Source organism: Diadema antillarum, unplaced genomic scaffold (genome assembly GCF_040938485.1).
Source record: "Diadema antillarum isolate AM-2024a unplaced genomic scaffold, OU_Dant_1.0 seq00001051_RagTag, whole genome shotgun sequence".
In the NCBI taxonomy this organism is placed as follows: domain Eukaryota; kingdom Metazoa; phylum Echinodermata; class Echinoidea; order Diadematoida; family Diadematidae; genus Diadema; species Diadema antillarum.
Window position 1 is genome coordinate 1,317,511 of NW_027271881.1, and position 72,089 is coordinate 1,389,599.

General features: G+C 38.2%; 4 protein-coding genes across 4 annotated transcripts in view; 1 reads left to right on the forward strand and 3 right to left on the reverse strand.

Annotated features, from left to right (window-relative positions):
- Nucleotides 1–1,528: 1,528 nt before the first annotated feature.
- Nucleotides 1,529–8,062, reverse strand: LOC139743153 (kelch-like protein 28). The gene is made up of 5 exons (XM_071653663.1): nucleotides 7,057–8,062; nucleotides 6,234–6,379; nucleotides 4,805–5,248; nucleotides 4,073–4,281; nucleotides 1,529–2,376 (listed from the first exon to the last, which is right to left on the reverse strand). Exons 1-5 carry the CDS (start codon nucleotides 7,894–7,896, stop codon nucleotides 2,213–2,215), a joined length of 1,803 nt encoding a protein of 600 aa, XP_071509764.1. The 5' UTR covers nucleotides 7,897–8,062; the 3' UTR covers nucleotides 1,529–2,212.
- A 7,432-nt stretch (nucleotides 8,063–15,494) lies between these two features.
- Nucleotides 15,495–24,192, forward strand: LOC139743139 (vitamin D 25-hydroxylase-like). Its single transcript, XM_071653649.1, has 5 exons — nucleotides 15,495–15,598; nucleotides 18,916–19,169; nucleotides 19,891–20,750; nucleotides 22,637–22,883; nucleotides 24,005–24,192. The coding sequence occupies exons 1-5, from the start codon at nucleotides 15,495–15,497 to the stop codon at nucleotides 24,190–24,192; spliced, it is 1,653 nt and encodes a 550-aa protein (XP_071509750.1).
- Nucleotides 24,193–26,079: 1,887 nt separating this feature from the next.
- On the reverse strand, nucleotides 26,080–47,614 carry LOC139743154 (WD repeat-containing protein 27-like). The gene is made up of 23 exons (XM_071653664.1): nucleotides 47,474–47,614; nucleotides 46,373–46,514; nucleotides 45,459–45,583; nucleotides 44,465–44,578; nucleotides 43,544–43,595; nucleotides 42,541–42,611; nucleotides 41,734–41,851; nucleotides 40,690–40,930; nucleotides 39,830–39,933; nucleotides 39,314–39,408; nucleotides 38,358–38,554; nucleotides 37,160–37,360; nucleotides 36,583–36,675; nucleotides 35,864–35,970; nucleotides 35,093–35,182; nucleotides 34,159–34,337; nucleotides 33,277–33,410; nucleotides 32,454–32,551; nucleotides 30,468–30,589; nucleotides 29,855–29,952; nucleotides 29,286–29,388; nucleotides 26,749–26,847; nucleotides 26,080–26,130 (listed from the first exon to the last, which is right to left on the reverse strand). Exons 1-23 carry the CDS (start codon nucleotides 47,612–47,614, stop codon nucleotides 26,080–26,082), a joined length of 2,775 nt encoding a protein of 924 aa, XP_071509765.1.
- Nucleotides 47,615–66,473: 18,859 nt separating this feature from the next.
- Nucleotides 66,474–72,089, reverse strand: part of LOC139743120 (alpha-(1,6)-fucosyltransferase-like) — a 62,921-nt gene continuing 57,305 nt past the window's right edge. The window contains exons 7-10 of the mRNA XM_071653629.1: nucleotides 70,247–70,493; nucleotides 69,362–69,538; nucleotides 67,690–67,840; nucleotides 66,474–66,839 (exon numbers count right to left, since the gene is read on the reverse strand). Of these exons, the coding sequence (XP_071509730.1) occupies nucleotides 66,507–66,839; nucleotides 67,690–67,840; nucleotides 69,362–69,538; nucleotides 70,247–70,493 (908 nt within the window). The 3' untranslated portion in view covers nucleotides 66,474–66,506. The remainder of the gene's footprint in view (nucleotides 66,840–67,689; nucleotides 67,841–69,361; nucleotides 69,539–70,246; nucleotides 70,494–72,089) is intronic.

Consider the following 72,089-nt stretch of genomic DNA (forward strand, 5'->3'; position numbering starts at 1 on the left):
ACTAAAACATTGTACCACCAGATGCCAGGAATTCATGTTCCCAATTTATCAAACAAATAATGCACTTTGCACAATTACCATCAGGTGTGCACAGAAACAATCCCCTCCTCGTAACATCATTAGTTTGTACACTCCATCTGACTTCATGTATACGAGATAGTTCATAAGATGTCTCATGCTGCTGACTCCCTGTAAAAGTCCTAACGCAATGGACTATTTATGCACTATAAATGCCGTAATACTTCAAGCACACCAGGTGAGATTTCCATTATAAGATGTGTGATGAAAAAGTAATTTAATAGTTAAAGTTGACACTGATAAATAGTCATATGAAACTTGAATAAGATAAACTGACAAAAAATATAAATGACCTGCAAAGGTTCTGGCAAGAAGATTTTAACTAGTTCTTTACACCTTGAATTATGAATGAGGAACAAGAGATAACAGCATTTTGTAGTAAATGTTGAAGAGTACCAGTACCTTTACCCTGAAAATTCAAGTTGATGAGAAAAGAACACACAATCTACTCTCCTAAAATACTAAGAAACTAAAACATTTTGTGCAAACATTGTTCACCTTATCATAGTTTGTAGTGTGCTTGTAGATACAGTGTGTAATATACATATGTATGAGGAGCTGTTATTACTGCATGACATAACACACAGAATGATAGAAGGTGCAATGCTCCACACATAAATGTGGACAAAATTGAAATAAATCTTTCAGTGCTTCTCAAAGAACCTGAATGAATATGTGCAGAAGACAATACTGTGCATGAAAATAGCAAATAAAAAGATAAATAAAAATGAATAGATATATAAATAAATAAATGATGACAGATAGGGGCAAGAAATAATTCCAACTCATTATTTTTTCTTTTTCTTTTGGAAAGAAAGAAAAAATCTCCATTTGATCACAATTTAAATATACTTCACATTCACATGGTGAAATTCAGAAAATTGAAGAAAAAAATGCATCGCAGTTACATGAAACAGATTTGTCTCCTATTAGCTAAATATAGTAGGTGTTTTCTGAAGACAAATGAAACAAATGCAGCACACATTATAACATGCAAATTTTCAATCCAGTGAAACATTCCATACAAGATTATAATGAGTTTGTGTAGACAATCTTCTAGTCATGTCATCCTCATCTATATCCAATTTATCATTCCCCCTGATTCTGATCACAGCATAAAAAAAGGAATTATGTGTTCATAAACATTTACTGCAACAAAGAGAGTCAATTGCTTTCTTTCAATTCTAGAGGGACATAGGTTTGTGCATGTAGAAGCCATGAGTGCAATGTCATACACGTGATATTGAAAGGGGAAAAGACACCTACCATGATGGTTATTGCGTGCCATGGCAGATGATGTATATCTACATTGCAATGATTAAATAAAGTCTCAGTAAACTGTTACTTTTAAATAACTCGGTTACTTCTCAAAACATGACAAAACAAGCATGACTTTTGTGATACTGCATTAAAGTTTCCCATGAAAGAAATCCATGCTCATTGTCATCCAACAAATTACTTCATAAATGAGTGAAAAAAAAAACATCGCAAACTAGACACAATCTATGGTATGGCACTGAACACTGTAGGGAATTTCAGTTTCAATGTAAATGCATCTTTCTCAGAAAAATTATTTGCACCTTCCTTTTCTGCAATTATATGCATATTCCCCCTATGCTATAATCAAGTCAGTGATCTGATATAATCACAAATGACTTGAAAATCATATCAACTATTCAGCAAAGAGCTGATCATTATGCAATCACCAATCTCATTCAGTGGCCTGCTACGGCATACATCCTCCTCAAATTATAGACTACATAGTATGTCTTGGATAGCCACTCAAATATTCCATGCTCAATATGAGCATTTGGCAAGTTGGGCATATACCTGGCTGAGACTAGTGTTTCAATACGCCACTTGCCAGTTGTAGTAATGTCAGTCTCTACTGTGGTTATTACTCCTCTATACTTTGCTTCACGTACCATTTCATGACTATTTCCTACATCACTGCCCCGTACATAAACCAGTCATAAAATATTGCTTGTGAATATCTCTTCTGAAGTACCATCATGCACCTAATAAATGTGTTCTCCTGTACAAAGCTGATGATGTGAAGATGTGGTATTGCTGTGCAACGTCAAAGTGGGAGAAATATATGTGCATTCTGCACAGTTCCCCTGTGACTCTTTACTCACAAGGCGGCAAAGGCAAAGTTACATCTGCAATTCAGCATAGCCTTGACCAGGGTCCAGGTGTCGGTGAATGGATCATACCGCTCCACACGGTCCAAGTATGCTGCCCCTGAGTGCCCTCCAGCTGCATAGATGTGGCCCCCCATGACAGTGACACCCAGACCTGGTCAAAAGAGTAGTGGTGTAAATTGGAGTATATATTCATTTAAATGTCATAAGGACTCTTGAACTAAATGGATGGAAAGAAAGACCCTGAAACTGCAAGAATCTTTACACCTTTATTGCCTTTGCACATACCGAGATAATGAACAAACCACAAAACCATGTTTTCCTTTGTAATCAGAGCTGAAAAAATGAATGATTGAAGGGTCAGTTTTACTAATGCATCACAATTATAATAATCAAAAGGAACTTCGAAGTGACACACGATCTCACAGATAATCCCATTTCAACAAACTATCATGGTGGCCTTTGATGACTGAATATCATTTGCCAAGCTTTAAAGACAGCCAGTCCCTTTTGCATGCAAATTTTTGAAAAATTGGTGAGAACACTTAGGTATTGAAGAAAACACTATTTGGAAACCTCCTGTAAATTTTGAACTCAAGAGGGTCTTTGTTTGTTTAGTTAAATTGACCATTAAGATTTGAATAATTTTTTCGTACTACGAAAAAATTACAAATCTAAACTACTACTACTAGTCTAGTTTTACAGACCTGTGTGATGCACTTAGTTATACATGTAGTTCATGTACAGTGTAAGTGGTGTGTTGTTATTTGCCATTGATAACAAAGTAAGAGAAGCTAGTGAATTCTTCTTTTCTGACAGCTTTAACATGCATATCTGTTGTTTGAGGTATAAATATCATATTACAACCACAGGAGGATTAATGTATGCAGCTGTGCCTAGTACACAGAATACGTTACGGTGAGCGTTTGGTGCATTATTTGAATTTTAACGCCTAACAACCTTCAAATATCACAGAAATGTTATAGATTTACAATAGTCTTGTCATTGTGGTGGAATATATCATGTTCTGTGCTATTTGGGAAGGAAAAGCAAAAGGGAAGGGCCATCTTTAAGCTTACACGAGACTATAGACTTACAGAAAAGGAATGAAATTATTTGCTACAGTCTTGTGTATTTGTTGAGAGCTTCGAGTTCTCAACCTCAGCTGCATTGAAACAAATTTTGATTACAATCAATCTTACAGTGATTTGCAAATAAGGATTTTAAAGGCTGAAAATTTCACATGGTAAAGTTCTCCAAGCAACACTAAGTCATAATCATAATGCCTGTATTTCTATAATTTCTCAGACTCATAGCATTTCAAAATTATGTCATCTTTTCAAAAATAAAAAAATCACAAAAGCTTACATTATTGATTTACACAAAGGAAATAACGTATATGCATGAAATTTGTTTCATTTTGTGTACCCTCTGAAGAATAGCATCTTAAAGGCCCAATAGCATGGGAAACATGGGCAGTCTGATTGAGTCAATCTTCATTTGCTGTCCATCATATATCAGGGTACATTAGAAAGCCATCAAAAGCACCTGTCAGCCACATGTTAGCGAATATGTGCATCGAAGCGTACATTCATCGACAATGATAGACTCCAATCGAGATTCTTTGGCTGTGTGTTCACTTACACAGAGATCAGTCATAAAGCTGAGCACTGTACACAATTCATTACGGGGATTCTCGAATATTTCTGAGCTGGGCCAGCCTTCCGACTCCGTGGAATTCCCACGCTATCGGGTCTTTAAAAGATGCACCAAAGCAGAGATGACTTGCAACAGAGGGCCACTACCTTTGAATGAATCCCTCTCTAGCAAAGGTCACCATCTATATTTACCTGTCCTTGGTATTCCCATGGGTGACATGCTCTTCCAGCTGTTCTGATGAGGGTCGTAGCGTTCCACACTGCTGAGGTACTGCTCCCCGTTGTGGCCACCAACAATGTAGATGAATCCGTGCAGCACAGCCACCCCAAAGTTGATACGCCTGTCATTCAGAGGTGCTGCTTTCTCCCATGCATCCTTGTCTGGGTCGTACCGCTCCATGCTATTCAGCAAAATGCAAGATCACAATACAATTGAGGCAAAGGTCAGGAAAGTTTACCAACTTGTTTACAGCTGATACCTGTATGCCTCTACAAGTACAATGCCATATTGCTCAACTAACCCTAGCTGCTCAAAGCATGTGAAGTGCTAAACTTATTTACATACTGCCCATATCTATGCATTTCACTGCTCTGTACTACACTGCCACAAGCACTGTTGCAATCATGTGATATATTTTCTAGTTCATGGCATCAAAAGTGAAATTTCAGTCCTTCAAATCAAACTCTTTTAAATACCGATAACTTTGTTGTGTTCTGCCCAAAATCTACAAAGACAAACAAATTGACAGCAATTACAGATTGTATGGAAAATCCACTCCAATTAACACTAAATTGGGTTGTAGATTTACTATCTCTGACTGATCACCCTTATGAGTGAGTGGGGAATGCTGAATGCAAAACTTCTCACTTTTCAAAACCACTCTCTTTCTACTTTTATTAGCCATGCACATCAAAACGACAAACCTGCTTAGGTAGTTAGGGCCATATCCCCCGATGGCATAGATCTTGCCATCCACGACAGCTGTAGTGAAAATACTCCTGGAGTCAAGCATGGGCGTGGCAGCCCGCCACTGGTTACTCTTTGGGCAGTAATACTCGACGCTCTTCATGTAGGATTCGCCATTGTAACCACCGAGGGCATAGATCCTGCCATCAAGCACAGCGACGCCATGGTTACTGCGGCACATGTGCATGCTGGCGACGGTGCTCCAGGCATTGGTTTCCGGCTGCCACCGCTCCACGCCATTATCATAGCAGCGGTAGGAGTTTCCGTTGCGTAGCTGGCATCGCACACCCCCAATGACGTACAGGTTCTGGTTGACGACTGCTGCTGCGCATTCTTGTCGTCTGCAGCTGAGGGATGCAACCTCTCTCCATGTATCTGTCTCTGCTTGGTAGACTTCCACACTGATGGAATAAATTGTCAAAAAAAGAAAAATACACTCATTGTACACCATACAGAGGTAATCCTTGCAGTATTGTAGTACAACTGTAGTCAAGTATTCTCCAAACAGCAAAGATTTTCGTATTTTACAGTACACATACATGTGTTTGTGAAATGCATCGCAAAAATACACAAAAAGTCGCACCTACATGTTATATGGTTGACTTTCCAGCCCAAGTGAAGATGAGGGTTTTGGGTCTGAGTGATCCATTTCAAGATTTCATTCTTTTCTGAAAAGTAACCCTTCTTTAATCCATATCTGAAGCTTGGAGGCTCCTCCATTTCCTACTCATGTGGTCCATAAAAGCATTCATGAAAACATAACATAAACATGGTAACATTGTGTCATTGATTACTTTGAAATAGTCGTGACAAGAACGACCTGTTAACATGTATGTCATACACATGTGCCATATACTGTATACATATCTTCTTATCCCTTAACAGCAATCCTTAATCCAATGGTTTTAAATCCATGTTTCGTCCTGCACACAATATGGAGTGAATCACTGCACTTTCACAAATGAAATCTTAAGGCTTTTTTCCTCAGGAAAAAACCCCAAATCTTGAGTTAAGTTTTCTATCTCTATTTCAAGTGGGTTGATAAACACCTGATTTTGACAATAATAGAATCATCACTACTGGTACATGAATCTACCTTGTAGTTCCTGCAAATGTTACACCCCTGCTGCACAGCTATTTGGTATGGCTCATCAATTAAGTCAAATTTCTATGCTCAAATAGAATATTTTCATCTCCATTCGAGACTTCTTTTTCTCACCAATTGTATAATAATAAATGCTACCAGCTTTAGCGGAGCATAAACATGGTGATCATATCCAATATCTGCAGATAACATGAATCAGGGCTTTGGTAAACAATCTTTGAAATTCAAATTAAATATTCATCAAGTACAGTTTAGTAAATGGTATGAGCTTGCCACCATACCTGTCAAGTGTTGCAAAGAGACCATTCTTTCCTCCAACAGCACACAACATGGAAATCTCTCCCCTCTTTTTCAGTCGATTCTTGATCTTCCTTGCAACAGACAGCCTGTCCTCAGCATTCAGGTGATACTGCAGAGCCTTGTTGACCTGTAAGAGCATGCATGATCATCATTCAAATTTAATGTCATGTCTTTTTAATTCTTACTTATGGCATGGGACCTGTTTTATAAAGAAGCATGTGTGAGATTTCCTCATGTTCCCTCTCTCCCTTGACTACTCAACAGTCAAACCCCACCACTTGCCAAACAGCCAAATGTGTGTGAGTGTGTGCATCTGTGTGTTAGTTAACAAGGAGTGGTACATGGCAGAATTAGTAGGACAATCAGACATAACAGGGCCGGATCCAGGAATTCTGTAAAGGGGGGGGGGGGGGGGGGGGGGGGGGGGGGGGGGTTGGGGGTGGGGGGCTCAACTAATATTTCTTGTGGCACTTCCGGGTTTCATTTCAGTTTTTTCTCTTCATTTCTTTTGATTTTAATGATGATTAAAGGGGGGGGGGGTGCGCCTCTTGCACCCCCCTCTGGATCCGCATCATTCACACATCAGGTCTACAACGGTAAACATACACTTTAACCAAATAACTTTTTTTTTTTTGGCAGTTTAGTGTGCTAAAAACAAGACACACTAGTGAAGGTGAGTGGATTCACAGCACACAATGAAGAAGAGTATCATCTCTTTCTGTGAACCGAAGAGTGCATGCTTGCACACATCCATGCTACACAGTTCTACAAATTCTCAATTTACAAAGCAACTGGGATACTCACCTGCTCCTGGCAGAGTGAATTCTCTTTGATGAAGGTGTGAGTCTCATACAGTCTTGTCAGTGTCTTCAAGGTGAGTTGTGGCAAGCGGACGCACTGCAGGAGTTTCCCCAGATAGCACTGACGTCTGTTTGGGTCGTAATTAAGCCAGGTATCCAGAGCACTGAAAACAACCTCTTCTGACGACACGTTCAGGTCATCTCGGGAGAGAATCTTGGTCAGTTCCTCAAAGTCGAGATGACAGAATTCCTCGCCCTGGCTGAGGTCCAAGAAATTAGCAGCGACAAACTTGTCAGCAATGGCCTGCAGATCCTGGCAGGCATGGACTTCAGCAAAGTGTGCAATACCAAGAGAGTTTGTGGCATGTAGTTGAGCCTGCAGGAAATCACAGCACAGCTTCTTCACGGACTGCATCTGAAAAAGATTTGCTGCTGGCAAGAGTGACTGGACATTGGCATGTGTGACTGCTATTTTTCCAGTGTAAGCAAAGTCCACCAGGGCATCTATTGCCGTTTTGTCAACTGACTTCAGATCAATCTCCTCCTTCTCGCTTTCACAGAGATTTCCTGTGAACATAGCCTTGAAGTATGGGCTACAACCCGAGAGCACAGCACGATGGACTTGGACTTTGTGACCATCTACTCTGAGGGTAACATCACAAAGATGACCCTGCTGTTGCAGAAAATGCATTTCACGCAGAACCATCCGAGCATGCCCCGGTACCTCACTGCACACAGCGCCGGAGCCGCAGGGCGAGGGGCAGCTGGCCTGCGGTCCACTACGATTGTCTACATCTCTGTTGCTGCTCTCCTGTTCACATCCTTGCTCACGACTCATATCCATGAAAAACCGGCAGCAGTTTCACTCTCTTAACAAAATCACGCTACATTTGTGAACGATCAACTAAATCATTGCATTCATCAAAAAGCAATACGCCATACCGAAGATGTGGTCACAGCCAGCAGTCTGAGCATTTCCATTCAATGTAGAAAAGGTATCCATGTCATTACTAGTATTGGGTCTTCTACATTACGTCGCCGTCGCGTTGGTGTCGGGAGTCTGCATTTGTAGTTTACGTGTGTGTATTGTGTACACAACACAGCTTGGATAATGTGTGCATTGCGCCCATTCGACATTCTGCGTGTGTATGCAATGAAGTAAATTTCTTCACATTGAGCCTGGCCGGATGCATCGTGTGTTTACGTATTGACAGTTGCAGGTATCACATGGATGGTCACCAAAAATTCTGTTACAACAAACAAACAAACAAACAACGTGCTGGCGACACTTTTCATACCCAATCCACGTAAAATGAGCAAGTAGAAAGATTACAGTAACTTCGGTCATGTTTATCATCAGTCTGGCTATTAGTGGCACCAGAGTTGAAGGAATCTACGTCTAATTGAGAAAAGACAACACAAATTAATTACGTACGGTACTCATATAGAAACTCAACTTTTCAGCTCAAAGAACAAAAAGAAAAGAGAGATGAGATTAAAAAAAAAAGGATGATAGGGCCTACTTTGACCTGCAGTAAACCTATATTACCAGTATGTCGACATGTCCAAAAATCAGCATCTCAGCAATGTCAGTCACAGAGAGGTGGATGGAGTCAGTCAGGAAGGGCGCTTGGGGGGGGGGGGGGGAGCTGAGATTTAGATGGATGAGTTGAGCAGTGTAAGATTGAAAATCAAACTTTTTTCCTGCACCTTTCATTTTATTATAAACTGATGTAGCATATTTTGAAATCCCTGAGTCATACCAATATAATAAGGAGAGGAATAGAGAACAATTACAATCGAACAGACAAAATGCGCATAAAATTATATAGGCCCTACATGATGTAGGCATACTCCCTATATAACCTCTCCTCTGAGAGTCCATTCATTCATGCATGCATGCATTCATTCATTCATTCATTCATTCATTCATTCATTCATTCATTCATTCATTCATTCATTCATTCATTCATTCATTCATTCATTCATTCATCATTTTTATTGGTCTATGTCAGATATAGAAATTTGGTTTCCATTGACATTACATTGAACCATAACAGTCACGACAATACAAACACATCTCGCATCACTGAGAATTACATATACTAGTAATATGTCCATGACAGGCACAATGAATACAAACAACACCCTATAAATCTATTACACAATTACAGGTATAGGATACTCGTACATATACAATTATATATCAGTTCTTTATATAACCATATACAGTATAACCCAAGCTATACTTTAACCCTTCCCAGACCTCAAAATTTTAAATTTACACAATGATGATATACTACTACAGACAAAACTTGTGTTAGAAAATTCAAAATAACACACACACACACACACACACACACACACACACACACACACACACACACACACACACACACACATGACTTACATAGGTCTCAGTTTACAACTGTCATAACAACCAGCACTAATATCAAGCATAAAACCCCCTGGGGTTCCCTATAGGATTAAATAAGTAGGCTACAAATCACTTCCAACATACAATGTATATATGAAAAAATACTATTTCAACATTTATACTTACAACAGTTACCCAAAACCCTTGGCTCTATAGCCCACACTTGAGAGAGGGAGAGACCTAGAGGAATGTGAAATTTATCCCTGGCCCATACTCCTGTTCCGTGGAGCACGTATGTGCAGACGAAACAAAAATCCCCCCCCCCCCCCCCACACAGCACACACACAATAAAAAAAAAATTCAAAATGTGAGTTACAGACAGAAACTACCAACAAATACCGGTAAACATTTCAATCAGGACAATAATGCCAGGCACTGCCAAATACTAGTATAATGTGTCCACAGCTGGGCGCAAAGTCAGATCCATTATGACTCTTCATCACCAATTTTCACCTTCATACTATAAGCAGGAGCGTGGTTACCACCTCTGATTTCACCCCCAACAGTCATGAAAACTCTAAAATACTATAGTAGAGTGTCAGTGGGTGTGGCAGCGAGACGACTGCAAAATTTATGAGTCCTATACACCATGCTCTACAAACCCTGAAATGACATGTTGACCGCAGGTACTAAGTACTATATGTATCGGAAACCTCATTTACAATAATCACTTAACTCGTACAACATCCTGCACATTAGGTTACAGACATGTATTATGGTTTATGATGTGAATACAATTCATACATTAGGCCCTACATACATAATTATGCAATTGTCAAGACTCCTGAAGAAAGGGTAGGACGCCGAAAATTTGAGTGGCATAAACTCTGATTGGCCAAAAATGCATTACCAGTTTGTTTCTTCATTATACATGTATATATATATATATATACTATATATATATATATATATATATATATATATATATATATATATATATATATATATACATACATATTTATGTATGTATATATAATTATATATATATATATACACATACATATGCATATATTCATATATATATATATATATATATATATATATATATATATGCATACATTCATATATACACTTCTGATTTTAATGATAGGAGCAGATTAGAAGATAATAGGAATGTATTCGCAGTCATCGGCAGATCTACGGAGATTTGTTAGATTGTTTTTCTTGTTATTATCCCTCTATTGACCTGGTACTTTTCCTACTATGGGCCTATTATATTAAAACAAAATGAACAAGGGAATAAGAAGAGTGCGAAAATTGGTCCGGTGTGTAGTCCTGATCAAGACAAGTAAAAGCCAAATTTAAATCAAAATCAAAGCACAGAAATCAATCCAAATTTCTCTTTCCTCGTTGTCCTTTTGTTAACAGCTTATCAGGAGCTTTTGAAGAATAGAAGAATTTATAGTTTTGATGCGGTTTGTAATAAAATTATGTGATACTGAAGTCATTATGTGAAGTCCTTCGGAGTGATGTGTTTTGAAACAAAGACAAAAATACAATTTACTGATACATACTGCATGATGTCCACGTCATATTCATCTTTTCTTCGTGTAATTTGTATTTATGACAAGCATGTTTGTTATTTCAGTATTTGTTTGATTTTCCTTTCCTTTTCTTATAGTCTCTTCCCACTTGGGCTTGAAACGCTATATTATGATCATTATGATTATGATTATGATTACGATGATTATTATTATTATCATTATCATCATCGTTATTATTATTATCAAAAGCTAATATTACCATAATTCGTGAAGGGGGGCTTAATAGTTGCATACTGTCATGTCAATACTTTACATAATTTGTTCTCACTTTTCGTTGTCATGTTCCTCAGGCAAATTTTCTAATAATTGTCATGCAGGACATACAGTCGTTTTGTGATACGAAGATTATAATGCATGCACGGAATCGAAATATCTTCGTTATAGCGAACTTAGCTTTTCGCCCTCTCTGCGTGCTCGCATGTAATAGTCATGGCATGAATACATTTCTTTAACAGTTACATCAGTTATATCATACATTGCAAAAATCATGCGCATGTGTATAATAGATAGGGTTACAGCTCGTTATTCCGAAGGTTCGTTATTCCGAAGGCTCTTTACTCCGAAGATTCGTTATTCCGAAGGTTCATTGTTCCGAATTTCATTTTCGGAATGACGAATCTTCGGAATTACGAACCTTCGGAATAACGCCACAAATTTTCGGATTAACGAACCCTTTTTCATTTTCGGATTTACGAACCTCTAGGTATAGGAAATTTGCGTGTTTCGGATCAACGAACCTTCGGAAAAACGAACCTTCGGAATAGCGAACCTTCGGAATAACGAACAGCACCCGTAGATAGTGACATCGATATCAATATCATTCCACAACTTACTCACATAGCCTCATGCAAAATGCATATGGTAACCTTACAATCTATGAGAGCCCGCTACTGCAATGGTGGCAATTTCTCTGCAAAAGTTGTTTTTGCTCTTGCATCATAACATTCTTTTGTCATACACGCAAGCCTCGACATGCAGAATTATAGAGACACGCCTTTGTAACCCTTACGTAAAACTGTTATATAAAAATCAACTTTTAGGTGAAATTGATGACTTGGTTAGAGTTGAATAATCTTCATGAAGCACATGACTTCAATTTTCTTTTTAATTTCCCCCTTTGTATCCCAATGGTCGCAGAAAATATAGCGACAACGACTTGAATACGATTTTGGGTAATGGCGCTATATCAGAGGCAGTATATACTGTCTGAATTCTTGGAAGATATAACTATGAGAATCCTGAAAGGAATTCTGATGTAGGGACCTATCATTCGGCGAGGTATAGTGCTCTACTATAAGGCATGCAAGGAATGAACTTGGCTTGGTCCCTGATGTTTGTTTATGAGCAACGTCAATGACATAAATAATATGAGAGGGAATAAACTTGGCTTGGCAGCTTGACAAACACAGGGAATGCAGAATATTGTCCTGATCATAATCCCGCATCGCGTCTCGGTTTGCCGAGCTGCCATCAAGCCCTTGGAAAACTGAGAATAAACCTAACATTGCATAACTAGCGTGTTTTTGACACTTCAATGGCTGAACAACCATGGCTCAAAATGTTTTCTTGTTCGACATTACTCCAAATATTACTTTGTATCTCAAAATAATGTTGCCTATATTCTTTATATTAATGTCTGTACTGTCAATAAAACATTAGACCAGTGGGATTATCATTTTATTCTATTCTCATGACAAATTTTATTTTTTCCAACCACATCCATTTGATACCTCAGTGTGTTTACCTTGTGTCAACTGATACTTCCGCTCTCTGTACTTGGTCATCATCTCTCATTTTTTATCCTTTACAGCTTTGCTAGTTCGCTATCTTGTATTACTATAAAATAGGCTCCATCATGTTTCTCGTGTTTTCGCATGCTTTGTTTTTCCACATTATCGCGCGATCATAATGCGTGATGCGTCATACCTAATGCGTTCAATAGCCTTGGATGCATGCATAAATAGAAACAGGATCTTTTTGGATTAGGCTTATCTGATGGAGTAGGACAGCATCACCAGCATAACCTTTTCTATCCTGCTGTTTACTGATGTACAAAAACCCGGTGGGTTACAAAATAATAATAAATTGATCCTCGAGTTGCCTTGTGTATAGCGCCTGCTTTGCGCGTAGTGGTAGCAAAATAACACATTAATAGTGTTAAATTTTCATAATCGTGCACTGCAAAAAGTCCGGTGTTAAATAGTGAACACCGAGCTGGTGTTAAATTTTCGGTGCTCATTTATGGTGTTAAATTAACACCTACGGGTGTCATTTCCAAATTTTAAACTGTTTTTTGAAGAGTTTCTTAGTAACTGCACTTCTTGCTGATTTTTAATTTAAACAAGACGATCAAGAATTTTACATTAAAATACTAGATTTTTGAAAAAAAAATGTGAAAATAAATTTACACCAAAGTAACACCAGCTGGTGTGGTCCCTTATTGAAGCTGGACGGGTGTTAAACCATTGATATTAACACCAGCAAATATCAAATCAACACCATGTGGTGTCATTTTTGAATTAACACCAGTATAGTGTCAAAAGAACACCAGGTACAGTGTCAAATTAACACCACGAAGTGTCAGGTGAACACTTTTCAACACCATCACAGTGCATTTTTAACACCTGTGGGTGTGGTCCATTATTTAAGTTTGATCGGTGTTAGATTTAACACCCGTGGTGTTAAATCTAACACTGATGTTTTTACAGTGTGGCTTTCGTGTTCCGTTATGTTGTCAATTGAATGCACTGTCTTGAATAGTGAAACAGTTTCCCAGCCATTTATATCGTAACACCAAGTTTGGTCGCAGTTTATCATAACCAAATCTATGTGTACTTAAGTCCATCATAATCAACACTGCAAAAAGTCCGGTGTTAAATAGTGAACACCGAGATGGTGTTTAATTTTCGGTGCTCATTTATGGTGTTAAATTAACACCCCCGGGTGTCATTTCCAAATTTTAAACTGTTTTTTGAAGAGTTTCTTAGTAACTGCACTTCTTGTTGATTTTTTATTTAAACAAGACAATCAAGAATTTTACATTAGAATACTAGATTTTTGAAAAAATGTGAAAATAAATTTACACCAAAGTAACACCAGCTGGTGTGGTCTCTTATTGAAGCTGGACGGGTGTTAAACCATTGATATTAACACCAAGAAATATCAAATCAACACCAGATGTGGTGTCATTTTTGAAATTGAATTAACACCAGTACAGTGTCAAAATAACACCAGGTACAGTGTCAAATTAACACTACGAAGTGTCGGGTGAACACTTTTCAGCACCATCACAGTGCATTTTTAACACCTGTGGGTGTGGTCCTTTATTGAAGTTTGATCGGTGTTAGATTTAACACCCGTGGTGTTAAATCTAACACCGATGTTTTTACAGTGAACCAAAGGTGTGGTTCTCATTGTGATAACCAATTAAGAAAAGTAAAGAGAAGAAGGAGAAAAAAATCAGATCACGTTTGCAGCGGTCACAATCATACAATGTAGGTCTCTATAAATCTTTGATATTGAACCACAGCAAGGTCTGCAAGTGGTCATTCTTTCTCTGCAAGCATTTTAGAGTACAGGGGTCAAAGCCATGACTCTTACACTGCTTCCGCGGTAATATATCACTCTAGCCTTGTATGGGCGATGAAAAGTATGGTCACGTTGGCCTCAGATGAATTTGATTATAAACAAAACCTTAAATCGGCCCGTAGAAAATGACCTCAATAATTAAAGGGCAAGATATTTTGTACGTTACGACAAATCATCGTTGCTATATACACATAACAAATTGTATACTTTGCCCAAGATGTGATAAATTTTGCTAAAACATTGTTACCAATCATTATTCATTAGCTGTATACTATACAGGCCTACCTGTGTTCCGGTTTGAATATTTAGAAAGACGAAACAAAAATCAGGTGTACTGTGAGGCCTACAGAAACGTGTCCATTTCTGCATCTAATGTAACTACAAAGAGAATAGTGTGTGTGTGTGTGTCGTGTGTGTGTGCGTGTGTGTGTGTGTGTGTGTGTGTGTGTGTGTGTGTGTGTGTGTGTGTGTGTGTGTGGCGGCAAGCACAATATCACTTTCTGCTTGAGACTTGTGTCATGCAATTTATTCCACCAGCGGAGAATGCCACATTTTCTCCTCGCCTCAGTTGAAGAGGCTCTGATGGTCACGCATGCTCTAAATTTTATGAACGTTAAAGAAATGAGGTCAGCTGTGCAGGCAGTAACTCTCAGCCGAAAGGGAATTAGAACTTCTTGGCATTACGACTGTCTTGTTTCGTCGGAACACACGAGAAGCGACTACTACAGAATATTTTTCTTCCGTAGCCCCATCTCGTTTAACCTTCTCTACATCCAATCTCAGAGATCTAGCGCGAAATCAGCAGTTTATTTGCCTTTTCATCATATTAGTAATCGCGATCAGTCTGATGACTATCGATTATTACTAGACATCATGTCACCGATCTTTTCACTTTGCTTCAAGACGATCAACTTCTCGCCTGTGATGCTAGTTCTTCTCCTGAGCCTGCTCGTTGTATTAGGCCTCCATGTTTACAGGTATGGTTTAATCATTTCGCATCACTCCACGTTCATGAACTTTGCATTGCGGCTGTACGAGATAAAGATTGACGTCTAGTCGACTAATTAAACTATTAAAGGACATGCATAAACTATATCTATATGAGAATAATCGGCCCCTGCAAAAACAAGAAATTACACTACAGATACATTTGTTTTATCGTTGTTTATGCTTATGAAAACTATTGGTAATGCCGACATGTTCCCTAAAGAATCAATGCCATGCATAACTATAGGTAGTCTTAAATACTGAGTACTAAAAGTAAGGCTTCCAATTTTACTGTACCCTTTGATTTTGTTTGTGATAGATAAATTTGATATCACGCCCAAAAGGCACGATGTGATAAGTATCATCGACAAATTTTTTCCATCATACCTTTTTATCAAATTATCTTTTATCAAGACGTCTGCCAAAGCATATTGACATGACGGTTCTGTTTAATAAGATGTTGCACAGGTAGCATTAGTTAAAGAGTTTGGTATTTCTATCGCAGTTCGTTGATTCTCGTTGTAGCGCGATATAGAATCGTTATGCCCTTTAAAAAGGTCATGGCATCCAGACAAGAAACTGAATGTTTTAAATGAGGTGAATTATTCCTGTATTTATCAACCAGTTTATACTAATGAATGTATCGAACTAATCACTGTTGATTATTTCTTGTCTAATGTGTGTGTGTTGGATGGGACAAATAGTTTATTTAATGACTCAGCTAGTGCTCATCCTATGGTCGCTGTACTTCGGTTCGACTTATCTAAAAATTACCACTGGGGTATAGTCTACCCGCATACCAAATTCCATGCTTGTTTCACCAAACCCACAATTCTTCACCTATCTGCCGTACTAGTAGTCAATCTGCAAAACTCCCCGTGAACTCGCGAGTGGTTCAAAAATTTTTGAACATGTTCAAAATTTTCCCTAACTCGAAGTAACTCGTGCTGAACTCTTTTAAACTCGTACTACTCGTAACAAACTCTCAATACTCGGACGAAGCTCGCGATGAACTCTTCGTAACTCGCCACCTTCAAGTATATACGCGAGTTCTGCTCGAGTTTTGAAGAGTGCAATACGAGCACTACGAACCTACTACCAGTATGTGTAAGGGGAGTTGCCCTAGAGCTAAGCGCGAGTTTAGATCTAGCTCTGCGACTTACATCGAGTTTTGTGTTCGCTTATTCAAAGTGCATTGAACTGACCTATTGAAATGGAATTATTCACATTTCACAGGGATTGCGCGAACTCATAACGGACTCGTAACGGGCTCGTAACGGGCTCGTAACAAGCTCTTTATAACTCGATGAGAGCGCGATTTAAGTCTTACACAGGTCATCACAACTCGCCCCAAGATCGGTGTGACTCGTGTCACGCTCGGATCACTCGTACCGCTATCGTAGTAAAGTCGATTTTGCCTCGTAGATCACTCATGCGCAGCTCATTAAAACTGACAAATTTCACGCGAGTTCACGCGAGTTCACGCGAGTTCAAGCTCGCGCAGCTCGGCACAACTCGGGACTCCAACTCGGCTAAGTGGGAACCTTGCTTAAGCATAAACATGATCGTGTATTCTTGTGTATGAACTTCAATTATGTGTTTGCATAATAGTAAATATTTTATGATATCTAATGATATATTGAAGAGATGGTTTTGTTTGAGTTTAGAAGCGGCGATTTTGTGTAACGAGTTGGGGGGGGGGGATAAAGGATACACGACAAGACTTTGACATCCACGAATCATACATCCCACGAGTCTCACGGCCCATGAGTTTGACACTAAGCAAAGAAGGCACATGAATCCAACCCTAGGCAAACAAGGCCCACGAGGTCGACACTAAGCAATCAAGGCCCACGAGTTCGTCACTAGGCAAACAATTGGCCAACGAGACCGACACCTGTGATATAATGTCGAACTCGTGGATCGTTTTTACATATTGTAGAACTTGTGGATCTTTTGTTGTTGTTGTTGTTGTTGCTTTGTGTCGAATTCGTGGGCCTTGTTTACTATAGAGTCGAACTCGTTGACCTTATTTGCCTAGTGTCGAAATCGTGGGCCGGATACTCATGGTTGTCGGTCTCGTGGAATGACCCCGACGGAAATAATGAAGGCAATATTACTAGTGTATACTAATCATGTGCTGGAAAAATGACTCCACGCAAGCGAGGGAGTGCAGCGACCAAGCAAGGGTTGGGTGTTGGACTGGGCATCCAGCCGAGGGTATCCACCTGCCATATTATGAGGGAGCTTTTGCCTTTTTAGAATCGAAATGCAACGATCCGGTGCACATTTTGGTGAAAAATTTGCTAATTTTTTAATGAACAGTAAGAAAACTGAATTTTCAGGGGAAATAAATGGCTATACGTATAGATCGTGGTACAGTGTATTAGATAATGACTTGTGACATCTTGATCCTTGTGTGGGTCTTCACTGATGTGTGCATATAGGGCCCCAAAGTTTTATGGAGGTGTTAAGGGCGGGGGAGAGTGTGTGTCCTCCTCCCACATGCGGGAGCTTTTCCATTTTTAGAATTGAAATTCAACGATCTGGTGCACACTTTAGTGGAATATTAGCACATTTTCAATCCAAAGAGTATAAGAGAAATTAGTATAGGGACAATACACGTGTTGTATGAATGGCTATAGTATCTGTCACCTCTCGATCCCCTCTTGCATCTTCACTGTATATACTAGGCCTACATGTATTAAGTTTATGGATGTAGACTGACTGAGTGGAGGGTGTGTGTTACTAATTGAGATGCGAATTGAACCTGACCAGAATGAGAAATATAATGTAATTATGCGTTTATAGGCCTATTTAATGTTATTTTCTCTGACAAATATTTTGAGTTATGGTAGAATGTTGATCATGTTAATGATAATGATTTACTGTTATAATTAGTCGTTTTCCTAACTCTCTAAAGGTCGTATAGTAGTATCCCATTTTGCAAACGTCATGAATTAAAGTTTGCATGGTTGAAGAATGATGTCTCCCAACATCGTAAATCTAATGGTGACATGCCTCAAAGTTTTAAAAAAGAAATGAAAAACTAACCCCATGGCACTCGAGAATACCATCCCCTTTTGTACTGAGAATAACGGAAATTTTGCGGGTTGGAATAAATTCACTGGAAATATCATTGTCTTCTCCTCCATAATGATTTTATAGAGGTTTCCAATTTTACTACATGTATTCTGAGGAAAGGTCTGACTTAGGACAGCCCACCTATCTCTACAATGTAGCAGCGTATGAAAGGAATCATGTTGGTTGAACGATAGTAAATCTTCCATATCAAATACTCTAAAAGGAGACGCCATTTTCCCTGGGGTCCAGTCGGCGTGCCAGTTCTGGGATATCTTCCATTCCTCGATTGTCGGCGACTCCATCAAAGTCTGTTGAACCTCGGGACCCGCTTTGGGGACGTGTTCTCCTTGAAGATTGGTGGACAGACCCTGGTCGTTCTCAACGGCGCCGACGTGATCCGAGAGGCCTTCGTCAACAAGGCTGCGAGCTTCGACGGTCGACCCATATGGATGCTGAACAAGGTCAACGATGGTCGAGGTTGGTCGAATGTCGTGTGTGCTCCACGCTCGTTTTTTTCTATTAGTTTATTACTTCCCATCGGGAAAACCAGCTTACTCTATAGAAGATTAGAGAATGAAGCAAAACGATACTCTATTTGATCTATATTTGGTTTTTTTTCCCCATGAGGAAGGGGCGGTTTATAACCAGGGCTCGACATTAGCGGTGTCCCGATGGTCCGGGACCACTGAAACTTGATGTCGGGCTACCAAATCTCCAAAACGGCTTTCTTTTAGTGGTCCGATGGGGCTTGCCAGGTAAAATTCAAAATAGGTTTTCATACTTAAATCCTTCTCTTTAGGGCCACCAAAATTTCATAATATGCAAAGATTTTACGGCCCAAACGAGAAAAATAAAGTTAATGTCGAGCCCTGTCATAACTGCAAAATTATGCCAAAACCAAGTAACAATCCCGTGCACAATGTTGAATGAAGTGTAAAGTTGTGCGTAGATGTGTTTAGAATGCCTTCCGGATCCTTATTGCTTGAAATGAATGGTTCCAATGATAACAATACGATACACGTAATGTATAGGCCTACTTAGAGCAATAATAACAATAAAAATAACAATAATGATAATGGTGAAAATGATTATGATTCAACTATGCCTTAATCATAATGTCGAGAAGGTAAATCATTACTCGCAAGATGATTAATGCTCAAACATCCTCTCTAATATTGTTCATCCCCCTTTGCAAAAGGTATCGCCAACGAACAGCCAAGTCAACAATGGCGGCTTCATCGCAAAGTGTGGCAGAAAATGATGCGGCATCTCATGCAATCTGATTCGGGCATTGAGTCCATGATCACACAAGACATTGCAAACGTCATATCGCTTCTGGGAGCAAGCTGCGGTCGTCCCGTCAACATTTCCAGAGTCGTTCAGATGGCTCTCTGCAATGTTATCTGTTCTATATGCTTCGGGAAGAGTTACTCTTACGATGATCAAGACTTCCGACATCTACTCCGAATGGCCGACAAATTCTTTCACTACCTCTCAAGCGCTAGTGCCGTGAACTTCTTTCCAATACTCTGGCACTTGCCCCTTAAGTCACAAAAAGCAGTCCTCGAGGGCTTCGCTGGCATTTTTGAATTCGTCAGGGCACTCGTGCGGAAGAGGCAGAAGGGAATTGGTAGAAAGACCCAGGGATTTGTTGATTTTTGTCTCATCGCTGAAAGCAGAAAATCATCAGATGCGTCGCAGGCAGATGATATCAAACCTGAATGCATCGGAGAATACGACGACAAGAACGAGATGAACCACTCTGTGGACAATCACGGGGAAAGGGAAAATAGGGTGTTGTCTGAACTCGATGAGCAGTGTGCTACCGAAGACGACAATGGTGATAATGATGATGATATCTGTGAGAGTGTGACGTATGTAGCCACAGACCTGTTCATCGGCGGGGCGGAGACGACACACGCCGGTGTCATGTGGGGCGTCGTGTTCATGGTTCGTCATCCAGAGATACAGGCACTGGTGCAGGAGGAGCTGGACGCGCAAGTAGGGATCGATCGCCTGCCGTCTTGGGGAGACCGACATCGTCTGCCGTACACACAGGTATATACGTCATGAACTATGATTCATATCAAAATGTAATTGTACTGCAGCATGAATGTACATGCAACACAGAGAAAGAAAAACTTGCAGAAATGAAAACGAAAAAAAAAAAAACCCCAACAACATTAGATTACGCTATAACCTGCGAAGACCTGCAAAATACCGGGTAGAAAGAACACCTCCATGGAAATACATACATGGGAATAATGAAACTGATTTTTGCAAAACTTTAGGGGAAACCGTTGCTACAGGAACCAAGGGAGGTGGGATGACCAAGAGGAACTCTTTGAAAAAGACTTTCCTACACTCTCCCACCTCACCGAGGAGATAATGATAATGACAGTGCGTTGTATATCATAATAATTCGAAAATGTTAATAGTAATCGTAATGACAGATCACGAAACATGAGCGTAATATATTGCTATAAAAATTCAAACAGTGGCATGGTGACAACGAAAACATTCGGTGCGTGCTTTACTTACAGGCCTTGGAACGTTAAAACTAGAAAGGCACTCGGGGAGCGCAGATCTCTGCCAAAGCAGCTCATTTTCACCAGTATTTCTGACTTCCATCCCATGCATTCGTAACATCTGCGTCATTACATTCCAGATTCCTTGACCCTCTAAACATACACTTAGCATTTGGAACAAAATTGACATCGTTACCCGGATTATTAAAGCTATTCACAAAACCCTTCAAAAAATTGCACCCCCCCCCAAAAAAAAAAAAAAAACAACAACAACAGCAACAACGACAACAACAAACAAACACACAAAAACAAAAACACCTCGATCCAGACGGTGACCCCATTCATACCAAAAGTTGATGTGCTCCTTGTGTCATTATCAACTTTTCCTTATAATTTCTTCCAAATCCGGTAGATAGGACAGAATTTATAAAGCCTGTCGTATCTGTTACGAAACCAGCGTGACTGACCATCAATGGGTGCGTTTATCAACTCCTTTTCTCGGTAGAAACAGGTTTTCCAAACAGCTTTCAATGAATTTTTACGAGTTGATAAACGCAAAGCTGTTTTGAAAGCCCTTTCGGAAAGCCTTTTCGAAAGGGTGCGTTTATCAACTCTCCTTTTCTCGGCAGAAACAGGTTTTCCAAACAGCTTTCAAGGAATTTTTACGAGTTGATAAACGCAAAGCTGTTTTGAAAGCCCTTTCGGAAAGCCTTTTCGAAAGTCGCAAATTTGTGGCTTTCCAAACAGGTTTCCTAAACAGGTTTCCAGAAACCTGTTTGTAAAAGCCTTTTGAAGTTGATAAACGCAAAGCTGTTTTGAAACGGCTTTGTAGTATTGTACTGCAGTTACGAACAATGCACGCCTTATTATGACCTCTTCTCCTCGGGTCGAATTGCGCAATGCAGCTGTGCAGTGACAGGCCAGTTATCGTGTTCGCGAAGAGTTGATAAACGCAACTATTTTGGAAGCCGTTTCTAAAGGGCTTTGGAAACGGCTTTGGAAAGGGCTTTGGAAACGGCTTTTGAAAGCCGTTTAAACAGGGGAAAGTTGATAAACGCAGCCAAAGTCTCATGCCGCCACTCAGAAATATTTGAAGTATGTGCTAAATTGGAGCTGCCTCACAGAATAAGGAAGACAATTGATTCATGTGGCATTGCATCATGACTCGTCACTCTCAAAGGAAGATATGTCTTTATGATGGTAATTGCTTTTCGCCGTCCCTTCTTAGAAAACAAGCGCACATTAATAGTACAGGGCTTTGGAAAGGGCTTTGGAAAGGGCTTTGGAAAGTCGTTTAAACAGGGGAAAGTTGATAAACGCAGCCAAAATGTCATGAAGGTGAAATTGACAGTTAGCAGCAAAAGTAATGAATCCGTCTTGCGTCGTAATACACGTTTGGTTTGCTGTCGCTCGTAGGTAGTTCTTCAGGAGATTCTCCGTCTGGGAAACGTCATTCCCGTGGCCATTCCTCATGCAACCACCTGTGACGTCACTTTGTCCAACGGAAGCCGTCTACCGCGGGGGACCACGGTCATGGCTAATCTATATGCATCGCACATGGATCCAGAGGCATGGAGCGATCCAGAGACATTTCAGCCCGAACGGTTCCTAGACAATGATGGGAAACTAAAGCGATTTGACGCCTTCATGCCATTTTCAATTGGTAAGCATCATTAGGATTAAATGAATCTGTTGTAGGATTTGATGTACCTACACAATTGCCCATGAACCAGCTAACGTTTATTCAGACGAGAAACATCAAAAGAATGAATGCGGCGTCTTTGAAGGCTTCTGTTGGGGTAGAACATTGGATTCGACAGAAAAAAAAAATCACCTAAAAAAAAAATACTTCTGAAAGTCGCAAAATGGCCTTTAGTTCTTAAACTTTCAACTACAACGCCAATGAAGTCGGGGATATTTTCGGTTGCTTATATAACGTGTGTGTGTGCGTGTGTGTGTGTGTGTGTGTGTGTGTGTTCAGATTCTGTATAAAAGGAGATTAAAAACACAATCGATCATGATTATTTGCTGTGGCTTCTTCTCTAAAAAATAGGTTTACACTCGCAGAGGTAGTTAAAAAAAATCACGACACTCGTTCCTCCGTTTCTCTTAACAACTAAACAAACAGACAAATAAATAAAGGAAAGCAATAACAAGACAGTGTTTTCCTTAAGATTTTACCATGCGTTTATTCATCGCCACTCTCACAGGAGCGATGTTGATACCAAGTTAGTTGTCCTCTCTTGGAATAAGTCTCACAGTAGTATTCCTCTTCGAGCATTGACTATCATTACTCTGTACACTAACTCGGTTCTTCGACGTGGCCGCATCAAGACGCAAACTTTGGTCACATAAGGTTGAAACTAAAAAGCAACCATAATACAGTAATACTTTTGATTGGCAAGTATGGAACTACGACTGGAAGAAAAAAAAAAGATCGCAGAAACGGCAGCCACTGTTACAGTCATTTCGAGGAAGAATTTGTTGATTTTACATGGAATTTTCATATCGCTTTCATATCATTAATCCTGGAAATGTTTCCATTGAAACAAAATGCAATAAGACACTGCAGGGAAATACTGGTGTAAGTCAATTTGAAGACTCACAGATTAAAGGGGGTCTTGGAATCAATGGTGCTCTAACTCTATCTAATAATACCTCTAGCTTGTTTTAACCCTCTCACCCCTGTTTGTAACATGTTTAATGCAAAATGGCAAAAACATTTTACGATATTTGTTCTGAGAAGGTCAACATATTCTGTGAAACTCTTCTGTTGTTTATCAGGTCACCGGGTTTGCCTCGGGGAGCAGCTTGCACGCATGGAGCTGTATTTGGCTTTCACTCACATTTTCCATCGCTTTAGGATCTCCTTGGCGCCAGGCGAGCGGCCTCTTGGCAGGCAGGGTCGGCCTGGCATCACACATAGTCCCTATCCTTTCAAAATCTGCGCAGAGGCGAGGCACTCCGAATGAAGAAGCGGATAGTAATCAACTTGTAGCCATAGCTTACAAACAGTTACCATCATTCACAGATAGCCAGTTGCAATGCCGTGTTTAGTAAGCTCTGCCTTTCATTTTTTGAAACACTGTCATTACTCTCTGTATTACAGACTTGCAAATGTGTAAAGTAAAATCATGCTACATTGTATAAGGGAGTAAAAGAAAAGCATTTCAGCATAATCATAAACATTCTGACCATTAGTAAGTACCAATAGAAGGAGCTCTTAAGGCCTACCCATACGTGTAGATAAAAATCTACCGGTACTCATCTCAGTCTTGAAATTTTGGTTCAAATTAAATGACATGTCAAATAGGCAAGATAGGCAAGGCATATTACTTGCTTACTTGCCTAACTCTTTGGAAGGGACTTGTCCTAAGTGCTTGATTGTTCCCTGTACATATGTTCCTATATTTTGTATATGGCAGCCAATTTAATTTCATCACGAATATGTAACAGATGTATCACATGCATGTCTTCTGCACACAGCAGTGTACAATTCAAATGACCTCAAAATGAAGCAGTGCATCCTCAAATCAGCTGGTATCAAGAATTTCTTCACTTTCTTGTACAACTGTACCATTTGCCCTTCCTGAGAGATAGACATCATTATTGTACTAAATGGGATAACACTTGTGAATATTCATGGTTTTGTAAAAAACAAATACAATCATATAGTAAATCGTCTTTATTCCTGCAATGGCAGAAGATTAACCATTAGGTGAGAGATTGCACCATGATTTGTTTTTGTTTTGATAATACTATATGCTGGGCCATGCAAGGTAATCAAACCAAGGATTTCATCAGTACAATGTATAGAGTCTTGCAGTTTACAGCTGCAACCAGTTAGCACTTACACGAATTCAAATGATCACGCTGTTCTACTCTTTCATCTGCATAAGACACACATTTGGTGGTAATGATATCATACATCAGCCTATCTCTGCGATACAGAAGAGAGTCGATTAAGTTGCAATGACGACAGTTTATCTGTGATGAGTTGATGGTGGAAACCTATGACATTCATTCCCCAGTTTGACTACAGAATGTTTGCATCAGTAACATATGGATATGCTTATAATAAATGGATATGCAGCATAACATGAAACATTTCTCTACATTGTCAGAGCCTACGTCAGAATTAGCATAATAAATAGGGTTGTATGTATGAAAATGAAATTCTAATTATTGTTTCAGTGTAGACATCTGATCTTGCAAATTTGTTTGTATCCAAATGGTAACACATTGGTTCATTAACTTTGTGAGTGGGGTTACTTTGCAGCCCCTATTCAGCTGATCAGTGAGGGTCTAAAACTCCATGATTATTACAGAAACATGGTGTGTGGTTGGAATACTATTAATAATGAAGTCATGATACATGGTGGTGTGTCTGAGAGAGTTATCATATTGACATGTTGCATATTATATCCATGCATCACATGAAAATACAGAACAAACATTCTGTGTGTCAGAAAGTTCCCTCAATATGCCACAATATTGCCACAATTTAAACAATACAAACAATACTGCAAGTGACATCTGGCAGACATTTTGTTTGGCTTCATCTCACACAAGTGCCATGGAATGAAAGATAAGAAATCTGTCAAATATTGAAGAATCTTTTCTTTTCCGCTCCTCGCTCTTCCTTTCCTCCTCCATCTCCACCTGTCACTCTTCACTCTTCCTCTTCCTCCTCTTTTGTCTCCTCCTTGCTCTTCTTTCCTCCTCCTCCTCCTCCTCCTCTTGCTCTTCTCCTCCTCCTCTTTCACCTCCTTTTCCACCTTGCTCTTCCTCCTGATTTAATAATGAGAACTAGTGTAGTTTTCACTTGGTGCGACTTGATTGACAAGATCCTGCTCCTGTCATCTGTCGCTGTAGAGCCGCAGTTTGCCATCCAGGGTGGCTGTTACAATCTGTTGGCAGGTGTAAAGAAAAGTTGCAAGGTAACCAATCTCGGCTTCTGCTCTGATCCTTTTTGTAAGCTTGCTGCTACCACATTCCTAATTCATCATGAACCTGATTCCATTTGATCCAGAATCATTTGTTTCTGTGATGTTCACAAACAAATATCTCAATGAGGAGTTTACAAGAACAATGCAATGAATCCCCCCCCCCCAAAAAAAAAAAAATAATAATAATAATCACAGAAATGAAGGCTCTCAAGTCATCTGATTATTCAAAAGGATACTTTGCAAAATATGAATGACATCTTAAACTCAGCAAGTTCCCTTCTTTTGACTTATCTGAGAGAAATAAATTCACATTAGGCCTAAAAAATATCCTGCTAAGATAGTGAGGAAAGTGCTATCAATATCAAACTCTATGAATTTGTACAAAGCCTTCAAAACTTATTCTTCACAAGATAATTTTGGGTGATGATTGCATGCATTAATTCCTGGAAGCATTTAATAGATTGTGTAGGCAAACACTTTTGTGTGCATTTTACTTTTCTGAAACTTGGCTCCATGTGAAAGATGCAAAATTTTCATACATACAGATTTTTTTTTTTTTTTGAGTATCATTATTCTTACCTCTGGGTAAAGAGGATGAAAAGCCACATCAGATACAACTTCTGTATGACCTGACAGCTTCCTGATGTATGTTCCTCCTCTAATGTCATACACATAGGCCTATAATCAATGAGAAAAGATGGATGCCATGTATCACAGGAAGTCTTCACAGACAGAGATATCAATACCTCATCACACCGTGTTTATCTCACTTGAACTGCCCTTAGTGCAGCTTGAAATCCAACATGACAAGGGCTTACAATTAGGCATATGCAGACTGTATCATGGTACATGCAATCGAAGCAATTTTTGAAATGAAACATTGGCTTGAAATCCTACTGAATAAGTGATGCTTAATTACATTTCTGAATTTATATGAAAGACATGGGAACCTTTGATATCCTAAAGTTAATCTACATACATCTACAGCTTATGCTATACCTTGAAAATGAACTGCACTCGTAGCTGTATGCCATAATCAAATCCCTTGTGAAATCTGCACTGGTCTAATAAGCAATGACAAAATGACAGGTGACAGGTGACAATAATGTTCTTGGAATGTTTGCAAGGCTGCCCATGGCGTGAATTTTTCTCTTGGATAAGTGTTGGCCCTGAAAAGGACCTCTTCAATCTCAGACTCTTCATTCACTTGTACATGCATTGTATATTAGCCTTTTTAATCACCCTGAGCACACAGAAGGAATAAGCTAAGAATGGTAATAATCATCCACTGTTGAATCCATTTAATTTGAACTTGGACCAAAAGCTTCCTTCTGAAATGCCATTCATCTTTATCATTTCCTTTGGTCCCAAACAAGGTTTGTAATTCCAGGGTTTAGATGTTTCCCATTATAAAACAAGGAAAAGTAGAAATTACGCGGTGCGTAATATATGTCCCCGCCGGAAGTAGCATTTAGTAGCAAAATGTACAATATAGGTAAAAAGATGAAGGTCAAAGGTCAAAGAAGTCAAAGGTCAAAATTCTATGTAGAAGTTTTGAAGCCCTCACCTAGTGCCATCACATAAAGCAAACGGAATCGAAATCGGGTTAGAAATGGCGAAGGAGTAGCATTTTGTAGCCAATGTACAATATAGGTAAAAAAATCAAGGTCAAAGGTCAAAGAAGTCAAAGGTCAAAATTCTGTGTAGAAGTTTTGAAGCCCTCACCTAGTGCCATCACATAAAGCAAACGGAATCGAAATCGGGTTAGAAATGGCGAAGGAGTAGCATTTGGTAGCAAAATGTACAATACAGGTCAAAAATCAAGGTCAAAGGTCAAAAAAGTCAAAGGTCAAAATTCTGTGTACAAGTTTTGAAGCCCTCACCTAGTGCCATCACTCAAAGCAAACGGAATTGAAATCGGGTTACAAATGGCGAAGGAGTAGCATTTTGTAGCAAAATGTACAATATAGGTCAAAAATCAAGGTCAAAGGTCAAAGAAGTCAAAGGTCAAAATTCTGTGTAGAAGTTTTGAAGCCCTCACCTAGTGCCATCACATAAAGCAAACGGAATCGAAATCGGGTTAGAAATGGCGAAGGAGTAGCATTTGGTAGCAAAATGTACAATACAGGTCAAAAATCAAGGTCAAAGGTAAAAAAAGTCAAAGGTCAAAATTCTGTGTACAAGTTTTGAAGCCCTCACCTAGTGCCATCACTCAAAGCAAACGGAATTGAAATCGGGTTACAAATGGCGAAGGAGTAGCATTTTGTAGCAAAATGTACAATATAGGTCAAAAATCAAGGTCAAAGGTCAAAGAAGTCAAAGGTCAAAATTCTGTGTAGAAGTTTTGAAGCCCTCACCTAGTGCCATCACATAAAGCAAACGGAATCAAAATTGGGTTACAAATGGCGGAGTAGCATTTTGTAGGCAATGTACAATATAGGTCAAAAATCAAGGTCAAAGGTCAAAGATCAAAATTCTGTGTAGAAGGTTTGAAGCCCTCACCTAGTGCCATCATATAAAGCAAATGGAATCAAAATCGGGTAAGAAATGGCGAAGGAGTAGCATTTTGAAGCAAAATGTACAATATAGGTCAAAGGTCAAGGTCAAAGGTCACAACTGAAATTCTGTATAGAAGTTTCAGAGCTCCCATGTAGTGCTATCATATAAAGCAAACAGAATCAAAATCGGGTTAGAAATGGCGAAGGAGTAGCATTTTGAACATTTTGATCACACACGGACGGACACACGGACGGACGGACGGACGGACACACGGACACACGGACACACACACGTACGGAGCCCGTTTCATAGTCCCCTGCTCGAACTCGTTCGGCGGGGACAAAATTATGGAAATCTGCATTTGTCATGAATTATAACAACTTTCTGTGATCTAAGGTTCTCTGCCTAGGAGATCTGTTCTGATAAATTAATCTATATCATACTTCTAAAATCTCAGATGTAGGAATGTCAGCCTTTGGTGAAGGCAACTTAGGAATGATCATGTGATTACTGTGAGAAGTACCTTTCTCTAGGGTTCAAATAAAAGCTGTTAAGGCTTTGTATTTCAAACAATATTGAACAATGTAGTTCTAAAGACAGCTGAATACATAACTTACTGATCTATCCTCTGCCCCAGTAGAGATGTACTTGCCACAGGGACTAAAGCACAGGCCACAGTGATGGGATCTGTTCATATGTCCCTCAAAGTGCTTCACACATCTGAAAACAAAGACATCAAACATATGCTGCAGTCATTTGGGTTCATTATTGGATGTCTGTTGGTGTACATGTGATGTATCACTCATATTTGCACGGTCAAAATTTGCATAAAAAGATATACAAAATGTGTAATAATGGTATAAAAAACAACATTTGCAGCCAACATTTGACCCATGAAATTACACAAGAGATAACTTGATATGTAGTCGTATAGAAAAATACCATCAACCAGAAATTAGTCTCATTTCCAGCATCAGCATCATCGAGGTAGGCCTCAAGCCTCAGTGATTAAGTTTGCCTTTTCCTCCCCTGGTAACCAGCGGTATGCACCTAGAGTCACCTCATTCTTTATATAATGTGATATGATTTTCTATTTGTATTTTATGTTGACATGCCAAATAGATGATAATAATAATAATGATGATGATGATGATGACAATGATGATGATGATGATGAATATCTTACTTTTGAGTTCTCACGTCCCACACCTTAATGCCACTAGTTACAGCTGCAGTGGCAAAGAGATCATAGTTGCTAGCTGCGTGGCTGGCATAAATAGATCCCTGTGAGTCCAGGAGGAAAGTGCAGAAAAGTAGAGAATGCACCATCAGAGCAAATCTTAACATCCTTGAATGGTTTAGGTTCTGTATTTTGCATTTCCAGATAATCTAATTTGTGAGATAAAGATTATAAAGCACTGCTATGTTTGTTTCAAAATAAAAGGCTACTCTTTATCAACAGAGAAACATTCCAGTGCATTGGTGTAATTCTCTCTTCTTCTTCTTCTTTACCTCTGCCAAGAATGTTATGTTATTGCTGGCATTTTTTTTGTTTGTTTATTTGTTTCCATAATAACTCAAAAAGTCATGTGCACATTTGGATGAAATTTTCAGGAAAAGTTGATAATGACACAAGGAAATGATGATCAAATTTTGGCAGTGATGTGGATCACCATCTGGCTCCAGGAATTTTCGTGATTTTTTTTTTTTAAAATGGAAATCACAATATGGGTGGAAATGAGCTGCTTGGTGGAGATCTGTGCTCTCCAAGAATTTTTCAAGTACTCTCTTCTTCTTACCTGATTCTGAGCTATGGCATGCACCGCCCGGGAGTGCACCTCGGGTATGTGTGCAACCATATTTCCCACATTGAGGTCAACGACTTCCAGAGACTTGTCTGAACCAGCGCACAGTACAATGTCTGATGAAGGTCGAGTGAAAGTCAAGTGAAAGTATCCAGACAGAGAATAACATATAAATCATGCACAGCACACATGACTGCAGGGATTTGCAACACCCTATGCTACAGGGTGATAACATGCAATGCAAAATGTAGGACTGTAGGTTGAAGATAATTCATGTATATTATTATCCATACAGAGGATTTTTAGAGCCCAACTACAAGTGTTATTTTGTCGACGCACCTCATAACCTGCGACCCACTTAGAAAGTTTGTTGAACCCGACCAATATTTTTTGCCGAGGCGACCAATATTTTAAATATTGGACGGCAAGAGGGGGATTCCCCAAAGTCTTTATAAACTGCACTGTGATTGGTTGAAATATATACGAGATGACCTGAAATATGAAGTAAAAACGTCTGTGATTGGTCAATCACGAATTAACTAAAAATATCGTTTCTTCTAAATTTCTGTGTTTATACAAACAAATTTCATATATCAATTAGTTGAAATTGTTTTTCATACAATTTTTCAAAATATCACTTTCATAACAGGAAATTAAATTTAGGTTTGATGAAAACAAGTTGCATTTTTTTTTTGTGCACGCAGGCGACGATTGATCAGCTCTGCTCAGCGCTACTGCTAGATAGCCCGCGCGCGATATACAAAATACTAATACATGTAGCCGGCCGCCGCTTGCATTTGCATGCGCGATATACATATTACAGTTACTGTACATGTACGTTATGTGTTACTACGTACAGTAGGACTACAGTACTAGTGGTAGTAGCCTAATTCGATCTTTCACGATCTACGGTAGATGTGACGTGAATTGTTTCTCAGATCTCAGATACAAATACATCTAATTCTGGTCTAAATTAGCTAGATCTCGGCCTAACAGTAACATGACGGCTACCTTGGATACATAGATCACTGTTTTATCAAAGACTGAAGTGGATTAACTTGCACTGAAGAGTGTACATGTACCATACCCCATGTCAGGATCAAGTACAGTAGGAGACCATACAGCACTCAGAGACAGAAAGGGTAGGCCTAAGTGAAAACATTCTTTGCTAAAATCCTCTGTAGGATAATAATGATAATATTGGATGTCCTATTTTCGGGTAATACAAGGAAATATTGGACTCGCTAAGCATAATATTGGACTCGTCTTCGACTCGTCCAATATTTGTGCATAGCTCGTCCAATATTTCCTTGTATTAATCTCTAGGCCATCCAATATTATATAAATATTGGAGTGTGTACTCTTGCCTAACAAAGCTCCTATCTGAACAGATCAGTAACACTCATTGGATCAAGTATCTCTGTCACACCAGTTGATACACTGCTCTCATGATGTATATGCATTTCATAAATATGTAACACAAATAACATCAAATACAACAAGAATGATTAAGTTTAAATTGAAATATAGATTTTATCAAATACAGAAATTGGTTTCATAAAGAATATGAAAATATGGATTTCATGAAGTATAAAGTATGGATGCTTTTAGATATATTTCATATTAGCTATGGCAACTTTTAAAAATTCTTTCATTAGAAATTGGATACAATTCCAAAATGGATATGATTTTTAAGTTCTAAAATGCTTGGTATGACTACATCTTGTAAAAGAGTAAAAAACAAAACAAAATGTCAGTACCTACTTTAGAAGACAAAGCATAATCTCACCCAAAAGGGAGTACCACATTTTTCAAAAAATAGTAATCATTGCTGTCACATTCAATTAAAAGCAAACAAACAAACAAACAACCAAACAAAAAACTTTTTTCACAAATCATACCAAAAAATACAACTGTAATGAATGCCTTCAGACAAAATCAAATGAAGCAGTCGTGCTTGAGTTTGAAAGAAAAGGATACATGAGTTGAAGGCATTGATGGCTGACACTGATGTAATCTGCTGGGCCTTTTGTAACTGGAATTTCTTGACAAGCTTGTAACGAGAATGACTTTGATATCTACAAACACAGAAATGCGGAATTCACAGTTATTTTCAAACAAAGGAAATAAAAGATATCATACATAGTACTGCCTTTCAATAATCACTTCAGTAATTTGTTTTCTTACTTGAAAATGGATGCGCTTGCCCCTGGCTGTGTTGAGCAAGATGAAATGGATCACAGACTTTGAATATACATGATTAAATTATGCATTTGCTTCTGGTTGTAATTGATGTGACAAAACTAGTTTCTGGTCTTTGATGACATACAGCAGAAATTACTTCTACAAAAATAGATGAGACTACTATCATTGATTTTGCAAAACTATGTGGATTCAAAGCTGATCTAACACATAAAATGACTGTTTGACAGAGAATTTGTTTATTTCATGGGACACATTAGAAATGACAAAAATCATACTTTTCTAAAGAATATACATAGCTGTGTATTTTTTATGCATTTGTGGCATTCATAATTAATATCGATGCCAGATGCATTTATGCCTTAAACGTCATGGTGACTCAGAACCATTATAAAAAGCACATATTGCCATTAAAGAAAGTAATTAAAAAATAGTGGGAATTCACAGTGCGAGAATGAATGAGACTAACACATGTGTTCATGCTATTACAGGTTTAAATTTGTGGCCTGTTGCAGAGAGATTGGACTTATGATATATATGGGCTGTACAATATGCAGCAAGGTGTAATCAAACATGAAACACACGAGACCGAAGTTCTCACCTCTTTATGTCATCGACCTTGGTGTCAAGATGATACTTGTAGAGGAAGAGGGAGTCGCCTGATGTCAAGAGAATGAAACGATCCACGTAGCAGAACTGTGCATGGTGGATCTCTTTCCCATATTGTGCATTGCTCTAGAGTGGTACACAGTGAAAGAAATAGTCTGAACATTTACACTTCTGTAAACTCAATATCATTAACATAAGACAAGTAGATGAGCTATAATAAGTATTACAAATACTTTGCAATGATACTTCTAAAAGACAAGAAGTTGCTTTCTAATACAAATTCAAGGAAATGCAAATGTTTTGTTCTTGGTTGAGAATGAAATATCTGCAGCACTAAATCTGAAGAAAAGGAGTCATTGTCACAGAAATGAACACTAGAATGCATAAGACACAAGTGATACAGTTTTGCAATAATGTAATAATTTTACAAATAATTTTGAAAAATTCTGACGATAATCCTGAAGACAATTATGAGTAAATCCACCGTCTTTGGAAACAAATGTTTTAAAATTATTGATAGTCAACATGAAATCATCAAAGTTACACCTCCTAATTTCATTTCCTGTTACAAAAAAGACATGATGCTGCTGTCATTTAATGTACCAGCCTAACTTGGAGTGTTGACTGAATATATGTCAAATGGTCTAGCAGGTGGCCTACGAAGTAGCTATTATATGTTTTATGCAAGTAGTAGGCATTTTATTATGAAATAAATGTTCACGCCACTAAAGGTTTGGTTGCAATTGGGAAACTAGATATATGAAGAGGACTTACATGACATGCTTGACTTGCTTTACTTCACACAGAAATAACTAAAGCAATAAATATTTTTTGTTGTTATTACAAAAAATGAGATAAGGAACATTAATCTTACCTTATCCATTGTAGCTGGCTTTTCTTTGTCTGCTGTAAAGTTGTGTGTGACCCTGTCCAAGGTCATGACAGGCTCAGACATTCCTCTGGTCCAGACTTTGGCCGTTCTGTCTACTGAGGCTGTAATAACCCACTGACCACTGTGACTCCAGCGGGCACTCTTGACCGCTCCGTTATGACCTTTATACAGACATAAGAGAGTGTCGAAACGAAAAACATATCTGCATCAGCACCTCTGTCAAATCACTGAGATTGATCTCTCATCATAACATACTTACATGTAGATCATCAAGGGATACATTAGAACTCTGGTTTCGTTTAGCAAAGTTTGTTTGTCATTTTTTTTTTTGTGTAGTTGATGTGTTGTGGGAAACGACTCTTTCACATTTCACATTTGAGGCATCAACATCTTTGCATAAATTCCAGGTTTAGCAGAAAATGTATAAACACAAAATTGAAGAAATTTACCTAGCGTTTTCCAGGGTAAAGCAAAAGAATTTTTCCATTGAAGCTCTGGGGCCTGTTTCATAAAGACTGATCGCAAGACTGATCTTACATTTGATGCGATTCAAAAAAGTTACGCTCGATCTGCTATTAAATCAATGCTTTAAATCAAGCATGAGTATCTTTATGAGACAGAATATGATCAGTATTGGTCTTATGCTCAATTCGCTGAGTTACCGTATTCCTGAATTGGCAATTTTTCAAACAATTATTTCTGATTTTCAGCAGATATGAAGCATTTTACAATTTCCACCTAATCTTCCTCGAATCTCCAGTATAAGATATACAGATCAATGCAGAGGTGCTGATATAATGATGACAAGATGATCACTTCTGCAAATTTCCAAAGAAAATTGATGGGTCAACTATCTGCTGAAAATGATGACAACTCACAGCACCATAAAGTTTAATGACTCCCTGTATGTGGTTACCTGAAAATGCTGCTCCTTTGCCCGTCAGTGGCATCTTGAAGAGCTGTGCTGATCTGTCGGCCATGCCACAAACGAGACTTTGGCCATCATCTGGGAGAATATCATGCACATGAGAGTCAAATATTTAGATATCTCATAAATATATGTCAGAGGTAGACAATTCTTTCAAATAAATTTCAGAGAAATCAAATGTGTCTTGGAGTGCACAAATATAGTTTGCTGTAGTTACTTTTTCTTTTGTATTACTACATATCCATTGTTGACATGCCTACTATATGTCTTATCTGTCCATCTATTCATTTAGTTTATATCTGTCTGTCTATCTACTGTTTCTATCTATGTATCTATTCACTGAAATCAATAAGTTGTCTTTTTCTAGCATTAAATACACTTCAGGAACAATTTACAATGAATGGTGAATACTCTCTTGACAGCAATCTGACAGAGAAATAACTCATAAAGTGCAATAGTGAAACACTACTTTAAACAAAAGAAAATTATTTTGCAACATTACATTTTTTCATGGCTACATGACACAAACACAATGTTAGATAAAACATACGTTTACAAAAAGGCATACAACAGCATAAATACTTTACCTACATTTTCAAAATTTAAACCCAATTTTGATATTTTCCCCTATTTTTCATTTTTTTATCTTTATGATCATGAAAAAATAACTATGGGACAAAAAAAAATTACATGATTTTGGCTCCTGCTGAGAAGATAGGGAAGAAAGAGAATAAAATCAGATAAATCATTTCCTCTGACCTGAGAACTGGATAGAGTTGATGGGAGAACCCTGCTCACTAACCACTAGTTTGGTCCGGAGGGTCTCAGGAGGCTCAGCATCACGCGGATACTCTCGTAACATTGAGCTTTGAAGTGGAATAAACACAGAAACAAAAATCTAATATGAGGGGGCACATAACACTGTGTATTAAGTTTAATACTGAACTTGGTAACAGACATGAAACTACTACATAAAGTTATCACTTTGCTGTCCAACTACATGTACATAGCCAACATAGTCAGTGTACAATTGTAGATACTGCCTGCAGTCACTCATACAGTCCAGTCAAGAATTAAAGACTAAACATTTTGTAAGGGTTGATTTGTATGTTATATGCAAACATTGGGAGTGCTGTGGATGAGCATAATGCAGGGATTTTTGGAATGGGCCAGTGGATGTCATATGTTGTAAATCATAAATTTCTGTTAGTTTCCCAGTCCCGCAATAATCTTCAACTATCTACAGCATTTACAATAACAGCTTTCATTTAACATAATTTTGCGTTGGGGAAACTTATGCCTTCAGAGGTAGCATCAAGTTCCCCTAGTATAGCAAATGTGATTATAAGCAAGCAAATTGGAAGTGGGGAATTGGATTGTGTTTTTCTTTCTAATTTCAAAGAACCTTAACAGTTTCTTCTAAAGTGAAAAGAACAAACCGATCTTGTAATTAGTTTGAGATTACTCCATATGAATACCTCATTCCAGGACCTGATCCTGCTGTTTTGGACTTGTTGCTGCCCAGTTTTCCTGCTGCAGGCTGCTTGGTTTGGGGAGAAAACATCTTGGTCCTGAAACGAGTTAAAAATTGTGGACAGAGAGAGGAGCATTTCTTACAAGAATCTTGCAATATGTGATGCATGGTTAGTACTCTTGCAGAGGGAATCTTCAAAAGAGAAAGAAAGAAGAAGAAGTAATTAAGATACCATCAAAAGCATATTTGTGTGTGACAGCTATTTCACACAGTACCACAACTTCATACCGTTTTATTTTGGTTATGTTGTGGTCTCATTGGTCAAAAATTTTGCTTCCTTCATCTTGACATGTAAAAGAATTAAAATATTAATTGAACTGTGGACAAACAATTACATTGTGACATGATCATTTTCTACTTCATTGGCTGGTCTTGCGGTAGTTAGTCTGATAACACACAATTATTTACAAGGCAGTCAAATGACAGACTTTACAAGTGAACTGACACCAAGCGAAAAAGTCCCACAAGTCTCAAGCTCATGAGATAAGCTAATATTTGCGAAAATGACCAAATTTTCTCACCTTGGTGCAGCTGAATAGCCAGAGGAGTGGACTTTAGACTTGAAGGTGAGAGGTTGGTCCTTGATTCCCTTTGACCTCTCATGACCTTTGGCCCCAGCTGACCTTGGTTTCCTGCTCTTGTTGGCTGACAGAGATGCTGGCTGTTGGCTCGACTTTGGCACCATTTCAGCACGCAGCAATGAATGCTCTGTCAGAGGAGTGCTTTATGAATTTGTGAGGCATATAGCAATTAGGAGTGAGGTTTTTACTATAAGATTTGTAACTTTAATGACTATTATAGCGGTTCAGAGCATTTTTGCTTATAGTTTATACACTACCTACAAGAATGGAAATTTGCGCAATTCAAGAGCTTCAGGACTGTGACTGCATTACTAAATTTCTCATGCTATATTATACATTCTACTTTACACCAAATCAAAAATCATGAACAAATCTTTAAAACTTTCAATATCATTGACTGACATACACAGAGACAATGCAATTTACCTGACTTACTCTAAAATGTGAATTTGTGGTTGTATTGGTTCTATATCTGACACTTACGTAGCTAAAGTGATATAACATACATCATTGAAACATTTATTGGTACAGAATAAACAACATCAAGGGGGGGGGGATCGATTAGTATACAAATGACGCACAGGTCTGAGTGCGTCAGTCGGAATTGTGTGCATAAAGTAACTATGGAATGCTTAACCCACGAGGCGAAGCCGAGTGGGTTTAGGCTAAATTCCATAGTTACCGCATGCACACTATATTCCGACTGACGCACGAAAAGACATGTGCGTCATCTGATTTATAGAGTGGGTAATTTTCTTGCCAAAAACCCATTTTTCTATCGTGTTACCCGATGACAACATTACTGGATGCATTTCCTTTTGGCTTGCCGTAAACGAGCATGCATCAGGTTTTACTGGACGCATGGCCAACCGTGCATTAGTTTTTACTGGATGCATGGCCAACCGTGCATCAGTAAAAACTGATGCATGGTTGTTTTAGCCAATAGGCGTCTCGTACTGAGTGCGCGAACGCTTGCTTAGTGCGCGAACCTTTGTTACAAGTATGCGTACTCTTGCTACAAGTGCGTGATAACATGTTTACCACTGTGGCTCAGCATGCGGCCAGTAAAAATCAACACATAGCTCTCGACCAATCAGATCGCAGGATTCTCGCTACCCATTCAATAATATCCTCTTACTCTGGGACAATGGAAATGACTGCTTTGTTTTCCCCATCAGTGACTGCCGAGGCAGCAGATATGGCGAGTGAAGCATCCATGTGTTTGGCCAGGTTACCATCGGTGTCGCCACTGGAATGAACTTTCCTGCTGTCTTTACATGAAACATTCAGAATATTGACAGAGTTGTGAAAGAGGCCACCCACCAGGCATATCATCTGAAATGTGAATGACATTTGACACATGAATATGACATTCCCATCATCATAATGACAGTTTTACTGCGAGAACAATGCAGAGACTCCAACCCCAAGCACCTTCTGATCTGGAGATTCTCCCGCCTGAAACCCCTAGCAAACGGGAGACCCAAGTTTATGTGTGCGAAGTTCCCAGGGTTCTAGATGCTCTCTGGTGCTATCTAAGGCTTATTTTTTCAACATACAATAGCAATAAGTAAGAAATCCTCTCAAACGGGAGACATTGAGCCAGGGCGGGAGAAATTAAATCTCAAACGGGAGGACGGGAGATTTTGCAAAAATGGGTTTTCGGCGGGAGATCTCCCGTCAAAAACGGGAGAGTTGGAGTCTCTGACAATGTGTTATTACAATGAACACAAGCAGTGTCGTAATCTTTACTTTCTCAATACATACGGAGCTCATTGAAGCACATCAAAGTTTGGGTGTTTGAAAAGTGAAAAGAAATTGTCAATTCAAATCAACTTGCTGTAACCATCATTAACTGTAACATGACTTCATGAAAGAGGCTTTATGCTAATATGAAGGGGCCTTACATTTTTTTACTTAGACAAAAATCATATCAAAAGAGACTCATAGTCATCCCCCCCCCCCCCAAAAAAAAAAGAAGATATTATTGAGTGTGATTCTGCGTGTCACTTTGTCACTGGCAGTTGTAATAAGTTTGATATAGAAAACAACAGTGATAATAAACATGAGAAAGCACCGCTGTATGTAAACTACCTGTGATGGTGTAGGGCTTGGTGAAAATGCATAGTTCCCAGCCACTCCAATCTGCTTGCTCTCCTGGTCTATGTGCTCGTCAGACCGTATATCATCTAGGAGATATGATATAGAATTGGACATTGCTTGACTGACCCTGGATATTTTCTCTTTACTACCTATTGAATTAGTTTATAACAGTGGAGGTAGTTCATTCCACGAGGTTTTGCAGCAGACCAAACTTCATGTGGAGAGGTTAGGTCCTTGCATGCAGCTACTAGCGCAACTTCACCAAACATGCAATAGCTGGTTACATTTCCCTTGAGGTCTTCAATTTAAAATTACCACTACCTTACATTTCAATCTCTATCTTTGCATTATTCTGATTTGAATCCATCATTAACATATTAACAATATTGTTATTTTTTTCTAAATGTTACCAACATAAAGATTCAAACATTTCTTTGCTGTTGAAAAGAGCATTATGCCAATCCTTGCCCCAAATATTACGTGATGAAAAATACAAAACCTACTTACCTTGAAAGTCTATATATTGTTCAACGGTGCAGCTGGAAGCATTAAGCTGGAGTAAGGCCCCTGGTGTGCCTACCAACAAGTGGGATGAGCTCTCTTGCAACTCACTGTTAAATGGAAGATGGTAGACACAACTTTGCCTTTACAAATATTATAAAAGAGTTTGTCTCTCAGTTTTTTTCCCACTCTTGCAATCATCAAGCTCTTCAGAATGTCGGATCAGACAGCCCCCTTTAGCTATTTGACATAAAAATAGAATGTCGATAAACTTAAGAACATTTTCCACCGATTGCTCATGCATCCTACTTCTGCCGTGATAGGAAGATCCCTGGTAAGATTGACAATCATTTGAGCTGTAAGGCAAATTCACAGTTGCAACATGAGTGCCGTTCCTTGTGTGTATGGTGTTTGCTATATTGAGATAAACAGAGCAAAGATGTAGATATACTTCTGTTGTAATAGGAAGACGAACCTTGGTGGTATTGACAATAATTTGAGCTGTAAGGCAAATTCAGTTGCAACATCTGTGTTCCTCATAATGTGTATGTTGTTCGCTATATAGTTAAACAAAGCAAATGAAGTATAAACTACCCCGTGAATAATTCCTCTCTTTCCCCAAAAAGATATAGATACAAAGTACGTCTTGCCTGCACTATTTCTGTTCTGGATACCCCCATACTCTTTCCCTACATGCACAGTCTTTGTGTCAGATGCACGTGTGCATAAATAGTTCTACAAATGTACAATCGTTGGTACCACATTATGTTCACTACTTTGTTTATTAACCTTTCTTATCAAATTAGAATCATAATTGCCTGAGACAGCTAGTCTAAAGATGATGTTGGATCTCCTACATAGCTTACTCTACAAGTGAAGTGTCTGGTAAGAGAAAGCTGGGCACACTGCGATGCTCCTCCCTCTTCCCTCTGGCCCCACCAGGTAGCATTGAGGGAATCATCGCAGGTTGGGAGAAAGCCACGCCCAGTATACTCTCCCCCGATTCCGACTGGACGTCTTCGTCCTCGACTTCATCCGGGGGAGAGGAAGAGCTGTTGTTGTTGCTTTGAGTCTGCCATGACGGGCGACTGCTGATGGTGGCTGGGCCTTTATGGGTAGAAAGTAAATAGAAACCAGGCGGAGACTGTTGATACTTAAAATTCTCATCATGCAAAGTCTTCATGTATGAACCGAAAAGATTGTTTTTCAGTAAAAAGATGAGAGGATTATTCATGAATATAAAAAAAAAATCAGCACCTGCTAGGGAAAGTGTTGAAAGCTCTACCCATAATTTTGGTGATATATTTGCTTTTGCTTTTCCTTCATTTTAATCCACTTATTGGGACCTGCCTGACTGGCACTTCTCTATATTTCTCCTTTGACAGTTGAGTTTAGAAAATACTTTACTGACATTCAATTTCTCATCTCAATCAAAAGAGCGATAAGCTTCAACATCTGAAAGGTGAATTTTTTTTCTTTTAAGATCTTCATAGTTTATTTTCATACATACCGTAATTACAGACCGTGACCTCTAAATAGTGACCTCAGCCTAATAATCATATCAAACTTATGTGAATGACTTGCCATTATTACCAAGTGGCTGCATTCTATACGTACCTCACATTTCACTGAGAAACATATATGTCATTTCATAATATGATTCAAGGTAATGATGACCATAAAAGGCAATACACTTGCATAATGCACAACAACGTCAGGTGAGGTAAATTCAGAGGTGTTTAATAGAAGAATCTAAAAAGAAGAGATTTAATACAGCAAAAAATAGTGCTCATTAATATGATGAAAATTGAGATTGTGACCAAGCATGACACACAGACAACAAAGCTTATTTGGCTCAAACAATCTGGGCAGTACGTCATTTAAAGATGGCTCACATTTACACACAGTACCTTGAGAAGTGGCACTCTGTTCAGTCTTCAGCACGGTTTGCTTTCTGACATGTTTTGCGATGTCGATGTGGTGGAGACAACGGAAGCCCTTTCCTTCCTCTAAGTCATATATCCTGAGCTGGAATGAACAAGAAAGTACAAGATCTTTAAAATCTCTGCGTGACATAATCAGCATGAAGCTTTAGTAATCCCACATTACATCCCAAACTGCTGCTTGGCTGTTAGGGGATACTTTCCTTGGGTCCCACCTTTTATTAGGACCACTTTGTTTTGCTTTGTTTCTGGATATCTCAGCCATTTCAAAACTGATTTTCATCAAATAAACTTTTAATTCCTCGTAGAATTGTATGCTCTGTGATATTTCATTTAAGTGGTTTCTAATTATCACACAAAAAGTTAAAACCTGAATTCCTACCTCAACCAAAACTATACCAGCCGTTCAAATGATGGATTAGATTGTCTTTTGCCACATAATTTCACATAAATATTGATTGCAAGTAGAAATAAAAGTTCATGGTTTGACTCATGGCACCTTGCCATAGGCAGTACTATGCCACATTGAGAATCTTTTAACATGTTAAGGATATCGTTCGTCACTGTGTTGCTCTGGCAATATCATGATCTTAGTCAACAACTCAGCTCCATCCAAAATTACTTACATTTGTAGCCCTACATCACACTCTATACTTTTATCGCTTCTGTTTTACACAATTTGATTTCAGTTTGATTCCAATTACATGCACTACCGGTATATTTTGTTGTCCACTCAGCTTAATAATCTGCTGATGGGTTGTGACTATAAATCACCTGTCCATCCGTGGTTCCCAGAGCAACACATTGATGTATTGGATCCACAGCAAGACACAGAAAGGGGGAGGCTGTGAGGTTAAAGAAAAAAGACAAATGAACCAAATACTTTATTTACAGCACAAAATTTTGTTCATTTTAAGGCTCTGGAATAACACCGGACAGTCCATGTACTGGCAGTACAGAAATTCTTGCCTCAGAATCTTTTATACAAAATCTCTCTCATGGTAGGATTAACAATAGTCTTGGTCAGTGATATCCAAGATGTTAACACATTGATTCACATGTGTTATACGCTGGACTGAAAATGCACCTAATGCTTCACATGCATCCTCCTTGATATCATGTACCAGCATGTAATCCAAGTGAAACATTTGAAATGGTTCTAAAATGTTGCAATTGCGAATCAGCTACGCTGAAAACGTTATTACAAGCATGTTTTTAACAAGACTAATGAGTCAGGATTAGGTTATGACTGCAAAGTAGTTCCAGCAATCATGGGTTCAGTTCAGTGAAATATTCCAAGATACTCTCTCACAGAATACATATTCCATGTATGAAACTTGTGAAAAGCATTTTATCTCACTGATATCATTTCATCATTTTCATGCAAGGCTGCATTAATCCAAAGTGACATAGGAAAATTGTGTCCATTCATATAGCTAGAAAAATAAAACATTAGAATGTTGGCGGATGTTTTTCTACCACTTTACTAGTATATACCCCCATCCCACTCAAAACACCACCATACCATGTTCTGCCACAAATCTTATATCCTTTCCACAACATGCCTTGTTACATTCTATTAAATTTAAATGGCGTCAAATGCATCTCAAGTTATACTATACACAAGAAAATTGATGAAATTTGAACTTGTACCTGGAGTATAAACCACCGACAATACTGCTCTAAATCTAACAAGTGATTTATCCTCTCATATTTATACCAATCTTGATGAAATTGAGGTCGTACTAAGAATGGAAAGGTTTTTCTGAAATCTTACCAGACACAATACTTGACTGATATATAAGACACTGGTTTGCGATGTCCCATACCTGCATTCAGAAATGAAATAGAAATTTCTTCATACTGCACAAATTATACTTCATACAGTAACAAACAGTTTACTGCATGAACATGAGCACTGAGACTTGCCTCCTACCAATAAAAAAACAAACAACAACAACAACAAACAAACAAACAAATTGTAACTTGTAGAACCCCCTGCTGATTATCTATAAAATGAAAGTAATAACAGTACTAGTTTCAAAACACTTGTAAAATTTGTGATCTGAAACACAAAATTGTAAAACAATAGAAACAGATATGTACATGTACAAGGGCAACAGATTTCCCTGTGATAATGGAAATCTAAGTATATGATTTATAATCAATATTAGCTCAAAAATGAGTTATTACAATGCACAAGACAAGAATGAGAGACTATAATTTTCAGACACAATTTCCAAACAGTGATTATTTCAATGATTGTAATTTAATTGTCTTCAACATTCAATAAAAATTTCAACAAAATAATTTTTAAAAGCTACAAATGGTAGTTGAAGGGAAAATTTAATTGACTGATATGATAGCAAGAATATTGAAGCTAATGAATATCCAGTTCCCCATACACACTTCAATTCACAACAGGCAAAATTTCAGTTGTAATTCCCATTTATAAAATGTAACTTTGATAATGTGTATATCAATCTCTTGCACAAGTCATTGGAACTTCATCAATCAAAACGACAGATGGCAAATGTAGTAAACATGGATTTCAAAAGACTTGGGGTTGGCTTAGTGACTTTGACAGGTGATAGCACTTGATTAACTGGTTCAGAAAATGATGCCTTCCTCGCCTTGTTTTAAAAAATACCATAGTAGGGTCAAGGTTACTGGCATTATTGCCATCCACTGCTCTCACTTTGAATGTCCTGTCTTCTGAGGCAGAGATGACCATATCGGGTGAATGGACACAGAACTCCGCACACATCACCTGACCTGAATGACCCTCTAGTCTTGTGTCCAGCCTCTCCTCCTATAGCAAAGAAAATATGACAAGGCAAGAATCTATGACAGTGCCTATTCTATCTATCTATTCAATGAAAGCAAATCTAACCCACCTACAGAGGGAAGTTACAAAAACAGATAACATACACCATTTTTCTTCTTATCTATCTATCTATCTATCTATCTATCTATCTATCTATCTATCTATCCATGCATCCATCTATCCATCTTTTCTATTGACCTACACTGCAATACAGAGAGAGTGTGTAGTACTTTTTGTTCTTGTGTAACTTCATTGCATTATGGATGGAGTATGTATTCTAGGAATAACTCATTGTAACAAAAGAATGCATGGTATGCAATCGCATTCCTTGACCCTGACAAAACATATATGCACATATTTTGTGTCCCTGGCTCTCACATTCCAAGATATCAAAGACACTACAGTCAACGACTTAAATATACATATATGCATGTTGTGCATTTACATGAAACTTCAACTGATGAAAAAAGTTAGGTGCAATGACTACTAGCTAGTCTGCTTTATCTGTAGGGTAGGGGCCGCCATATTTGTCAGCATGTTATGTAAATCATACACAATGGTGTATATATATATGTATGGATAAAAAATAAGTCAAATATCTCTATTCAGAGCAGTTCTACAGAAGGACCTTCCTGTGCATCACCTGAGCCATCCTTTGCCAATGGACCCAGGTAATAGGTTTTGTCAGGTAATGACCGCAAAATAACAAGAATATTAGAAATATATGTTTTAACGGTGAAAAAATGGGGTATGCACATTATGACTACATTTCAAGCCATCACAGATATTCATGTAGAGTTATGAGTTATGAGAATTTTCTTTGGTCAAAGACCAAAGAGATGACACTGCCAAAATCTCATATTACCTTGGCATCAAGGACCAAGACATCATTCTCCACACAGACAGCAAGTAAACTGTCATCTGCACTGAAGCTCAGGTACTGTGGCTCCTGGTAGCTGGTTCCCACTATAACCCCTCTGATCTGTTGACCTACAGTTGAAACAAAAAATGCACTGCATATGATAAATATACATACAGATATTTTACACATGTATATCATCTATTTGCAGCTAGACAAATTCAACATGTATCATTTGGTAGTACATGTATACACAAAGTTTCAAGAAAATACTTTCAGGCATTGTATAGATATGGGGGAAATAATGAAATTTTGAGCATTTGACCTTGACCTTTAACCTTGAGCATGTGCACCCAAAAGTTGATAGGCACAACTTTGGCCACTCATACATGCCAAGTTCATTAGGATACCTCAGTTAGGCTGTCCACAAAATTGATCATGGATGGACGGACGGAAGGACGGGCAACCTGAAAACATCATTTTTTATTGAAAAAATTCCTAAACCTTGATTAAGACAGGGGGTATTTGAAATGTGAAATATTTTGTTTTTTTCCGCTAAATTTGACTATATTTTCACAGATTAGGCATTTTTATGATTTTGACTTGCCGGGATTAACTAAGCAATGAGTTATACAGTAAGCTTCATAACTATATGGCACTTCACTCCAGCTTAAACGACATAACTTGCCAATGGGTTGTACATACTGGTAACAACCTTGCCATAGCTGCTTCAGATGCCATTTGCCATGTCAGATGTCAGAGCTCTGTTCAGGCATCTGACACGTTTGGGAGAAACAAGAGTGCTTTCGTTTATGTTGCTCAACAACAGTGCGTTAGTGTGAGCAGCAGTTGAGGAAAGGGTGAAATGAAGAATTCCAAAGACAAAGATGTAACTGCTCCTCCTCTTAACTCTGACTTACCAGTCTCATATGTTGCCCTCGCTTGTTCAACATTCCAAACAATGATGTAGTCAGATCCTGCAGTGCAGAGGAGAGTGGGGTTGTGCTGTTTGCCAAATGCAATTGCTGATACTTTTTTCTTGTGTGCTACCAATTCTAGGGGCTGCAAATACATGTTTAAAAAAAAAAAAAAAAAAAAAATTGAACATTTTACTCCATGGAATATGGTGGCCCAGGAATACTGAGCACCAAGATAGACTGTCTAGTTTGTCAAGAATGTGGAGGAATGAAAGAATGACCATCTCATCTCACCAAAAGATTTGACATCTATCACTTATGAATCTGTCTGACCTACCTGTGATCTTTTTTGCTCATATGTTTTTAGTTGTTGTTTTTTAAGCCTTTCACCACAACTGATTGTATTTTCATGTTAGGATTCATTAAACAATATCTAGGAAATCTTGAAACTTGGTCCTGGTCTGTCTGTCAGTACATGAATGTCTAAGGTATCTTAATAGATAGGGCGGTCACAATAAAACCTTCCACATGAAGCAGTTTTCATTTGCAATCTTATAATCCAAAAAGATGCATCAAAACTTAGGAAGAATGTCTTTTCCATACATAGCAACAACAGAATGGAATAGAGTACTTTATCAAGTAATGAGGCCCCAACTAAAACATTCACCTCCAAATTTTGGATAGCAAGTGCTGGTACGTCAAGAAATAACATACCTGCAAGTAAATAAGCAAAGGCTGCATAGGGTGTAAGTAAGTACGCAGCAGTTTTGTAATGCTGACCATCTGGATTGTGTCTTTGTTGTGTATTTCAAATCTTAAGCTATATGATGCGGTATCAATGTCTCTTACTTATGTCATATTGTAATATATGGTCTCCAGAGGAAAATAGTGTATGACCATGATGGGCCAACCTGTTTATAAGACAAATAACAAAGAGATGAAAAAAAAAATGTTTTACTTCATTCATCATATAAGGTTAGAATTTCAGGCATGACCCCTAAGCCAAGATTGTAAAAAGTGACTACCTTGGATTATTACTAGATTTTAAGCCTATTGCTGTGTATAGTGTATGAAATAACGTCCATTAAGCTGTTACATTCTGACCTTTGACTGTAAACTCTGAAGGCTCCACACCCCGATGGATGATTTGTTGAACGGTAATGCCACATACGTATCATTGCAGCCAAACTGGGTCAGTGATGTTGGGTATGGGGTACGGATTGTGTATCTGTGAACAACTGACATATTTGCTGCATGGCCTTCCAACTCTGTATCATAAACAAATGCAAAGAAAAGAAATAATCACATGCATTATTATCATCATCATCCAAACTAACTCGCAATGTTGAAAGATTTAATATAAATTCATAGGTTTTTAATATTTCTTGAAGACCAGTAATGTCAAAGCATTGTCATCACATAGCATCAAGATAACCTAACTTGATGGTAGTACATATTTTTTTTTTGTTTAAGCCTCAGCTCACAAGGTTTTCTTTTATATTTTGTTTGTTTTTGTGGGTTTTTTTTCTCAGTGGCAAAAATCAACCCATACTGTTGTTTTGCATTGCTTTATAATCAGTTGAGTTATGAAGAAATCATGGAATTTTGCCAGGCACTTTCATACTGAACTCTTAATCACTAATCAAAGTTACCAGCAATGTTATTGTGATCCTACTCTAGCCGCATAAACAAGAGTATAGAAATAAGCATTGCTGGATGCATACAGAACTCACATGCTATAGCCATGTACTTGCTACACTCCATATGTATATGAGCCCGTTCAGCTCAAGTAGCAGAGACTCCAACCCCAAGCAGCTTCTGATCTGGAGATTTTCCCGCCCGAAACCCCTAGCAAACGGGAGACTCCAACTTGATGTGCATGAAGCGCAAAGCTCCTTTTGGCCGGGGTCCAGCTCTAGGGTTCTAGATGTTATCTGGTACTATCTAAGGCTTGTTTTTCAACATACAATGACACTAAGTAAGAAATCATTTCAAGCGGGAGAAATTAAATCTCAAGTGGGAAAACAGGAGATTTTGCAAAAATGGGCTTTCGGCAGGAGATCTCCTGTCGAAGGCGGGAGAGTTGGAGTCTCTGAAGTAGCCACTGTGAAATGTCAGGGTATGGTGACCCTTGACCTCTTGAACAATTGACAAATACAAGAGAGTTTCCTCTGACCTCGTTTCTCTTTTACCAAGTTTTTTTTATATTACTTATTTTCTCATTTCTATGTTTCTCCATTGGGCAACTAGTTGCTTTAACATTTGAGAATTGGGTTTTGCTAGTGTGAAGTAATTGGATAAAGTATAAAACAAAACACAAACACACATATAAGCATCCCTACCGGCTCTTTTAAAGGGAACGCAAACCCAAAGAGCAATGTGGATTGAGTAAAAGCATTAACACTAGTAGAACATATCAGTGAAAGTTTAAGGAAAATCGGACAATCAATGCAAAAGTTATGAATTTTTAAAGTTTTGGTGTTGGGACCGCTGGATGAGGAGACTAGTAGAGGTTATGACGTATGAGTGGACAACCATATAAAGAAAATATAAAAGGAATTCCACAAAAATTAACTTTTCTAGCAAAATGAAAGAGTACTTGACTAACCGCTTTCATAAGGCAGGGAGATAAGTGCTACCCCTAACATATGTCAGTATCAAGCTGATGGAATGTGTAATTTTCATGAAAAATGATCTTTTTTTTACTGAATTCCCCTTATATTTTCTTTACATTGTAGTCCACTCATACGTCATAACCTCAAGTAGTCTCCTTACCCAGCAGTTCCAACACCAAAACTTTAAAAATTCATAACTTTTGCATCGATTATCAAATTTTCCTCAAACTTTCATTGATGTGTTCTACTGATGTTACTGCTTTCACTCAATCCAACTTGCTGTTTGGGTTTGCGTTCCCTTTAAAGGCTAACTGCTTTTCTTTTTAAAGAGAGTACCGGTATATAAATAAAAACATAAAAGAAATAACTGTCATAACATCAAGGAAAAATATGTCCTCCCATTTTTTGTTTTTTTTTAGGAAAAGATCATATTAAATGCCAATACATTTTAGACTTCCGTATACGAACTGTTCAGCACAGTCCACGTTTGGTGTATCGTTGTACTGAGTGTTGGCAAGCATGGTGTGGACTGACCCCGGGGCGCGGCTGTAACCAGTAACCCGACATGAACATGTTGGGGTCGCTTGTGCAGTTAGGTGTGGTGGACATGTTTATGTACAGTGCAGGTTGAAATAACTACATTTTCTACAGTGCAACTAAAAACGCCCCATTTCCATCCAGTGGAGTTGAATACCCTGCACTGAAGTGATAGTGTTGAAGGCATCTTGGGGCAGAGCATTCCACAGTCTGGTTGCGACTTTTTATGTGTCTGGCACTCTGGGAAGAATGTCCTTTGTATTCAGCACAAAGCACCAAGCACCAACACCAGCATATAAGCACTAGCTGCACTGACCTTTGAAGAAACACACAAACAAACATCCCTACTACCACTAGTACTATTAGGCCTACTATCTAGCAGTGCAGTAGATGTCTAAAGTTATCAGTAATTCAATATTAGGCCCTACAAACTATCTACTCAAACTAGAAATGCGATCAGCGGGAGACACAAAAATAAGCACACGGGACTGAGCTGACGTGACTGGCATGACCATATTCTTTTTTTTTTCTTCTTTTTACTTTCAAGTAAAGGCTTTGTCTGGAGATAGCACTTAAAAGTCATGCGTCATTATCTGAGGAGCATCCATTATGCGTGCTATCAAATATTCCGTTACATCCTTTACTCACGTTTCTCCAGCGACTTCTCAAAAAGCAAGACGAAAATGTCCGTTGCCACTCGTAGCCAGGTGACAACAATCGCTCTGATAACACTACCCCGCCCCTCACTCCCCCCCCCCCCCCATCCCACCGGCCCCCGCCTCCGGCCCTCATTCCGAAGAGGTGTACGCCCACTATCCCTCAGATCAATGTGTAATCCCGTTACCTGCCAGAACATAATTATCCACAATCCCATCCGAAAATGAATAAACCTCATTTCATTTTTGGATAACGTACCTTCGGAATTATCAACTTTTATTTTTCCGGATTGATCAGGGAACCTTCGAAATTAGATTAACGAAATGTTCGGACTAGTCTATAGGGACCTATAATTACAAAAAACGTACATTCGGAACTACGAACCTCATTTCATATTTGGATTTACAAACCTTCGAAATAACGAACTGTAACCACAAATTCTGGCTAAAGTCTGGGGCAAGTGTGCTTACATGTTTGTTTGTTTGTTGTTGCTGTTGTTGTTGTTGTTTTGTTTTGTTTTGTTTTGTGTTTTTTTTTGGGTGGGGGTATGTATTTTGGAAGCCCCCCCCCCCCCCCGTGGAAAACATAATAGGCCTAACATAGTTCGTCTATCAAAACTGAATAATTATTGGTATTCACTGCGCATGCAACAATTACACTGTGAAAGCAGCCTGTCTAAATATAAACACACACACACACACTGCTAGAGGAGTGTGTAAATTGTTGATTGAGGATGTTCTTGTAGATGATGCCGATTTTTTTTTCTTTTATTTGGCCGATCATGAGTCGGATAATCTTGAGTAAATAATGATGACATCGTTTCCTGTTCACTCGAGCGGTTTCTGCGCCATCTAATTATTACACCCCCGATTTTGAAAAAAAAAATCCTGCCATTTGACTTGCACCCCTTACGTTTCAGATTGTAGTCAACTAAATTTTAGAACAAGGAGTGGAGATTTCCTTTAAGTTAAAAGGAAGAAAAGAACACTATAGGCCTAGGGGCCTATATGCAGGAAAACACCCGTGACAAGTCGAAGTCTGGAGAGTAGGACCTACAATGTGATTGGTGTGTTAGTGTGTCCCTTGCCTGCCTTTGGAATAGCAAGGTGGTCTCTAGCTCATCTGGGCTATAACAAACACAGCAACGAGCGTGCATGGAGACTGCTGTATAATTCTATAGGCCTATAATGAGTAAACCTTTTTATACGATTCAACTACATATCTAATAATTTACTAAATTGATAAGGAAAGCTGAATACGCTTCCGCGTAAACTAACAAATTTGCCACGTCGATTGTCTCTGCCTGTAGACTTTTAAAATGGCAGGGTAGATTATAGGAATACAACGGGTTGTGTATAGAGGGGAAAGAGGTCGTATTCTCGTAACAGTGTATCATTGTCCAAAAGAAAGTTGAAGAACTAGTTGAGTGCGGTTATGTCATTTTTTGTTGTTGTTGTGACTGATGCACATACATGCTTATGTGATAATGACGTTATAGGCCAAAACAGTGGTTGCAATTGATTGACAATTTCATGAATTTAAAGACAGTGGTTGTTTTGCGAATACATGATAAACATTGAAAGTCCATTTTCCCTCTTATGTATGCCTGATGTTCATGAAACTGCTACCTTTCTGCTTTGTCGACTTGTCTTTTGTGAGGTTACGAAACTTCGAGGTTAAGCTTCTGCCCCCCGTAACTACGAGTGGGTCCCACTCGATGTTAAAACCACAAAACCGGAAGTTTAAGCCCACATTGCTAACAAGGCGTCTATTTATTCTTTAGTCCAACCCTGTCGGACTCGCTTACAGGTACTCTTTTTCTCTGTCATGATATGCAGAGATAGCACTGCACTGATGACTTTATGCCTTTATGAAGATATTCGTCGAAAACATTTCTTTTTTAGCGTCGGAGAAGAATATAGAATACAGTAGCGAGTTCGACATGTTCAGTTTCAGAGATCAAGCGCATGGGAAGAAAAGATGATGTTGTTGTGTCGTGCGTCATAGGTTTTTCATGTGTAGTGTATTTGTGGTGTACGTTTGGGAGGTTGACCCGGAAGCAGAGGGAAATTGTGGGGGGGCTGGAGTTTACGGCGAGGTCACTCTTAACTTCGAGTTCGTTGTTTTTTGTGTCCACACGGTGCTTAACTACGAGTGGGGACCCCCCGCGGCTCGTGGTTAGAGCGCTAACCATAAGATTTCTCGTGGCTCGAAACATCGAGCAAACCTCGAGGTTTGCTAACTACGAGTGCGTCTTCACGGTCCCTAACTACAAGCTCTAACCTCGAAGTTTCCTAACTTCGAGGTTAAGGGCTCCCGTCTGAACGTCGTAGTTAGGGGGCAAGAGCTAAACCTCGAGGTTTCCTAACCTCGAGGTTAGGGCCTACCGTCTGAACGTAACTACTAGTTACGTTCAGACGGTAGGCCCTAACCAATGCTATTTCAGGGTATCAAATTATACCTTGTTACCTATAACAAAGCCCCATTCAGTTATAGTTCAGTGGTCATAAGGAGAAATGTGGATCTTTGTAAAGCATGTTATAATTCCATTTCTCCCAAGTTTGGAACTCGAATGCTCTTTGCATAAGTATAAAATAAATGAAAATATTTTGCTCGCAACTGACAGGGCAACCTTGGAGGCGACTTATGGAGAAGAAATAAAATCTCTCCTTTGTAGTACCCATGGCGTGTTGAGAGGTAAATTCTTGTTCCTTCTCCTTCACCAACACCTCCCTGGTTGCCTGGTTAATGCTGATTGTAAGCAAAATGCTTTCATTCATAATATTGATGCAAAGAGCATCCGAGTGTTAAACTTTGAAGAAACAGAGATTCTTTTTACTCCTGACCACTAACTAGATTGAGCGGGATTTTCCATTTTTTATTTATTCATTTTTTTCTTACAGGATGTATAGGTATAGCAAGCTATAATTTCATACCATGAAAAAGCATTTAGATTATTCAATTGTTTTTAAAATTATCAATGCGGAAAGTCCGATGGTTACTTATTTGGGACACATTAGTTACGTTTAGACGGTGATCCTTAACTTCCAGGATAAGATCATAGTTAAGTATGGAGCGCCATGGTCGCTTTCGTCACGAAATTCTTTATTTCGTCGATGACATGACAATTTCGTTAAGAAGTTATAATTTTGTTAAAAATCATTGTTATTTCTTCAACAAAACTGACGTTGTCAGTTGTGTCAACGAAAACAAAAAACAAACTACTTCACGAAAGAGACCATGCATGCGACATTTGGCGCCCCATACTTAACTACGAGCTCATCCTCGAAATTACCTATCCTCGAAATTCTGAACGTAACTGCTGATGCATTTCCACAAACTTCGGCGATTTAGAGGATCCAACTAATGAGAAATGGAAATTGCTTCAGTAGATAAAGGGCCTACTGATGTATAATGATACCGCTGACTATTATAGGCCTATACAATCATGGGAGGTGATAGAAAACGAATGGAATCCCTTCACACTTTGTGCACATTTATGCTTATATAGGTTCTATTTCATGATTCCATTGGCTATTATGTTCCGTGCTCCAAGCCGCTCTTCCAGAGAGTTTGGATATTGAGACCAATTCAGAAGACGTTCTTGATATTAACAATTTGAAGCTGTATTTCAGAGCAAATGCCGAAATCCTGTATGAAACTTGGTGGTGATAATATGGTGCCAAACAAATCCTTTCAGTTTTCCGTAAAATCTTCTTGTTATATACGAATACCTCGGGTCTGAAAAAAAGAAGAAGAATGAAAGTATCTCCATCTTGCGTATTGTAATCCCGGGTTTAGTACTTGAATGCTAAATCTTTGGATTAAGTACATGTATCCATGCTTGTTTCTGCGTGTTTAATGGCTTTGACCATTACAGGAACTATAGGCCCACAATTTTAAACTAATTTTTGTTCGCGTTTCCTATTTTCTGCATGCACACTAAATATTGCTGCCGAAAATAAAAAGGGGCAGCGAACAGCTGCTCGCTGAGTTTGTTGCGGTAGAGCATGCAGTGACGACTTGTATGAAGTCTCGTCTTTTAGATTCAACACCTGCAATACATAGAGCGCATTCCTCCGCGGCAGAAGCATGGGCATCAAGGAGAGATTATTGTTTCTTCTCATTCGATCTGTGACAACCTCTACCGTTTGTGTCGAAGGTGGCTTTCACATCTTGTTCCAAAACAAAGCCAAGGGGAATGAATAGAAAGGGCCACGGGTGAATTGGTTTAAAAGAAAGCTTGATTTTTTTTTCGTCCTTCCCTAATTCCCCCCTTCTATTACTTTAAGGGGAAAATCCAATCCATGATCAATTTGACTTTAAGAAAGAAAGAAAAAATACAAATTGATATTAAACAAATACAACAAAGAATGGTTCATTATAATCAGACAAACAATAAGACAGTAAAATTATGGAATTCAAATTTCCACATTATTTACCCTGAACTGTACAGTGTTAAACGAATCAGAATTGCGGAAATTACATTGTGGGTGATGTCATGCATGGATGGCCTCTACAGCCTCTTGTTTGCTCCTGCGCAAGTCTTCAGTGATATTCTTATAGGCCCTAGATATGAAAAAGAAGTAGAAAATGTAAACTTTTAAAATATGATAATAATCGGTAAAAGTGAAAAGATAGTAGGTGCAATGTGTATATAGGGGCACAAAGGAATGATACAGATGGTATTTTTGCTATTATTGTGAACGCATCCCTTTTGAGCAGTTAGTTTTGCTTGTAACTTATCCCTTTTTATACTTGGGAGAGATGTTACTATTCGGGAAGCATGGTTATAAATTCTTATATCCCACAACCTCATTCACATCCGATATCGAAAAAGTTATACTATGTGCTTTAGTTACTCACTTTCTTTTCTCTATCTTCAATTTATCAAATATATAACATGGAATAGAGTTCACTTTTAAGTTCTGGAAGGGAAAAATTAATGCTAAACAATATCTATATTGAACGCCCAGCGGTAGGCCGACGGGGGGGGGGGGGGGGGCATTGTGTGTGCTCCTTTCCTCACATATATAGCACCAAGAGGTCGAGATTTGTACGTATTTGCATGGAATTCAACTTTTGAAAAGACTCATTTATTTAGGAATGTTTACAGCACCCACTGGCTTCGGAAAGGAGGGGTTTGGGGAAATGCTAATTTTGTTAAAACCAATTAGGACGATGGATTTCGTCACGAGGGCAACGATTGGCTGTTTGGCTCCTCTTTCATTGACTATGGATAGTTTGTATTGTTTATTACGTCACCTTTGGCAGACCGTTTTTTGTCTCCGTCGGATGTGACGTTCGCGCCTTATTAAAAAACTATGCCCAAGGAAATAAATTGGCCCTACGTAGGGTAAGGATTACAACTGAGGAAAATAAAACGATAAGCTTGATGCTTTTTCATTCCTCAGTCCCCTCTTGCTTTAAAGGGAAAGGAAAACCACTCCATGGTCAAGTTGAGAACAGGAGAACACATTACTTTCCAATAAACAAACACAGCACAGGATGTTTCATTACAACCGGACATTTCGTATAAAAGTTATTGAATTCCCAATTTTTAAACGTTTTCCAGAAATGTAATATCATACCAAGTCACTTCGGTAAATTAGAAGAGGAGATGATGACAGCCGCGCGACCTCGAAAATCTGTTTCTTTGAGCATAAGTCTTCAATAAATATTCTTCTTTTCACATGAAAACGACGAAGATACGCGGACCGTTTACATCACAATACATTCTAGAGAAATGAAGTTTCAGCAAACAGATCAGAAAGAAGATCATAGGTGTACTTTCAACAAACGAATGATTTTTTTTTTTGTGGGGGGGGGGGGGAACGAACCTTTCGAATGATTAGTTTGCTTGTCATGTAATTGTGGGGGAGAGTTATTATTGTTTGGGAGAAATATGTTAAACCCTGATATTCCACAACCTCACGTCATATTCGATATCGATAAAACGTCTAGTACGTTTCACTTGAATTATAGGTCTAGTTACTTTTCAGTTTGTATCTGGTCAAGTAGAACGTGTATAGGAGTTTATACCTTTATGTTGTGGAAGGGAGAGATGGCTGTCATGCTAATAGCAGGGAGACATTCGCAGGACTAAAGACGACCCCGGGGTAGCATAATGTTTGTGTGTACTTCTTTCCTTCTTAGTTGGCATAGCTCTTGCCTCACATAGCAACAAGCGTCGAGACTACATAATGCATTACCGTAAACCACGGCTATTGAAAAGAATCCCTCGATGAGAAATGCAAACCGATTCAATAGCCATGTGATTAGACACTAGACAATGTTGTTTATTGGCAGACCATCTATCGTCTATGTCTGAGGTGACGTTCACGCCTAAACAGAAAACAAAACCAGAGGAACTGGACAGGATGTTTATAAGATGGATGAAGGGAGAGGAAGATTTAAAAGAAAGATTGGTGTTTTCTCATCCCTAATTCCCCTCTTGGTTTAAAGGGAAACATCACTGTATAGGATAAAGTTAATTTGGAGAAAGAAAGAAATTTTTAAGTGAAGCAAACACAAAAAATTATGTTTTTATTACAATCCGTATAAGCACAGGAAAGTTATAGATTTCGACATTTCAGCATGTTTTCCAGAAACGTAATGACAGTCACGTATAGTATTAGTCAAGCTAGATGAGTAAATGTCGTGTCTCTAAAGTCTCCTGCTTTCCTATGCATAATTCGTCCATGATCTTCTTTTCACTCGAAGAAGACGATTGTAAGTCCTTCATATCAAATAGCCTAAATCTATAGAGAAGTGAAGTTCTGGCACTTATGATATCTTGGAAAAAGATAACAGGTGATCTATCGACTTATACGCTTAGTATTATGATAAACCTTTCAAAGAGTGAGTTTTTAGCTGATGAAATCATGTTCTCTTCACTTTTGCATTTGTAATTGGGACTCTAACTGTCCGGAAAACATGTTAAACTCTATTCCACACCATCGTATCTCTTTCAATTTCCCTATAAAGTCTATGACTTTTCACATGAACTTGATATTTTTTCCACTTTGCCAAGTAGAACAAGGCTTGCAGTAAAGAGGGGGAAAAAAAGACAGCCAAGTATAAGGTGCACGTCCCCCGGCAAGGCGAACCCGGGGAGCATTATTATGTCACATTGCATAATGACAAGTCATTCTCAAAAGAAGATATCATGTCTTTATGATGGTAATTATTTTTCGCCTTTCCTATCCTTGCAAAACATGAGCGGTAGGCCTATACATTATAGTGTTATAACTGTTAAGACGTGCCAAGATCATAGAAAATTCGTAAAGATTGATGAAATGAAGATAAAATTAAATCAAATGGGCGCGCTCGGACACCACTACAATCTATCAAGAATTATACTTGAAGATTAGGACCTATACCATGTCGGTTTTATTTGTTTAAATAAACCGGAAAGGTGCAACATTGGCTCTCCAGCAGGCTGCTCAGTTTCAAACACTTTTGACAACATGCATCTCTGACTTACACTTTGCACACAATGGACGAAATTGACCATTTATTGTTTGGTATGTTTTATCATTCGTGCAGGGAAATTTCATTTCATTTAACGAATAAACAAACAAAACACAGCCAAACTTCTGTTGGAGGTGAAAATGAATCTTCACATCGCTCAGAAAGATAAGGACATCAAACGCCGAGATCAAAGGTAAAAATGCGCGTGTGGAATTCTTTATTACATCCCTAGATTAAGGGGCAGCTGTTTGAAGACTGGAGTAATAGATGACCAGCTTGGTGACTTCAGCTCTCAAACCTCCTTGCTTGTAGTCAAATGGGGATACGTTTCAGACCCAGAAGCCCCCTTTTTTATCGGTTACGGCGATCAGGACTCTGGTGTGATATGTGTTAAAGACATCGAGTTATGTCTCCGTAGGTCAATGCCTCTCTCCTCTTTATTTCACACGTAAGCTATTGCGTCATGAAGAATGACAACGATGCACTATAATAGCGAAGCAAACCTCATCGGACATCATCGGACAGAATGTGGCTAAACATTCACTTTTGTTATAGCGGTGAAATGATTGCCATATACATGTTCATCTTCAAAACTTTATATGTAGAATCAACTATTTTAAAATTAATATTATTACAGGTTTTACCGAACAAGGTCATGATTGTGTCATTCATGTTCATATTCCGGTCATTCAATTTCACGCATTTTACCCTCTCAGCTCCGAGTCAGCCACCAAATTCAAAATGGTTTAAAAATTTAAATCAAAGAAGAAACAAACTGACACTTATCCCACCCCTCCGTTTATTAGATAATTTTGAGTTAGATATTAAAGGGATGGTATAGTTATTGTTGAGATGGGGCTTCAGGTTTTCAACATTTTTTTTTTTGTGAGATGAGAAACTTATGAAATATTAAAGAGCAAACAATAAAAAGGAATCCAAAGTTCATTTGATTAGAATTGATTTTAAAATTGCAGAGACATCCAAAAACATACAGGTCCTAATAAAAGATGGGACCCACCTTTTTATTAGGACTATTTTGTTTTACTTTTTTGCATATATCTCAGCCATTTCAAAACCGATTTTCATTAAATAAACTTTGGAATCTTCTTAGAATTGTATGCTTTTTAATATTTCATAAGTGATTTCTAATTATCTTGCAAAAAAGTTAAAATCTGAATCCACCTTCTAAACCAGAATTATAGGCCTACCATCCCTTTAACTAGTTGTAGACATGATTATGGGAACTGATATGCTGTTCCTCTTTCCAGAACCTTGCCGTCCCAAAAATCAATTTTTGTCAGTGGACCTACGATATGGAATGCAAATCCTCCAGCTATTTAAGAAGCAGTTCATTACATGGCATCAGGCCTATTTCAAAGGAGAAACAAGCTTTACCTCCTAAGTACATTGAATTTTCTGTTTTTGTGTAGAGGTGTGTGTACGTAAATGTGTGTGTGTGTGTGTGTGTGTGTGTGTGTGGGCCTGTATAACCTTGTACTAATTTGCTGAATATGAGATGTTTTTGTAATCATTGTCAAACGATATTTAAATAACATGATTCATAAAAATATATAGTTGTAATTGTTTCATTCAGAGACAGGATAATATTCAAGGTTTTGCCTTCCTGCCTGTCTCTTAACACTTTTCAATCATTTTGATTTCTTTTTTTTTCATAAATCTTGTTGTAATTCTCAAGCTTTATGTATGTCTTATTGGTAATGCTGTCTATTCTTGTTATCTGTTCTCACGGAAGTGTTAACAAACCTCATCTCAATTCAACTCAGCTCATTTCACACACCTTAAAATCTAAAGGACCTACGAAATGCCAATGCATTTTGACTTGTATCAGTTCATAATACCCTGGACATCACTTATGTGGCCAAAAGAAAATCTAATACACACACACACACACACACACACACACACACACACACACACACACACACACACACACACACACATCCAACCCAACATTCTGACAGTGACATCATAATTATGTATATCACTGCTAAAGACCTAGACAGAACATAACTTGCTTTTTCCCCTGCAATGTCTTCTATTAATCATATGAGTAATAAGGAAATTTATATCATTTATTTGAAAATGTATATTTTGATATTCATTTGGCCACAAAAGTGATGTTGAGTGGGATATCAGAAATCAAAACAAGTCAAGAGGCACTGGTATTGCATAGTTCCTTTACACAGCCTGCAAAATTACAACTGGTCTGAGATTTATGACTGGTTTGCTGGTTAGTATAAGCTTAGCTCAGTCTCAGCAAAAGTCAGAAGGGAAATATATATACATAAAATGAAAATAACAGGTAAGAAATTGACACATGCACAACATTAAGATAACTTTTCACTGACCAGGTGCTTTATTACCTCCAGACATCACAACACACACTAAATTTGACATAACAGCTATCATATGATACAATGAATTAAGCAATGGAGGCTCACTGAAAATCACCTTCCCCTCTCATGAAGGAAGAAGTCTCTATAAAGTACTGTCTGTTGCTGGGATGAAGAGAGCTATATTCCAAGCACGCAGTACAATCTAATATATTTACAGGGAAAAAACAGGAGTGTCATTACGACACAGAATCTAGATATAAATGATTATTTTATACTGTAGAAGTGGAAATTTTTGCACACTTGGCTGGACATGACATGAGCATTAAAAAGAAAAGCTTGCAAATATTTTTGCTTTTAATACAAATATATGACATGATTTTTTTTATCTCTTTGATTCTACAGAATTCAAAACACACAGAATCCATCTGACCATAATGAGTGCAAAATAAAAAGATTTTAGCACAAAAATATCCACTTTTACAGTACAATATTGAAACTAGTGTTTCCTTTTATTTTTGAAACTTTCACTCAAATAGTACATCTCATGCCAGTCATTGCTCTGTCACAGTGGGTAGTACACTGCTTGATGACCTTTGCAGAATGTCCAATAACAGCTGTTCACTCCAATTCCTCTTACATCACCTCATAAAACACACACAAAGTGTAAAATTAAAAAAATAAAATGTTTCCATTCATGCATCATTGATACTTTGGAAATTTGGTTTAAAGTGTATCAAGAAAACTCCATTAAAAGGTAGTTCAAAGCATATTACTCCCTGCAGCTAAGGAACAAAGTTATAAATCATAATACATCACAAATGCGGTCATCATCATTAAACGACAAAGGCAACATTTTTCATGAAACCACAGTCAGATATTGCATAACACGCGCAAGTATCAAAAGTGCTGCAAAGTGGTCATGAAACATTTGGAACAAAATTGAGCACATATTTCACTAAACTGATATGACTCAACACATCACTAAATCCATATAGACACATCTGAATGTGTCAAATTCATATCTACTACAACTGAATACAAAGTTTTTAATGTAAAGATGTTATTTGCAAGACCAATAAAAAGCCACAAATAAGTTTCAGAATTTCTAGCCATAACCACAGCAAACTCCTACAATGTCCAATTACAGGGAAATAAATATGGAAGATTGCTGGTGGCTTGGTAGATCTACTCAAAAATGGAGCAAAGGGGAGAAAAAAGATAGAAGAGAGGGAGAGAGAGAGGAAAAAAAAGCAAGAAAGTGCACTAGTGAGGGCAAGGTCATGTGTGTGCATATCATTGTGCATGTGACCTGGAGGATAATAAGGGAATTCATTACCCACACACAATTATAATCATAGTTACTGAGAACATGTTAGCGACACGAGAAATTCACACTAACCTCACTTTTAGCCATGGAATAACTTCCATGGCAGTATGAATTACGCCACTGAAAGATAGTCCTTTTTTCCTGGAAGCACTACAATGCAGGTGGTTTGTGTCTATTAAAAGGATAACATCATGTAAAAATACCAGGTACATTTGACTGGTATATTCTTCATATTCATATATCCACACTCAAAAAGTAACACATTTACCCTTCTTTTCAAGCATACAATTCTTTGGAGAGATTAATTTTGATGATTTGATGACATTCTCAAGCAATATTTGATGCCTGACTTAAAGGGAAATTCTACTCTGTTTTCAAGTTCTCATGTCATCACCTCATAACCATCACACTGGTTTGCAAATGAAAGTATTGCAATTATGTTACTGGTTAATAATCTAGCTACTGTGGTCCCCCTCTGGAAAAAGAAACAAAACATTATAATCATATTGACAACTGTAGTGTAACATAAAGAATTTGCTGTCTTTGAATTGATCAAAAATAAGGAAATTTGGTGTGCAAGCCAATGAGAGAGGTGATGCAACGAACTTGTGACTTCATGTTGTGTGTCCCAGACAGGTATCAATATTCCATATAAACATAAATATTCCATTATCCCATCACTTTCCTTATTCTTTGTCCGGTTTCAATGAATTTTTCACTGTATGTTTTCACTTCGATACTCCTCTTTCAGTTAAATTCAAGATGGACAAGAGGCGGACTTCAAACACTCATACAGTATGCACCATCTAGCAGAGATACATCACTACACATCTGCTTTTATTCATACAAACAGATATATGTACCCTAGGCAGCATACACATTAGTGACCCTCCACTAGATACTTCTGAATGTTCGGACTAGTGAGGTATATAAATAAACCAACAAAGACGACAGTCAATCACATATCTACTGATAATTGCACAAATGCACTTCAAATAAACTGTTTCTCTCAAAAGAACTTTTATAAATTTCAAGTGTGCTTTGAAATCTTACAGAAAACAAGCAAAGCTACATAAGCCTTGGGAATTTTTAGATAAAATCCTAAATCCAAATATATTTTGACAATCTGGTCACATAACAAGAATATAATTATTTAGAAATTTCACTGTAAGTTTCATTTCACATGAGAGAAACTGCAATTACATGATTCTATCCTCATGAGGTTGTAAAAAAAAATCCTCCACATGAATCAAACTATGGTAAGCAAAGAGTGCATTTGCCTGGTTAGAGGTTAAATGGAAATCTTGTCTCATTTTCCAACTTGACATCATGGTCATTAACAGTTTCACTGTTTTTCCTTCTCTTTTCCATGTTTATCTGTCTGTACACATGCTGTAAGCTTGTCGGAAAAGACGAAAGTCTACATCCTTAGCATATCATCATATGTCTGTAAAGTAGCATCCATACATCAAATGAGCATATGCTCCTTCAAATGTGTTTTCTTATCGTTTGTTTTATCTGTGCGTTATGTCGCCCAATTCAATCAAACTGACATCTTCAATCATGTGCAATAAAGTGCAGTTAGGCACCAACATGTTTCCTCTACATCAACACAACTGATAATTTATTGACAAAACAATGAGTGTCAATGTGTTCCATCCCAGAATGCATAAAATCTTTTCTCAGAAGAAAAAATAATAAAGCAGGAAGAGCGTGATGGTAAGGAAGGTGTCGGAGGGCAGACGATATGAATTTGACTTAATCTTAGTAATCCACCACTGCCTAAATTTGGAATAATAGACCGTTTCTGTAAGGTATTACAATACATGGATGTTTCTTTCCTACAGCCTACTAATAATGCATTTACCAGCTCCCTCCAATGAAGTTCCATTGGTAGGAATCCACTTAGTTATTGCTAGGAAGGGCAAGCCTCGGGCAAGCTTTGTGGTTGTTAAGGGCAACTTTTGTGACAAAGCATGCATACAATTTGAATACATTTCAGAACTGGTCTATTGAGTATGTACTAGCACTTAAATGCAAAGAGATGAATGCAAACTACTAGTAATGTACTAATGCTATCATTAACGGGATGGTATAGTATTGGTTCAGATGAGGATACAGCTTTTAACTTTTTGCGAGATATTCAGAAACTACTTTACTACTACTACTGAATTATAAAAAGTGTATGATTCTAAGAGGAATTCAATGCTCATTTGATGAAAATCGGTTGTAAAATGGTTGAAATATCAAAAAAACCCCAAAACAACAACACATAAACGATACTAGTAAAAGGTAGGTCCCACCTTTAATTAGGATCACTTTGTTGTGGATATCTCAGCCATTGCAAAAACAGTTTCATCAAATAACTTTTGAATTCCTCTTAAAATTGTATGCTTTTTAATATTTTGTAAGAGGTTTCTCATCATCTCACAGAAAAAGCTGGAAACCTGAAGCTCCATCTCAACCAAAACCATACCCTCCCTTTAAAACTGCATGATTATTGTAGTCAAGTTAGCACCAACTTCACTGGGAAAAATATGTTCCTGCCCCAAAAATAGTGATTTATATTGTAAATACAAAGAACAATTTGCGCCATCATTCTTGATTTGGTCAAATGACTGATCTCCAAACATGATCCATGAACAATACACTATTTTTTTTTCTTTTTTTGCTACAGAATAGTTACCACATGATTTCACATAATCATTTCAAATGATCAAAGAAACATTCATGATTACAGATGCAAAGACCCCTGATGGACATTGGGAATAATATTGTGGTTAAGGGTTAAGAATGAAAAAAAAATGACCCAATTTTTGTCTTTGTAATCCATGATTCAATAAATAGTATTAGTAAATTGCCACTACATAATAACGCTCCATACTGCTTTGGCACAGTCAGCTTTTTTGAACACAGTCATCCTTTCGAACATGATTTCAGTTACCCATAGGTTTCTAATACACATATATATGTATTTTGTGTCAAATATCATACTAAAAGGTATAAGTAAAACATGATGTACACTTACTTCTTCCATTTACTCTAAAGCATATCAAAAACAGTCTTGCAACTGTTGTGCAGTCCCTAAAGTGACACATATTTATGAATTTATGGCCAATTAATTTAGCCAGAATGAGTGTGTGTGTGTGTGTGTGTTTATACATCTAGTGTACCTCAAGAAGCTTTTTGCATTGAGTTATGCACTCCGTCAGTCGCTCAGGTTGAAGGTTCACAGCACACACAACTGCGAGTGTATCATTCTACCAGTTGTTCTACAATACACTCACTGTTCTACCTTTGAGTGCAAGCCACTATGGCAGGCCAAATGTGCAGCAAATGTGGGCTTATTGTTCTGTTACACTACACAATGCATTGTCCAGAAAAAAAAAAATGCAGCTATGGTTGAGTATTTCGTCAAACACCTTCAAGTTTTTCTAACTGGGAATAGACTCTTGTCACCATGGCTTGATTTGATCCTACATTCACTGAATTCTCCTCCTCTCTTAAAATGAGTTTTATACAAAGTTTCCATTTTGTTTTACTGATGTCTCTTCTAGTTTAAGCAGTGAAAATAACATGCCTTGTACTGTCACAGTGAAGTTCTCATCCATCCAAATCCAGATTAAATGGGTGGTAAATGTATGTGTAATATATTTTGATATTGATATATATACATGTATATATCAAAACTCACAACTCATTGTCACAAGGTGGAAAGTAAATGAAGTCCGCAGTCCTGATAAAATATCTCAGTATATTTCAAGTCCGACAAGGAGTGAATCTTTCACAGTGAATCTTTCAAGATCAGACAAGACATACACTTGAATAAAAAAAAAAAAAAAATCTGTATGTATCTCCATGAAGAGAGAGTGATATATTCTTTGTTCAAACATTTGCCATCTTCCTTGCTACACATTCAAACAAACATTTCATCACCAAATCATGATTGACACATTCAGCATAAAAGAAGAAGCAATTGTCTTCCATCATAATGTAGGTCATATAGTAGTACATTTATCTATATATAATCACTCTCTGCATAATTTCTATGATACAGATAGTACAAAAATTTTGGTATTCACAATTCCATCATTTTGATTATAAAAAAAAATCACTTTACATCCCTGTTTACACATTACAAACCACTATCTACAGTAATTAGAAAATTAGGCACAATTCTGATACAATGACACAGACATGATCACAAATACATATAATACTGAATCATTTTCCTTTACAATGCTCTCTGCTATATATATATATTTTTTGAAGGAAACCGTATTCTTTGCACATATTTCCTCTTTCACTCAAATGAAACATGAGCTGGCTCACATTACAATGTCAGCTGCAAAATCTTGCAAACTTGAGATGTATTTGTGGATGTAACTGATACTTTCACCTGTAATATTCACATCTGAACGCCATTTGACTTCCACAGTAATAAAGGAAAGTTCTTGTATGTGTGTTGTATGTGCTTATGTCTGCTGTTGAGTGTGTTTGTGTTGTTGTTGCTGATGTTGTGTGTGTGTGTGTGTGTGTGTGTGTGTGTGTATACATTCTATGTCTTCTTTATTGCCATCATTATAAAGCAAAATATAAAAGAATGTTTCTTTTCTTCTTGTTTTCCATTCCTTCACACAAAATACTATTAAATGGGATGTATATTCGAACAAGTTAAGAGAACACTGTCGCATATCAAGGGATTAATGCAACCTACAGGTTGGTAAAATGGCAAGTAACACGGACATTGTACACAACCACGAATGAGATGTTTTTTTTTCAGTACACATTAAACAGTGTCTCTTAAATACACACACAATTTTCCTGTGCAACCTTTTCAGATATGTGCACCAGTAATGAGATGAACATGACTAGTTTTCTGTGAAAAGTTCTTGTCTCTGAGCAAATTTTCATGATGGCACACGAAACACACAAGAGAGTTTAATGTGTGCCCTTCAATTACTGACAAAACAACAATCTGTGTTTGCTCATCAAATATTAGATGTGCAAAGAAGACAAGAACTCTGGCGACTTGGATCTTGCAGCTCTAACACCTCTGTCAAAATGATTGTAGCACTGTACAACAAATAGGCCACTCATGCTAATGTCCAAATTCAAATTTACACGGAATCCCCACCCAACACTGCCTCCCCTGTACAAGCAATTCTGGGTTATAAATTGAAGTCCTTGGCTGCCTCGTACACTGGCATCCTAACAATATCAGTTTTATCCTCTACTTTGTAGGAAGGGTAGAGTCCAGCACGCCGTGGCGTTATGCGGTGGTTGGTCCCCTTTGAATACCCATCCCAGTGGTTGCCCGCTACCCCGATCACATCCCCCGGCTGCAGCTCAATCTCGTCCGCTCCGCGTGGCTTGTGGGGGTACAGTGCTATCTGCTCGTGGGCATTCTGTCCACCAAAGTAGTAGATGTCATCAAGGGAGCGGAAGTTGGAGGCAGCATTTGGGTGCAAGTACTGCATCATCTCATAGGCTACACGACAGACCTGGAATATGTTAAAGCAAATAAAAATTGTGCAAAAAGAGGCATTAGCGAGAAAAACTGGACCTAAAAGTCGAGGCGATCATACACAGTTTGTGCACTAAAACTGACCTTGCATCCACTTCTACTAGCAAATGACCAATCGATCATTTCTGATAGGTCATAAACATTACATGGGGAACCGATTTCAAGCTCATGGTACTTTAATGGGGAAGGGGGGGGGGGGGGGGTTGTCATGGTCTACTGAATGTGTAAGTGGTACTGCATTTTTTATGAGACCCTGCCATAGCGCTTGCACACTTTTCCTGCGCTGCTTTTCTCTTCCTAGGTGTGTTGTGTAAATGTGTACCTGGTAGGAAGATGTTAATGAGGTTGGAGTTAAAAACTGATGAGACAGTCAGGCTGAAATTCTCCCAAGGGAAGTTGAGCGAATGCACTGTACATGTTGGTTTCTTTCCATTCCATTAGATTATGATAATAATGATAATAAGAGTGGCTACTTAGGTAGTGCACAGGTTAACCTTTTGGTGCTGCTCACAGCACTTCAAGAAAAGTGTGTGTGCAAAACATAAGAGACCAGGCAAAAGAGAGAAAAAAAAAAAAAAAAACCCCACACACACAAGCCCCCCCCCAAAAAAAAGAAAAAAGAAAAAAAAAAGAGGGACATTGTGAAAAACACTGTTTGTAATTGTTAATCATTCAAATGCAAATGACAACTGGTTGTAAAAAGAGTAAATAGCAGAATTTTTTAGATTATGAATTGTCTTATTGCCATAATCACAAAACAAATACCAAAACATCTCTTGACGGAAAGAAATGTGGAGGTAATATTTTCTTTCTTCTCTTCAACAAACCTGGGAGGAAAACGTGCAAACGAGAAAATCACATCTGGACAAGAAGTGGATGTCAATGATCACACCACGAAGAGAGTCCTCCGAGTATCTTGAAGAAAGGCCAGCTGATTTGGAGATGTCGTTGTCGCTCACAAACACATAACTGGGAAATCTGTTTGGGTTGGAAAATACAAAATGAAAATTCAGGGTACTATCAATTTGATGCAGGATTCTAATAAACATAGCTGGAAACTGAATTACTTCTCTCAAGCCAACTCATAACTAATTTACATCCTTGATATGATAATCCATGCCACCTACATGACAGTAATTCGATTCACAGAATTTGCATCTGATTAATTCAAGTTGATCAAAAATCAATTGGTTCATTTCACACTGACAAATTACACGAGCAACAGTATTATCCTTGCCATGGTAGTAGATATGCTCATTTTGCTACATTGGGTGCAAGTGTGACATGACACTCAAACTGCTGACCTACTTCAATAGTAATAGTATTCGTAAAGCAAAGTTGGAATTTAACCATTCTGTAAAATAATGTATTATCCATTTTGATGGGGATATAAAGTGAAACTAGCCGAATAAAAAAACAAACAAACATGAAAAGGAGATGTTAAAATTGAAATGATAACGCTGAACGTTGATGAATTTGACATTCATGAAAGTAAGAATATTAGTAAGAATTGCATAGAATTACAGGACTTGTTTATGCTAATTGAATCTGAACGTTCAAAGGTCGAAGTTGTGTGCCCATAAATGAAAGTGAAACTGGTATTTGGTGCGAATTTGAACGTCTATCCAGCTGGCGCGAAATTGAATGCCAACTTTGAGCCATTAAATTGAATGAATTTCTGTCCAAATTGAATGAAATAAAATGTAAAAGGAATGACATGAAACGAAAATTGAATACTCAAAGAATTAAAATGAACCATGAAGGTAGAGCAGTGACAAAAAACCCTTGAATTTGAACGCCTTGTCATTAATTTGAATGCAAATCTGATGAAATTGGGCGGGAAAACCTACATTATTGCCATCATTACTATGTTCCCATTGTATTGAGAATGTATATGTTTGCTATATGATATATGTTTGCTCCAAGAGAGTATTAGCATGTGATTTTAAAGAGTTCATTTTAGTGAGAATGTTATATACAGTATATTTATACAGTGTATATAACAATATCCTAGCTACTCATTTGTCATGATATTGCCTTTGGTCTGTGCTGAATGCATGGTTTTGCAATACCTTTTTGTTCCATCTCTTTCATTAAATCTGTTCATGTGTTTGACATTTCAAACGATTCATATCTTTCATTTCTCTTTTTGCATTGTGGATGTGTTTTTCTACCACAGAAAAATATCATAAATGAAATCAAGCTTCAATAAAAACATGACGAATATGCCAGTGTTCCTGTTTTATTTTCAAGCGAATACTGAGATATATTCAGCTGGCTATCTAACCATGACATGCATGCACTGTTTAACAGAAGCATGAGCTAATTTATCCACTAGAAGGCATCACAAGGAAGGATGGCTATCTCAGAATCTCTGATTTAATGATAAGCATCCGTCCGTCCATCCATCCATCCATCCATCCATCCATCCATCCAATCCATCCATCCATCCATCCATCCATCCACCCATCCATCCATCATCGTGAGAGATGCACTCACTTCCTCTTTGCTTCCTTGAGCAGACTGGCATCGTCTGTGGCAAGGTAAATTCTCCTGGTGGGCACCTCCTGTATCCTCTCCAGCCTCTGGTAGTATTCCTCGGCGTGGAACATGTATTCCTCGATGCCATGGAAGGCTGCCTCCGTGCCCACCTTGTCAGTACGCCTTACATGGAGTCTGCAGGGAGGATGAGAACAGTGTTGTTAGATAAAGAACCAATGTCATAATTTCTTGTGCAATATTCACTGGGGGCTCACATACTACACTTTGTCACGACAGTGACTGGGGTAACATTAGTTGCAACAAATTGAAAGGAAGGAGTTCTATTAGGTTAAACTAGAAGCATTTGGAGAGTGCAAGCCTCCACAATAGCCATTATTTCACAAATGCCATAAAACTCTGCATGCAGCTCTTAAAAAACAACAACAAACAAACAAACACAACTTGGACTAGATCATGACCTGGACTACCATCAAAAGCTAATCACCTGTTCCTTTACCCAAACAAACCTACCTTCTACCTTGAGTACTCCATCAAAATCTGTTCATTTGTTTTTGAGTAACATTACTAACAGACAAACAAACAAACAAAAACAAATGCTACTAAAAAAAACGACAAAAAAACAAAAACAAAACAAAACTCCTTGGCAGAGGTAACAACAATGTAAGGTGTAAAGGTAGCCGGAAAGCAGAAGTAATTGTTCATCATAATGGATTGGAGAAGCAGTACTATTCGTAGTTGTATTAGAATATTAGCTTTAGTAGCAGTTTTAATAGAAGTTCTAGGTAAAGTAGTATATCATGCTGTAGGAGCAGTAGCAATCTGCAGTACATGACATAATGTGTGAGGGAGCAGACATTGACTCTATCTGGAAGAAGAACTGACCCGACGATGGGATTCTCAAATCCCAATAGCCCCGTCATCTTCTGGATATCCTCCTCCAGAGCCGGCTGGGGTCGCTGGATGTACGTCATGATCTGACCCATCCACCAGACGATGGGATGGCTGTGTAGCCTCATCAGCCTGGCGGATAGGTCCTCCGGAATGGCCAGGGGGAGGAAGTCTGGCCTCGGGTGAAGGCCATCGACGATGGGGAGCTCGATCACCTGGATATGCTCAATTGTACCAGGAGCTGTAGAATCAAGCAAAAAGTGACATATGGCGATTACATATTGGCATGGTGCATACAATTCTGTACGTAATGATGCTTTATAACATATACAGTCTTACCACTGTCTATCCTTGTCAGAGCCAGTAAAGACTTGCCAAATATCAAGTCAGATGATACTCTGAGTGTTAAGGCATGTAGCCAACAGATGATAATCTTGTATGACGTCAATAGAGACAACCAAGCTGTATTTCCTTTAAACTCATCAATCAGCATTATCTCTGCACTCATTCCACATTGGGAAAGAAAAATGTCTTTGGATAATTTTACCTCCAAAACTATTTGTCATTTCAAAGGAAAAATAAGTTCAATGCTACAAACTTCTTTAACTCTTCAGCATTCTACATAGCCATGTCATTATGATTGTAAGTTTGAATACAAAAATCAAATGGACACAAAAATATTGAGTGGATCATTAACATATAGAAATAGAGGTTCTAGCTGTCTTTCCTAATCTGTGAGAAGCAACATAAATCACCCTGTGAGACATCAAGACAATGACTATGCTGGGTCTTTAACCCTCTATTTCACTTTTCACAGGGCATTCTGGAGCTGATTCAAGGATGAGACATCATTTAATTAATTAGCCACCCTGGCTGAAAATCTGCCTAGGGTAGATGAGTCCAGTCAATATAAATATCACAGCATGGTGAACAAATTTATGTGGCACGTTGACAGTAAGCTGGCATAATATCAAACAGATTAAACAGTGGATGTTTCCTTTCAAATACATACAAAACAATGAAGTTGTAGACTTTAGACAATTTCACATGCTTCTATGCAGCAGTGATATCATCCCATGCAGTCCAGTCACACCCCTCTTTCCCCAGCTCTTTCCTCAAAACACACCTCCAAATTAAACACATCCTGCCATACACACAGTTTGTTAGAAAAAAACAGTGGCAATACAAAGCAAATGTAACATATACTATGCAAACTGACACATCTGCACCACACACATACTTTTACACTATCCTATAAAAGCACACACACACACACACACACACACACACACACCCTGGTAACAATGAAACTGAATACAGAGCACATATGAAAGGATCTGAACATCTGATACCTAGATGATGCCCTCATAACTTATTAAGTAAAGTAGCTGTACTTGGTGGCAGAGTGCCAAGAGATCCATTTCCATCTCAGACAAACATCTCTCAATCTCTATCTTCCATCAACCTTTCCCCACACACTCCTCCGGGGGAAGAGTTGCACCTCTCAAACTAAAATGTAGGATTAAAACTGTGTGACTGAAAAACTGCATTCAAATTCTCAGGAAGTATTCAACCAGGGAGGTGGGAATGATTCAAGTGCCCCCATTTCAAGTTCTATCACTTAAAATACAGTCAAACCTGTCTATAGCAGCCACCCAAGGGAGATGGAAAATGTGACTGTTATACACAGCTGGCCACTATAGACAGGGTCTTTTAACATGCCTTTTCTGGATGGGGGGGGGGGGGGGGGGTGTTTTTAGTGGCAGTATACGGCAGGTGGCTGCTATAGACAGGTGGCCGCTGAGGCAGGTTTAGCCATATTTCAATCGATCTCTGC

Excerpts from the sequence above, each read along its gene's own strand:
- LOC139743153 (XM_071653663.1), bottom strand. The coding sequence starts at position 7,896 with ATGGATATGAGTCGTGAGCAAGGATGTGAACAGGAGAGCAGCAACAGA. Across the intron at positions 6,380-7,056 it reads ATTCACTCTGCCAGGAGCAG|GTCAACAAGGCTCTGCAGTA; the intron begins GTGAGTATCCCA and ends ATGCTCTTACAG. Across the intron at positions 4,282-4,804 it reads GGCCCTAACTACCTAAGCAG|CATGGAGCGGTACGACCCAG; the intron begins GTTTGTCGTTTT and ends TTTGCTGAATAG.
- LOC139743139 (XM_071653649.1), top strand. The coding sequence starts at position 15,495 with ATGTCACCGATCTTTTCACTTTGCTTCAAGACGATCAACTTCTCGCCT. Across the intron at positions 15,599-18,915 it reads TTAGGCCTCCATGTTTACAG|GAGACGCCATTTTCCCTGGG; the intron begins GTATGGTTTAAT and ends ATACTCTAAAAG. Across the intron at positions 22,884-24,004 it reads CTTCATGCCATTTTCAATTG|GTCACCGGGTTTGCCTCGGG; the intron begins GTAAGCATCATT and ends GTTGTTTATCAG.
- LOC139743154 (XM_071653664.1), bottom strand. The coding sequence starts at position 47,614 with ATGTCAGTTGTTCACAGATACACAATCCGTACCCCATACCCAACATCA. Across the intron at positions 39,409-39,829 it reads ACAATATATAGACTTTCAAG|ATGATATACGGTCTGACGAG; the intron begins GTAAGTAGGTTT and ends CATATCTCCTAG. Across the intron at positions 32,552-33,276 it reads AAGGTCGATGACATAAAGAG|ATATCAAAGTCATTCTCGTT; the intron begins GTGAGAACTTCG and ends CTGTGTTTGTAG.